Genomic DNA, 72,089 nt, shown 5'->3' with positions numbered 1-72,089 from the left:
TAGAATCAAGATTAGAGACCAGGTCTTCACGGATGTTCAGGAGAGCAGTTTCCGTGCTTCTGGCTATTCTGAAGCCAGTCTGGTGGTCATGGAGACAGCTGACAAATTCAGTGTCACGATTAAGCTGGGAGATGGGCAGCTTTTCCAAGGGTTTGCCCAGGAAAGGAATAATGGAGATCGGGCAATAGTTAGTCAGAGAGGAAGGATCGGCAGAGAGCTTCTTAAGGAGGAGGGTTTGCAAAAGGGAGTAATTGAGGGGCGAGGGGAAGGTTCCAGTGGCAAATGAGTGATTGCAGAAACCGCCAGTGCTGGAGAAAGGGTGTCGATGTGGTCCTTGATGGTTTTGGAATAACAGAGAAGAACCTGTTATGACGAGACTTGCATAGATCAGACTTGCCTAGAAATGTAGTCAGGGGCGAATACAGGAAAGGAAGAGAAGGGAAGAGGAGAGGAGGCCACAAGAAGTCCAGCAGTGGAGGAGGAGGAGGAAGAGGAAGAGAGGGTGGACAGGATGTCCTGAGGTTAAGTGATGAAATGAGAAGCTGAGACTGTGCAGAGGGCCTTGGAGGGAACAGAAGAGGTAGAGACTGCAGCAGGGTTGCCCAGCTTCTTGCATTGAATTGGTTCGAAGCTGAGCTCTGTGTGGTTCAAAGGCAGCATTTGAGTGATGTAGTTCAATGATCCCACCAGGGTCGGTCCAAAGGTTGAGCCAGTTCGATGCAACGGTCACTGCTGGGTCGAGTCAGCAAGTGACACAGTACCTCCAGCAGTTTCAGGTGAGGTTCAGTGTGGTTTGATGCTGTGACCTTGGTGGTTCGATGCACGATGCATTGTTCAAAGAGGGGAGGTTTAAAGTCATCTGCAGTGGTGAGCTGGCGTTTCAGCTGAACAGGTGGCATGTTCTGCTGGTACGATGCAGCATCAAGCCAGTTCAATCATGTTGAACAGCAGTTCGAGGATGTTTGAAGAAGTACCAAAAGCAGCATTGCGAGGCCTGGTTGTTCAAAGGCGTCCAAACGCATTTGATCCGTCTTTTAACTGTTTGATGTTGCAGAATGCAGACATCCAGCTGATCGGCGTCTTCTGATGCTTTGAGTGCCAATCCAAGGGGCTCAGAGGCAAGATTGGACCTTTTCCTCTTCACTCCCACTCGGGGGAGGCTAGCTGGCTCCTGCATGAGTTGTTCACCTCCAGTGGGAAGCTGGTACTGGTGCAGCTGGTAGAGAGTGCAAGTAGTGGTCCAACAGGAAGTCACCTCCAAAGTACCCTTAGGATTATAAAGGGACAGAGCATGCCTATGCCTTGGAACACCTACATACACCTCACAAGTGGAGGACTTTGGAAAGGACTGCTCTCTCAACAGGGTCCAAACAAAGGTTTCTGTTCTTCTCGCAAAGGTCCAGAGGAATCCAGGAAAAAGTGGAACACTCCAAAAGGCCACCAGGGATTGGATGGAAGCAAGCCTCCTTTAAGAGATCCAATGCCTGTCAAGGCAACAAGTGACATTTGCCTTCTTGCATCATACTCAAAATGCTTTGTACTGCAGGAAGTGTATGAGACATGAAGGAAAGAGAGGTCCAGAGAAAACCAAGATGGAGGATCCCTTACATCAGCACTTCAGCTCTGTCTAAACTATCCCAACCCCAACCTCTCACTAAGCCTGCAGCTTTAAAGGCCCTTTGGTATGCAACACCCAGGTGTGAGGCAGGCTACTTTGTTGTGGTGTGCCACTTTGAAGGTTGGTTCTCAGCAGTGCTCGTGCTGAGAGATACCTGGAGAGACAGCCATAATGCTAAGTGAGCAGAGACAGGCAGTCTAGCTAGAATCCACATAACCTGTACATATCCGGCCTAGGTATACAGTGTTAACATTTATGTTCCACAAATCTGAGGTGGCTGCAGTAATTGTGAGAATAATCAGTCGCCATACAAAAACCCAGTTATGGCCAATTATTAGAGATTACCCTGACACCAGACAGATAATTCATTATAATTATTATGGTTCTGGAGCAGATTTAAATTCAGTCTCTATCTGTAGGGTCTTTGCTGTCAAAGCAGCTGTCAAGCAAGGCACCTGTGACTTTGAACCTGCTCAGTGCAATGAAAAGGACCTCCTAAAGCAAGGTATGAGCTCACAAATTGCAAACGAAAAAGGGGATGGCTGAAAGGTTTGGAATTATTCCTAACCTCTGGCAATGCTATGGGCAACCCTCCAGACCATCGTTCTTCAGCCTGCCAAGCCATTAAAGAAGGGGAAATACCTTATGCAAATCAGGCTTGGTCCCACCCAAAAGGCGCAGTCCAGCCCAAACTGCTAGATCACATCCCTTCTGCATGAGATCACAAGCATCCCCAGACATGTTTCGGCCTCATTGGGCATCATCAGTGAGGAGTAGCTTGGGTCTCTAGGCCCAGCAGGCTTGGGACCCAAGTCTGGGCATACCCATCCCACTCAGGTGACTTTTGCAAAACAAACAGGTGATGGTTGGTGCTAGGTAAAGTTTGTATGCAGTACCCTTAGGGTGCAGTACAACAACTCTGACTACAGGTAATAGGAAACCCAACCTTTGGTATATGCTTGTACTTCACAGTTTGGTAGCGTGTTGAGCAGCCAGGCTTATCTCTAAGGAGGCATTGTGCACCCCTGAAGGTTTACCCTTGCATGTGGGATCCCCTTTCACATGGTCAGCTGATCCACAAGCATAACATTTTCAAATGTTTTGATGAATGGGGGCTTCTGCTGACCTCCCTCTGGTTTGGCACCCGAGGTTTCACTAGACTGACCTGGTTTCCCTAATGGCTTACCCTTCTTATGTTTGTGGCCCTCTTTTGGATGGTAGGTTTTAGAATTCTCTTTGTCATCTTTCCTGTGCTGCTTCCCCTCATCCTTTTTGTGAGTGGTCCAGGATCCTTGTGAGTATCCCTGTTGGCAACCCACAAGTTAGCAGCTTTTGCAAGCTTCTTGGGAACACTCTCTTTTGAGACAGCCAAGTGCTGTCTCAGCTCAGGAGAGCTGACATCAAAAATGGATTCCAACAAAAACAGATTTCACATTCCTTCAAAAGAGTTCACTTTGTAACCCTTAGCCCAACTATCTAAGTTTTACAAACATTCACACACCCAGGTAGCCCCCAGGGGGTACCATCAGTCTTTTTGAGGGCCCTAAACCTCTTAAGGTACTGGGAAAGAGTTTTCCCAAATCTAGCTATCAAAGCTAGTTTCACATTTTCATACTCCGATCTTTCAAGTTTGCCCTCCTCCATTACAGCATCAGTTGCGACCTGGGGGTGCCTAGACAAAAGCCAAGGATAGCACCGAACCAATCCAAAATATCAAGTTTCACATCATACATACTCACTACTTCTTTAGGCATGCAAGGTCTCTTTGGACTGGAATACCTAGAAGACTCTGGGATAGAAACATTTTCAAGAGACAATTTCTTCATTTCAAGAGCATTATGCATTTCCATTTCCCTTAGTTTGATGTCCTGATGTTTGGTTTCAGTTTGGATTTGTAATCTTTTGAACTCTAACTCAAGTCTCATTTTCTCAGGAGACACACATTCTGGACTCAGTGATAGACCTTGTGGGGTCCCTGTGGGGACCCTGTGGCTAAAGGTTGAGGCATAAGGGCCTGTTGTAGTAATCTAGCTGGCAGGCTGTGATGTCACTAGGGCTGTGATGTTGGCCTATGTGGAATGTGGCGCGCTGAGTGTTCTAGGAGTGACGGTTGGCAGATCAGAGAGTGAGAGTGGCTGTTTGGGTGTGGGGCAATCCCGGTGTTACTCCTGTGTAACCTGTCTTGTGGACCCTACCGTCCCTGTGTGTACTACGGAAGTTAGCACTGGCTTGGACAATACACCTTATTGAACTTACCTGCTTCTCCTATGACCGACGTTACTTCACCTGTTGAGGTAAAGAGGTGCTCTCTTCCTGAGACTCCTCTGATTCTTCTGACTCTTCAACAATATTAGAGTTAGACTCTGAATTATCATCCTCATCATCATTTTCTTCATTTCCTGGGTTAGTAGGTCTGACAGGCCTACTACCCAGACTTTGATTATTCAACAATCTTGCAATTAGTTCATTTTTATTTCCTTTAACAGGGAGATTCCTGATTTTACACATTTATTTCAGTTGTTCTACTGTTAAAATGATCAGGGCATCCTGCCTGAAGTTATCCATATCTGGCATGTTGCAATTGCTTTTCTAGTGGCGCTTAGCCTTGTAAAGGTTTTGAGTTTAAAAAAAAGCAAAGCAAATACTTAGTGTAACAACTCTACAATATATCCTACTGCTGCCACCAGTGTTAGGCAAAGTTTGTATGCAATACCCTTAGGATGCACTACAACAACTCTGACTACAGGTAACAGGAAACCCAACCTTTGGTATAATATTGTACTACACAGTTTGGTAGTGTGTCGAGCAGCCAGGCTTAGCTCAAGAGGGTCCATTTGAGCTGTAGGGGAGTTACAAAGAGATTCACAGTGACAAGTATTCAAATAAAAACTTGAATAAACAATTATTAATTTATTTATCAGTCAGTTAGAGTAAGCCTTCTTCAGAAGGGAGCAATATACAAGTAACACTCAAATACACTTCAAAACACACACACTCTTAATATTCTAAAATCAGTGAAGACCCTTTTGGAATGGCCCACAGACACAACCTGGGGACATTAATTTCTTACTGTTTGCATTTAGAATTCTGTTAGGAGTTGATAAAAGGAAAAGGTTATTAGAACAAATAAGAGACCACAACTATTCTTAAGCAGGCAAATACATATGTATCCCCACAGCAGAGTCATTTAGTATAACAGGCTAGGCCAAATTCAATGGGCAAAAGTCTTATATAGGATGAAGCACCTCTGGTAGGTAAGTAGAAAAGTATTTGCACAATGTTTTAGAAATCTTTGAAGAAAACAAAAATGAAATTTAGGGCCACAAGCTGATTAGACTAGCAACTCTACAATAAGAGGTAAGTTCTCTCAGACGTTACAGTACCTTTGTATTGAAGAAAAAGTGCAGAAGATGACTTCTGTTCCTGTGCAGCTCTACAGATGTCACTGTCCATGGGCCTCAGTCTTGGGGACAAGAGGGGTACTTCTGGGGACTCCTGCACTGCAATGGAACGGTCACCGCTCTCAACCGGCAATCTTTCCAACAAGTGGCACTTCAGTGTTTCAGCTCCTCGCGACTACCACAAATAGCAACACTGCAGTTCCTGGCTGTCAAGATAGACTTTCCTTGCTTCTGGGATCCAACACTCTGTTGAGGGGGCTCAGGCTCCATCAGTCCTGCTTCCTGGGAGTCTGGAGCATCTTCCTGGAGCTCTTGGCCAACTTAGAAGCAACGCACTGTTAAGCGGCTTCACTTCAACACTACAGCTAAGTCAATGCCTAGTCTGGGATGCTGAGGGAAACCCTTATTGATATATTTTTAGGTCCAGTTCAGTACTCTGGATGACAACCCTTGCATAACACCCCCCTCTTAGAATCCCCCTCACCCCACTGAGCCAAGAAGTAGGTTTGTTTTGCAAATTAAAAGGTTTATTTGAAAATGTAAACAATATACATATATATCACACTTTTATAATAAATTAATATCTGATAGTACACTGAGACATATGATGTGGATCCACAATGGATAATGTTACAGTGGTACACTTGATTACTTAGGCGTAGTATAGAGGATGAGGTAGCTGAAAATGCTTTATGGTTTCAAGGAAATGCAAGGTGGAATAAAATGCAGTACAGCAAATAAACTTGATATGATTTCAACCAACAACAATATAATCACTTTTTCTCTGGCAATTCACCCCCCACCCCTATGCAATGTAAGAAATGGAAGGAGATGGAAAGAAGAGCACACAGTTCTCAGGAATGCAATCAAATACAATGTGAAATTCAGTTCCCCCCAGCAGGCTTAGAAGAAACAGGTAGAAGTTTGAAACACAGGCCCAAAATGCTTTTAAATGTGATGGCAACGGATGGGAAAATGTGCTAACTGATTTTAATTCCCTCTAGAGATTCAGGGTGAGTGAGAGATGCTTGTTGGTATTAGTTCAGGCTCACTTTAGCAATGCTCCATGAGTTATTACCAGGTTGCAAACGGATTTTAACAAAGGAAGGAATGGAGCTGCTATTTTGACAAGTGGAGAAATTGAGCCAAAATCGCGGTAAATTTCACGAGTGCGTAAATCGCGATTGCGGAAAAACTATAGGGAGTAGGAAGTCTAGGTTCGTTGGAAAGCCTGGAATCACAGCTTACGTTCCTAGGACAAACGGTTCCGGAGATACAGACGATTTTGTGAAGGTAGTTTTTTAGAAATGAATCACAGTTTCAGAATGACAGTTGACAGCTTTCAGCTTTAAAATGACAGGTGACAGTTGTGCAGCTTTAGAATGACAGATGACAGCTTTCTAGGAGCTGTTCTAATTAGGTTAAAATAGTTTGGATTAGATTATTTTAACTAAGAGATTGGTTCTGCACAGTTCTGCTAGGTACTCACAATATAAATTTGAAATAGGCCTTGTCACGGATCTGGTCAACACGTCCAGCGGCGGTTCTCTCTGCTTGGTGGGTCAATCAAGCACCGGTTCTGCTCACAGCGATCCGGATCTCTGGTTCTGCTCACCGCGGTCTGGGTCTGGTCTGCGGTTCTGGCAAAAGTTCTTGGCACAGAATTCAAACAGCTCGCCCGGCTGTGGAATAGTTTGCAGATGATTTTAAGGATGCTGAGGCCTGCTGAGAAGAGTTCTAAGTTTGTGGGTTTAGGCCCTTGCTTTAAGTTCTGAAGCAAAGTTATGGTCTTTGGAGATTGATGGATGTGAAGTCTGGAGTCTCCCGGCAGAGCGTCCCGCAGAAAATGGAATTGAATGTCTCTACCTGTCCCAGCAGTCTCTGTTTATGTGTTTTGAAAATGGGTGTGTGCCTGGCATAACTGAGCCTGCCCCTCTCTACTTGTCATCGGCCCAATTCTCCCCTCTCCCATGATTGGGGGAATTGGGTTGTGAGTCAGAGTGATGAGGTCTGTTTATGGGTCAGAGGATCCTCCCCTGGCCAATTTGCCCACAAATCTATATTTGATTCAAATACCTATTTCCCAGATACACAATTTGTTGAAATTACATGTACACATTATATATTCCTTATGGTCCATGCTTGTCCGCCTCTGATCTTCCTGGGGGCTTGCATTCAAAAATGACAACATTTTGCGCTTTTTGACTGGTTTACCAATATCAGACATTTACCAAAAATTACACACATGTGCGCAAGGAGTATGGACATTAATTGATGAAGTGTCAGATTTTTAACATGCAGACATTTGGAGTAAGACCCTATTTTCCGCTAGCAACCCCCCAGAATACACCACAGGGCCCTAACACCTCTTAAAACGTGCACAGAAAAATCACAAGAATAATGATATTACTTATATAATTCTGACAAGTCTGTACTATGAATTATCCATCTTTTTAACTTATGCCCTGGTCAAAAAGGGTTGTGGCTTCCCACATCACATGGTGGAATAACTGGTTTATTCACTTCCCCCAAGCTCAGCTGCTAGCAGAGGCAATTCTCCTCCCACTTCTTCCAAGAGGAAGCTATTTTACGACCCCCCCAATATAACATTTGCCTGAGCCCAGGACAGTGCATTGTTCTGTGTCTCTGCCCTAATCTAATCAGCGAGGAGTCATCTCCTTTTGGTGGGGCAACAGGATGCAGCCAGGCCTGGGAAGAGGGGCTGAGTAGGTTTCTCCTGTCGGGGGTAGTTGTCAGGCAGAATTCAGCTAAATGTCACTTTAGTTCCCAGTTTAAATCAAACTTACAATGTTTACATATACATTAAATAATTACTTCCTTCAAGTCATTTCAGAATATAGTTTTACATTGTATCCACCTCTTAGCAAGTCTTTCCTTGGCCTGGTTTCGGTTAATTTGTTCAGTTTTACACAAAAGTCTGGTGGTTTTAAACCGCCGGCTTTCTGATAGTGGTGAGTATCGGTATTGCATCCATTTTTTGGATCTGTCTTGAATTACTGCATTTCAATAGAGTGGTCTTTTGCTTGATAATATAGGACCCTTGCTTAACATTGTTTTGATGGCATCCTTACAGTAGAGTGGTGATGTGGAACCCCCCACAAGAAGGTTGTATCTTTGGAGTGGTCTTGTGCCAACTGCGCAGTTCTCCTGGATTCTGGCGTGAATGTGGGCGGCGACAGCTCATCCCCACATCCACCCAGTCTATTGATTTAGTTTGTTCTGGGATAGAATAATTGGCGGCGACAGCTCATCCCCACATCTACCCAGTCTAAGGATTCAACATGGGTCAAAACCCTTGACAGCACACAATCTGGTGTTCCTATCCCTGGCTATTCGGTTTCCAGCAGCAACTCTGTGGCAAAGCAACCAGCTCTGAGAAAATCTACAGGTGGCTTACTTTGGAGTTGATTGGTCCCACCAACTCAAGGGGAGAAGTCGTCCTTTCAGGGACTTCTGTGTCAATACGAAGTTTCAGCACAGCAGCAGGGCTTCACCGGGCAAACCAACGGTCCAGGAGTTGCAGCAGGCATCCTCTTCAAGTTCTTCTTCGGTTCCTTCGTCCATTGGTCGACTCTGCCTTCCAAGCCAAAAGCCTCGCCTTTTATTCAGTTCTCTCCCATGCATTCCAGCCTAGCTGTCAGTCACCCAGCATGGTGGCTGTCCTTGCCGGACAGTCAGCCGGCCAATCACAACAGAGTGCATTTGGGTCTCAATGAGACTAAGTACAGGGAGTTTCGGGCACCTCCCTCACTTCCTGCCCTCCCCAGATACCCTGGGGCCAGAGGAGGGCTTCACTCGTGAATCCTGCCAAAGGCAAAGTAAACAATGGGACCAAACTTAGTTTGGTGTGCAGAGTAAATTTCCACAAAGAAATGGCATAAAAAGAAGACCTGGGCATTTTAGCAGCTGCGAACGCAGTCCGCTGTAAATGCACACCACAGCAGTTAAAATGAAACCACTGCCACCAGCCATTCAGTGAGGAAAGGGTATCTTAAAAAAGGTTACATGAGAAACTAGACAAAGGGGTTACTAGGTAACCCCTCCAGCACCCTATTGTAAGATAGTGTGTGCTGGGTCTAGAAAGTTACAAATGTAAGTAAAGTCAATTTCACTTTACTGCTCTGGGAAATTGTAATTTATCCCAGATAGGTATTTAAACATTTGGGTAATCTGAAAGACTTCCCTGTGCCACTGCACTGAAGGTGCTGTGTGACACAATGTAAAAGATGATGCCTATGGAGTTTGTCAGGCTCCATAACCAAAAGAAACCAGAAGTCCAGAAATTGCATTAAAATACATGAGAGAGTGGGAAAAAGGGTCTCACTCTCTCCAGGTTGAAAAAATAAAGTCCTCAAAATCCAACAAAGTTGCTGGGGGTCTCTAAGGTGGAAGCACATTTCTGAGAATTCTCCCTAACAGTTGGAAGGTTTGCACTTAATCCGAACCTGTGGCATTGCCCTGGGCAACCCTCCAGACCATCACTCTTCCGCCTGCAAAACTATTACAGAAGAGGAAAGACCATATGCAAATCAGGCTTGGTCCCAACTCAAGAGAAGCAGTCCAGCCCGAACCGCCTGGTCACATCCCTTCTGCACGAGACCACGAGCATCCCCAGACATGTTTCGTCGTCATTGGGAGTCATCAGTGAGGAGTAGCTTGGGTCTCTAGGCCCAGCAGGCTCGGGATCCACATCTGGGCATACCCGTCCGACTCAGGGTGACTTTTGTAACACAAAAGATGTGGTGGCTGGAAGGTTTGGAATTAATCCTAACCTCTGCCATTGCTCCTAGGTAACTCTCCAGACCATCGTTCTTCAGCCTGACTTATTTTCATATGGCTGGACCCCTTTTGCAATGGCAAAGACAGCCTAAACAACTGTGGTGTGGAAGGTTGCCCAGAGCACCAGTGGTTCAGATTAATTCAAAACCTCCCACCCATCACTTTTTGCTTATAGTTTGTCTCCCTATGTGAGAGAGGGTATGCTCAGACGTGGGTCCCTTGGTTGCTGCACCATAGGGAACCAGGCTGCACCTCACTGATGAGGCCCAACAAGGCTGATGCATGTCTGGGGTTGCTTGTGTTTCCATATATTGGGGACCTGGCATAGCAGTTCGGGCTGGGCTGCTACCATTGGTGGCGGCAGCTGACTGATTTGCATATGGCTGGACCCCTTTGGGAATGGTGCAGACAGTGGTGTGGAAGATTGCCCAGAGCAGTGCCAGTGGTTAATTCAAAACCTTCCACCTGTCACTTTTCTAGGTTATTACTGCACTTAATAAATACCCTTATAATAATAATAATAATCTGGAAATCAGGAGACTGATGCAGCATGGTATAGGTGTATTTTATTTTATTTGAATTTTTGTTTAACTCTGGCCCTAATGAGAGGGTCTCAGCGTGCCTTACATGGTTCAAACTTTGAAAAGGTGGGAGTTGAAAAAAGAAGTTACAAAATGTTTTCCGGAAAGGATAGAAAGATTAGGATAGACTTTAAGACTTTCAGTGATAATGTTGTACATGCTCCTTATGTGTTTCAAAACCAGCTGTCATCCCTTTTAAGTTCTGGCGCATACATTGTGTAATCCCACTAAGACAAATGTATAGGAGTGGGTTTTACCGAGACAGGGGATGGCTTTCAGATGAGGAGTTAGCAAAGGCGTACATTAAATGCACTACTACCGACAGCATACACATGCTATGACAATAGCTATGGTTTGCTATGCCCCTGCACTCACACAAAAAATTGCTATTCTTTGCCATCTTGTTAATCAGCGATACCTTGCACGCAGTGTTGCCAGACTAAACTATTATCCCTAGAAATGGCTGACAAAATATCCTTGCAATTCCTTTCAACCTGTATTTAATTTATGTTTATTGGAAATAGCCTGCAGTTCCTAATCTCTCTTGCTGTGAATGGGACCACCAAATTAAAGGTGGGGTTGTCGCGTCTGGGCCCTGCATCAAAGCAGTGGATGTGGGCAGGGTTGTATGTGGGGAAACAGGTATTTATTTAGTCTCTTTCTGAAAGTGGTGATGGAGGATGCAGTGCTTATGTGCAGAGGTAGGGTGTTCCATGTCCTGCGTGCCGAGTAGGTAAAGGATATTTTTGCCAGCCATTTCTACTGACAATAGTTTAGTCTGGCAACACTGCCTGCAAGGCATTGCTGATTAACAAATTCGCAAAGAATTTCTAGATATCCTTTTTTGGGTGCATGTGAGTTTGCAGAGTGGAATGTATAGGAGGTGTTGGCTGGCTTGTCTGGTGTTTGTGAATGTAATGGGTTTGAGTTTGCCATGAAGGTAAGATGGAGTTGTGAGGTGGATGGCTTTCAATACAATGCAGAGTCCTTTGAAGCAAATTCTCTAGGGTATGGGGAGCCAGTGGAGTTGGAAGGGGGGTGGGCAAAATATGAATGTTTGGGTTTGTGGAGGATGAGTCTGACTGCTGTGCTTTGTATGACTTGCAGGGGGAAGGTTGCTGTTGTGGAGTTCAGTAAGAAGAGCATTTCCATAGTCCAGCTTAGAGAGAGCCAGAGCTTGGACTGTGGTGTGGAAGTTGTCAGGAGGAAGGATATGTGTTATTTTGCAAAGGAGATGTAGTTGTAGATTGCATATTTTGCTGACAGCGGCTATGTGGTGTGTGAAGGAAAGGTGGTGGTCCAATGTGAAAGGATTTGACAAGTGTGGAGTGGGATATGTGTACCTTGTCCATGGTGAGTTCTATCCAGGGTGTGAGGTTGAGTTTGTGCGTTGAGGGACAAATGAGGAGGTATTCTGTTTTGGAAAGATTGAGTTTGAGGAAGTGGGTGGACATCCGGTTCGTGATCGTAGAGAGACACGTTTTAAGGGTATGGAGTTGTGAAGGGGATGAAATGGCAGAGTATATTTGCGTGCCATCTGCATATTGGTGGAAATTAATGTTGTGTTTGCTAGGGGTCTGTCCAAGGGATTCAACATATAGGTTGAAGAGGAGTGGGGATAGGAAGAAACATTGTGGGACCCCATATTTGACAGGGGTTGGGTCTCATCAATAAGGTGGCATGGAGACAAAAGGCCTCATTACGAGGTGGGCGGTAAGGGATACCGGGCACTGGTAAGGAGACCGGTGCCAGTAATCTCTTACCACCCTATTCCAAGGTCCCTTGGCAGGACCGTAAGGAACGTGTGGTCTGACCACACGTCCCTTACCGGTCCCGTTAAGGGACCAGGGCACGAATAACGGGCTTGAAAGTCGCGAGCCCGTAATTAGCGCCCTCCCTATTCCCATTGAGCCCTATGGGGGCTCAAAAGGGAATGGGGAATAGTTGTTCAATGGGGACTTACTGGTCCCGCCAGGGTCGGACTGCACCTGTAAGTCCCCATTCAACAAGACCGGACTCGGTCACGGTATGGGAGGCAGCCATGGTGCTAATAGCACCACGGCTACCGCCCATCTCATAATGAGGCTCAAAGTGTGTCCTGTCAGTGAGGAAGGAAGTGAACTAATCAAATATGGTGCCAGAGAGATTCATTCTTAGGGCTAGGATGTCTAGTGGAATGGTGTGGTTGATAATGTTGAATGCTGCAGAGAGGTTGAGGAGTATGAGTAGTCCTGTGTGTCCTTAGTCTGTGATGCTGTGAAGGTCATCAAGGATGTGAAGAGTAGCCGTCTCAGTGCTGTGTCAAGGTTGAAAGACAGATTGGAAGGGGTTCAATAGGTTGTTTGTGGTGATGTGTTGTTGCAGTTGGTAGTGACAAAGTTTTCCATGATTCTGGGAGGTATGGATATGGAAGCATAGTAATGGAGCAGTAGTTTTTAGGGATTGTGGCATTGAGGGATGTTCTTTTGAGGAGGAGTGAGATTTTTCCAGTTCTGTGTGCAGTGGGGATAGTCACGTGAGTGACAGGAGTCGATGATGTTGAACCCGTGAGGAGCTAGGGTGGTGATGCAATTGGATGCAGCTTGAGGTGGGCATGCATCATCTAGGATGTGTGCAGGTTTGGTTTGTGCAGTGTGGGTGATGGGTGGAAGGTGTCCCATGTGTTGGAATGTTTGGGAGGGTTTGTGTGAGTGGGAGAGATGAGGGGAGGGCTGTCCTAATGTTGTGTATTTTGGAGTTGGAATACTGCAGTGGATGGGGGTGTGAAAGGTGTGGATGGCTATTTAGAGAGGGATTTTACGGTGTTGAATAGTTTCTGGGTTTGGTATGATTGGTGGTGGATTGCCATTCTTGGAGGTAATGTGTTGCTTTTTCATTGAGTATGGCTGTTTTTTGTATTTGTTGCAGCAGTGTCTGGGGGGCCTGTTGAGAACATAGATTATTTTCAAGGCTCTTTCTAGCCATCTGTCTTCCTGCTTGATGGAGAGAATGGAACTGGAGATACATCATACATGGTTGGTGGTGGTTGTAGAGTTTTAGTAATTGGAGTGGTGCAATTTCTGTAATTTGAGGGGTACACGTTTGTTGAGTACCTGTGTGAAGGAGGGATGTGTGTGTATGGGGAGGGGTGGAGTGGCATGAGTATTGCTAAGGCTCTCTGTAATGTGTTTGGTTTGCCTGGCTATGTGGTGAGGCAGATATGTGGCATACCACAATACCCATATTCGATTATCCAAGGAAACATTATTTCTGTTTGCCATGAAAAGGTAAAGAATGTTGCCAGCAATGTTTGTGGGATGGGTGATGAGTTGTGTGAGGTCATGAGGGGTGAGTGGAGAGAGGATAGTCATTACTATGGGATTGGTGTCTGGAAGGAAACTACCAGGGTTGATGTCGCCAAAGTAGATGTTGTTGCAGTGTGGTAAATGAGTTGGAGAAAGGTGGGGTTGTGGGTGGGATTGAAGGGAGCAAGGGAGACAGCCTGCTTCAAATGATGTGTATGGGGAGTGTGTGGGATTACTAAGTGTGAGTGTGTCTTTATATATGATGATAATGCCACTACCTTGTTTGGGTGGGCAGTCTCTTTGGTGGAGGAGACAGTGCGGGGGAAGCATGCCAGGGATGATAGGTGTGTGATGGGGTTTGAGCCATGTTTCTGTAAGGAAGAGTATTCTGGGGGTGTGTGCTAATGAGTTCAGTATTTTCATGTGTGTGAGCAGGTGCAGAGTGGCAATTGAGAAGAATGCAGGTGTGTGCAATTAGTTGTTCTAGTAGAGTGTTGTGTTGGAGTTTTATTTGGATGTTGTTTGTCTGCAAACAGGGGCTAACATCGATCTCATAATGAAATAGAGAAGGATATAGCAGCAACTCTTTTCTCTGCCTTCCCTTTGCTCTGTACGCCCATGCGAATAGACGCCCAAAGGACAGTGCTTATTTACCCAAAGTAACCCGGAAGTAACTTTGTCGGGGGTCATGTGAGCAGTAGCTAGATGGCAGTTTTGGGGTCAACAGTCACATGAGCTATCCCTAGATAGATCCTGAATGCTTCTTTTAGGTCCCCTGACCTCTGGAGGCAACCTCAGGCAGATGGCATGAGTGCCTCTGGTGGGGCTGAGATGAGCTCTGTGGTGCTCTCAGCCCAGATGAATCCCCTTTTGGAGGTGGAAACTGTGCTTTTAGTATAAAGCTTCCTGAAAGGGAGCTCTGTCACCCTTTCAGAGATAGATTATGCACGTAATGTCATTATTTAATAAAAATCAAAAAAGCTAGGGCTTCTACACCCTTGCCAGATGCCATTCCCTCCAGTCAGTCAACCACAGTAAGGAACTAGAAGAACAATAATACCCAGACAGTAGATCCCACAGAAGTGTTGAGTATTTTATTGATCAAATTATGAATTCTGCCAAAGATGTATCGCCTGATCGAACACCCCCTAATGCAACTATCACAAAACCAGACCACGTGGACAGGAAACAGGCTGTATTTGAGCTTAATATTATTATTATTTAAAAAAAAATAGTAAATCAAAGCTAAAAGTGGTCCCATCACATTATGTTTGGGAAGTCACAATCTTATAAATTCACTGGCAGCTTATCTTCAGAAAAGTATTAACCTGCTTGTAAATATCACCCCATTTACAAAAAACAAACAATCATTTGTATAAAACAAATCTATATATAAAATATATTCAGTGAAGAAACTTTAGACGAAGCAATGTTAAGGTGAAAACAATCTCATGCAACAAAACCCTTGAAATTCTGTGGAAGAACTTTAGTTGTAGTGATGTTAAGGTGCCAATTTAATGCTACGCAATCTTCACGATGAGGCCTCCATTGCACAGCCTGTAAGCACCCTAATGACATCACAAATGACATCACTGATGATATAACATATGACATCACTTACGGCATCATGAGTGACAGCCCTAGTTCATCAGATTACGTGTACAAAAAGAGAGATTGACATTTAAAATGTGTGTTTCTGCATGCAAGGTTGTATTCAGCTAGGTTGGAGTTTGCATTTAGAAAAACTGCCCACACATTTACATTTCCTAGTACTTTGACATTACACTGTGTCTGTCACCATGTGACTTTCACTGACATGCCACATTTAAATGCATGACCTCTACATTTGCAGTCACTGCAAGCAAGCATTGAACGTAGGGTACGACGTCCTTTCATCGCCTGCCTTTTCATCCCCAGACTTTTCAAAGTGCACATTCTATCGAATGTACTCATCCAATTTTTTAGTGTAGGGTGGTAAAGGGCAGATTATGGGTTTGGGCGGGTGGGCAATGACACAAAATAAGTGTGGAAGAGGGGTTTGGGGACGTACCCTCCGCCCCAAAAAAAAAGAAAAAACGATGAGCACATTCGATGGAATGTGCACGTTAAAAAGCCTGGGGATGAAAAGGCAGACCGAACGTAGAACAAGATATATTCATTGATGTTATTGTACACGTGATCTGCGTTACTAGTGAGCTCACTCATTATGCCATACGTGATATCCTATGCGATATCATCATAGATGTCATTTTACATGTCATCAGGGTGCTTACAGGCTGAGCAATGGGGCCTCATAGTTAAGGTGAATTAGCTTGTAGCACCTGTCGAATTTCAGGGGTTTCGCTGCATTAAATCGGTACTTTAACTTCACTACAACCAACATTTTTTCACTGAATTTCAAGGGTTTAGTTGCACTGAACTTATTATTTTTTTTTTTTTTATGTTTTATTGGTTAATCAAAGTTAAACCTTTAACATTCATCCCTAGAAGGGTCTTCGACAGGATTCCCAAGGATAATCCTTCAGACTATACTGTCCTGAATCCCTACTGTGTCACTTTCGTCCTGATCCAGCTTTAGGGATTCGACAAACTTTAGAGCATCAAGTGTCTGCCCAACTCTTTCAACTGTTAGTAGACGCTCCCAGTATTCCTCTTCAGTTTCCATGGAGATATTACTTGTATAACTTCCCATATCTGAGTGGCGTTTCGATGCCAAGGCTGGACATGTTAGCATCACATGCTTGACAGATTCGATTTGGTCCTTATTTCTACAGAACCTGCAGAACGCTGATGATTTTTCAATAAGTTTTCTTCTTAGTTTTACCTCACGGGAGCACCATATATTGAGTCTACAGCGCAACAGCAAGTCTCTGTAGTGTTTAGATGGAAATTACTGTAGGTATGGTGGGAGGATGTTAAGTGCTTTGCGTTCCCAAATGATGTTAGGACACCAAGATCGTAACAGTTTATTCTCCTGAGTTTCCTCCCAATCTTTTTCCCGAACAATTCGTTTAGCCTTGACCGGGTTACACTTCAGGATATCATCCTGGATGCCCAACTGTACCAGGGTTTCCTCGCATCTCCTTTTCCACTCCTGCAGGATTATATCTTCGTTCGGTAGACCAGGTCTTGCTAGGATTCTATAAGGCTGCGCCGGTTTGTCCAGGATGCATTTCCGGTATAGGGATAGGGATCTCCATATCGTGATTGAGACCATGGATTGAAGTCTTAATTCTGATCTTATGAGTACTAAGGGTATCAAGTTAGGTAGATGTAGAATCCTGCGCCAAAAGTAGGACTCACATAAGTTCCAAGTATCCCATCTTAATGCTAGAAGTGACTCTGCTCCGTACGTTAGAACTTATTTACCTTAACTGTCCTTTAACTAACAGTTTTTCACTGAATGTCAAGGGTTTTCTTATGCAATAACTTCCATGTTCTTGTAATTCTACAACAGGGATACATGAAAATTATTGTCTTCTGGAGTCAACTAATCACCTTTCTGAACAACTGTGATAACGTCTGATATTGAAGTATCTTTTCATTGTAAAATCAATAAATAAGAAAACAGTGCATCAATAATTAAACAAAACATACAACCGACACAAATATGCAAGTACATTTCCTTTGTGCCCATCGTTTCAGTACAGAAACAAAGAAATGTATGTTTCATGTACCCAGCCATCTAAGATTGTGAAAAATAATCATTTGGACAGCAGAGTAACGGTCAACTCACTAGATAGTAAATAAACTTCTGCATAAAAATATATCTTTTGCATTTTATTGTATCATACTACAAAGAATTGAAAATTAACTCTAAATTAATTACAAAAATGTGTGAATATTTAATGCAAATGTGTTAGTACACTGCAACTTTGAAAACAGGAAAAAGTAATAAATGAAATGGATGGCACACAACATAGTATAAAATGTAAACATTTACATAAACATCTATTTCAAAATTAAAATACATCCCAAATATTTCTATTTTTCCATTCGTATTTGTAATACTAATGTAATCAGTGTTGATCAAACTGTTGATACTTTTATTATCAATAAGAACAATATAAGAACAATACAACATAAGAAGATGTAGGATATTTTAATTGGGTGACATCTAATTCAGGGGAACTTTCCACCCACCCCAAACCAGACACGCACAACTTTAATTTATTCAATAAAGTAATTTTTATGAATCTGGGATGCCCAATTTAATAATATTGTTTGCGTACAGCTTCCCAGCCCCACCCTCCCTTTCGGACAAGTAACACACAGGGTTGCACAGAAGGTATATTTATTAACCAAAATAGAAATAATTGAATACATTTAAAGATAAATAAGTTATACATCCATGAAGTTCTTATGATGAAAAGTAATCAACATACTAGTCATCTCAGTTTTCAAAGCTACAATTATAGAAATCAAGACTTTTGTAACACACACATCACCAAAGCTGTCAATACATTTAATTCACCCTGCGTGTACAAACACCATAGATTGAATGCTTGCGAGTCCAGGAGGAATCTTTAATTTGTGAAAAACAACACATTGGTTTAAAGTATCCTTGCTTGTCCACTTCTCTCTACTTCCCCTTTATTGAAAGGAAAATGTAGGTTCAACATGTATGCAGGGTCGTTTCTCTTCCGTGATATTTCTATTTAATTACCATCTATATGAGTACCTTTTTCACTTCCAATGGGCAACTTAAGAACATGAGAATGAGTAGTGATGAATAATCCTTTCCTTTTTGTCTGTAACAACCTAGCATTAACAACAATAGTCTGCTTGATGATATAACCAGGAGGTGGTTTCACTTACTTTATTTGTCTAGGTATGCACACAGTTAGATGTTCATTTAACTCCCCAAGAATTCTTCCGCGCTAGATGTCCTTGCACAGATAAAGAGTCTGGGGATCTCACTGTAGACACACAATGGGACTGAGTCCATAAAATATATATTTTCCCAGAAGCACATACACTTCTGAAATGTTCCCTAACTTCTCGGGATACACAATTAAATCATATATTCCAACCTCTTAGTACTGATAAATAACTGATAAAAATTACCTTTTTAGTTTAGTATTGCTCCCCTGAGGATTTTTTCCCCTTTATGTTATATTCACATATGAATTTCTGATAGCTGTTTCATAAACAGTTGGCCACCCTCTTATCAGCTGGATCAATTCCCCCCCTCCAGGAACAGGTGGACATCAGTCAGCAAGATGTGGTACATTTTCCTCCACAGCCTGTCTGCTGTCTATCCCTCTGCAGAAGGCATGGGATTTTACCTCCTACTAGGCCTCACTTACAGGCCTTTGACAATAATCCAAAATAGGTCCAAAAGGAGAACAATCTATTCATTCTCCTTCATATTTTCAATTCTTATTTCTCTCCCCTTCAGTCAGTGAGTGAGCATGTCTGTCAATGTCCCCCTTTGAGTGTGTGTTTGACCTTTTATAGAACAGTAACCCCAATTCTTTTGAGGGGTGTGTAATTTCTTCAATCTAATTGGTCAATGTATGAGATTTGACACTTTTCCAAAAGCGACATCACAGTAGACATACCCCTCCATGGTCATTGGGCATACTACTGAAGGGAGCAGTCTGATAGGAGTAACTTCTAAACCCAGTTTCCCTCCCATTTGATGTGATGTAATTTCAGAGATTTCTTGCATTAACATTGCAACATTCTGATACAGTAAATTCCTCACATATAACTACTTTACTAATGAGCCCACCAGATTATTCTCTCTGGCATGAATCAAGTGACACCATTGTTATCATATAATAAGACAAATGGTTCATGACTCAGACTTTGGTTTATAACCTACCTTTATATTTATAAACACAATGGGCCTCATTCCGAGTATGGCGGTAAATAACACTAATTACCGCCATGGCGTAAATACCATGTACGATGTGGTTGGAAGGCGCTATTTCCACCATATTCTGACTTCGCGTGCACGAGTATTCCGCCATGGCGGTAAACTCCCTTGCGGCATAGCGCAAAAGGTCCCGTCAAACCCCTTACCGCCATAAACCTAGATGTATTTAACACCATCGCCTTCGCTGGAATCCATAATTAGCGGAGACCGTAATTTACGCTAACCGTAAATTACGGCCACCGTTAAATACCGGAAACGGAAATAACGTCATCGCACAGGAACGGGAAGCATCACGGCGGCCATATTTAAAATCACAATCCATTGCAATCCTCTCCATACAGGACATACAGGACTCCATACAGGACTCAGATCGACCAAATATACTACAGAGAACAGCATCATGCCTAAAATTCTGAAAAAGGGCGCTGCGCGCATCCGAAAAGAAAAATTCACCCAGGATGAGTTACAGGTCCTGGTCGACACTCTGCATGAACATGCAGATATCGTATTCTGCAGCGACATGCGTAGGCCCACCATCCTCAGAAAGAAGGAGATATGGGAGTTGGTCGCACAGAGGGTGAGCGCCGTTGGGGACATCCCCCGCAGCACAACGCATTGCCGCAAACGCTGGGATGACCTCCGTCTCAGGGTGTGGGCCATCCTGTCAGCAAACCGTCAGCAGGCCCTGGAGACAGGAGGAGGCCCAGGCTCACCCATTAAAATGATGCCCTGGGAGGAAACATGTGCGGAGATGATGGGCACAGAAGCCATCGAAGGTGTTGGCGAAATGGATTGCGGTGATCCCTCATCCGCTGATGCAGGTGAGTGTCATGAGTCCAAACAGTACATGCATCCCTAATGTAATTCACCGCAAAGGGCCGGCCAAAGAGTCACATCATGTTTGCTTCGTAGACCCCCCCCTGCAACCATGTCGTAACAAGTGGGACCCAGGATGATGTCAGGTGCAAGGCTGACACCCATATAGGCCATGCCACACAGAAAGCTGGTCAATGTCACTCACCACAGTACTCCGCCAAAATGATTGACCCCGCCAACAGTATGCTTTTACCATCCAAGCCAAGTTCACTCACCGACCAAAAGATCACCAAGACGCTGCTCTCCCAATGTGTTACCATAGGCTTGAAGTCATGATGACCCCCAGATCATTGCTCATGCTGTCTCTCTCTTGCCCCCCACAGGTAGCGGTCATGAAAGTGAGGAGCAGGAAGGCTCCCGGCCAAGTACCTCCCGGGACAGGGGCAGGGTACAGCGCATTCCTGCTGGCAGACATAAGGCCCATACTACACCACCTGCTCCAGCAACCCCCATGGAGGGTACACAACCCCCACCCGCGCACCTGGACATGCCTGCAGTTCCGCCAGAAACATGCCCCACGCTGCACCCTGAGGAATCCAGCATGTCAGGGGAGAATGCTGCCATGTGTCTCCTTAGTGTGCCAGACAGCCCCACATCCTATTCCGTGGTCAACGTGGAGGAGACCAATGACTACAGCCCTGAGTCACCATCATACAGCCTGGTTGCACACAGCGACTCCGGGTCGAGTGATGGCCCAGGTCTCACAGGCGAAGGGGTAACACCTGTCTCACATCAGCCCACTTCCCCTGCCGAAACACCTGAGAGGCCTGCAGGCCCAATACCAAGCCTGCCAACCACATCCCCCACATCGGCCGCAGAAGCTGTGCACTCCCAGAACCTCACGGCCATGATAGAGGAGTTTCTCCGGGACAACAGGGAATCAGGGTTGGTGCATCACAATGACCTGCAGGCTCTGGGCGAGGTCATCACTACATGCACAAACCGGCTCTGTGAGGTGCTCGGCAGGATTGCTGATGCCCTGGAGGCAGCAACCCCCAGACCTCATCCCCAGCAGGAGGAACCACCCTCCCAGTGCTCCTCCACGCAGACCAGCCCGGTCCGCAGGTCACAACGCACAATGCGAAAATGATACCCCAGGCTCGGGGAGTGCCCATTGACTATGAAGCCACACACATGTGGCCTATGTAGTATTCATGGGACCATTGTGGGGCTGTTGTGGAGGGAGGGTGAGGGGGGTGAGGGTGTGCGTGGGAGTTGGGGGGGAGGGGGGTGAGGGTGTGCGTGGGAGTTGGGGGGGAGGGGGGTGAGGGTGGAGGATTATTTGTACACGTTTTCACATGATTATACAATACACAGTTTGGTCTATCCTGGAAAACAGAGTGGACATTGATCATTGTGCATGTGTCTTTTAATGTCTCACAGTGCATGTAGTACATGTATCCCCACACCCAGTGCCCAATGTCCTGTCATCCTCACCCCCTCAGCTGACTTGTGACTCAGAAATATTGGTCAAACAATGCTTGTAGCACGTGACGTCCCTCCTGTGCATCGGCCCCGTGATGCTGTCCTGCCATTCCTTCCTCCTCCTCCTCCTCCTCATCTGGTGGTAGCAGACCCACGTCAGGGGGCAGTGGCACGTTCCGATGGATGCACATGTTGTGCAGCATTGCACATGCCATGGTGATCTTGGCCACCTTCTCGTGGCTGTAGATGAGGGCCCCACCTGACCGGCTGAGGCAACGGAATCGTGCCTTCAAAAGGCCGAAGGTCTGCTCTATCACCACCCGTGTACGGGTATGAGATCTATTGTAGTCCTCCTCGTGCCTGTTTTGTGGGTTGCGGTCCGGGGTCATGAGCCACGGCTTCAATGGGTAGCCAGCATCACCTGCATGAGAGTGGAATGAAGGTAAGTGTTCGTGCAATCATGGTGGAGAACTGTGCTAATCTGACATTGCAGCAGGTGTTCACTGGCCATGCACACATGTCCCAGGATACAGTCACCCCATTACATCGTACAATGGCGTTGACTGTCCCACCTGTATGCATCTCTCTACCCCCCCTTTACCACCCGGGTGGAGTATGCTGACAGCCTACTCACAGCCCCAATGGACTGCCATGGCCCATTCCGGTTACTCACCAAGCAGCCAGGTACGTCGTTCAGCATGTCGCTCCATGTAGCGTAGTAGTGTAGAGTTCCGCAGGACCAAGGAGTCATGAGTTGATCCGGGGTATCGGGCATTGCATTGTGTGATGGCTTTACTGGCATTACACACCATCTGGACGTTGATGGAGTGATATTGCTTGCGGTTGCGATACGGCACCTCCATGGCATGGGGAACCACCAATTCTACGTGGGTGCAGTCGATGGCACCTATGCAATTTGGCATGCCTGCAAGTGCATGGAAGGCAGCTTTGGTATCATATGTCTCCTGGGGAGTCCGGGGGAGGCATATGTAGTCCCTTCTGTGTTTGAGGAGGGCATTGAGCACTTGGTTGAGTATCCGGGAAAATATGGGCTGTGAAATGCCATGCATGTGCCCCACTGTATGCTGGTAGGTCCCTGTGGCAAGGAAGTGGAGCACAGACACTACCTTTAGTAGAGGGGGGATGGCAGTGCTGATTTCTATTAGGCTCACTATGTCGTTATGTATCAGGGCCACTATGGTGGTTATGGTGTCCCGGTCAAGCCGGTACAGGGTGTGTATCTGCTCTGGTGTGAGGTTGAAGGGGGTGGGTCTGATGCGTGGAATTGGGGGCTGACGGCGTGGTAATGGTGGCTGCACCGGTAGGGCATGCTGGGCCTGTCTCTGCCTCCTTCTCCTCCTGTGTATCCTCTGTGGTGGGGGCTGTGGTTGCTGTGGTTGCTGTTGTTGATGTTGTCGTAGTTGCTGCCTTGCAAGCAGGGCCTCCAGCTCCATGAATGCTGCGAGAATTGGTATCATCTTGGTGTGGGAGGGGGTGTGGTGTGTGGGTGTGCTCCTTTTGTGCTGTGCCTGACTCTATGGACTCCACCTGTGCTGATTGGGTGCACCTGTTCCTCTTTCTGGCACTGTTCAGGGTTGTTAACACCTTGTCTGCGATGCCGGTAATTACGCCATGGCGTTAAGGTACTTTCCGCCCTTGTGGTGCCCGTTTTTACCGTGTCCGCTTTACTTGGGATCAGCACTGGTTAACGCCTTAGCGTTATTTCCGACGTGGTGTCTCGGGCGCGCGACACTGGTCCGCTATTTACGCCGTCGTACTTTACGGTGGCGGTAATTACGGTGTGATGGGTCGGAATAGTCCACGGCGGAAAAGGATGGCGGTATTACTTTACCACCATCGTTTTTCCATTACCGCCGGACTCGGAATGAGGCCCAATATGTTTCTATTTCAAAGCAACAGGCTCAGTAATGCAAACACTAGGACATATGGCTCACTAGTGTGCACTATTTCTGTGTGACAAAATGCAAATGTGCCTAATTTGAATAATTCTAAATCACATTAGAAAAATCATTGTTGGTACATCTTTAAAGTTTTTCTGACATTCCCTGTAAGAATTATGAGTGAAATAGTACATTCTTTTTTATTTTTATTAAATGTTTTTTTTGGTTTCATGCTAACATCAAAGCAAAAGAAACGTTTAACAGTATCATCCATATCCCTTTAAAACATTACCATTTCATATAAAAACCAAACAGGTGAAGAAAAACATATCCTCCCAACAACATCATAATTTCAAAGATTCAATCACAATGTTCACAATTTTCCCTCTTTGATTTAGAATCTATCAGGAAAACCTAAAAGAAATGAAAACCCAGAGCAGATATCTATGTATGACAGTCAGCATCATCACATTTCATCATTTCCACTGACAGTAGAAATAATTCTAAAGGAGAGGGATAAACAATACCAAAAAAATCTGATCTATTGGTAACTATCCTCAAACCAGGATACCCTTTCCCCCAGGTTAGTTGATACAAAACACAAATCCAAACAACCTATATGTATACCAGTACTCCATGTTGGAACCCCAGGGTGAATGCCCTCCATTTGTCCATTGAACAACCATAATTCCTGCAAACTTTCTTTATGTGCCCAAAACTCCCTCTAACTTATTCATCATTAGTCGAAGCCCCACTTTGGATAGAAGTCAGAAATTTAAATCCCCACAGATTATTATTTCTGGGTTTACCCATTCCGATAGAGCCTTGCCCACCCAGGCCACAATGCAGTCAACAAATTCACCTGGCTGCAATTTACTGACCCCCCCGATACACATTTATCAAGAGGATATTAGATTTCGCCTTTGCATGTTTCCTACTCATACACAAAATGTGTACATATGGTTTGGGGGATATATGGTTGAGTATAACAAATCCTCTATCCACTTTGATCAATGTTTGGAGGCCAGAGAAAGAATGACCCATAGTACCTTTTGAGGCAGGGTTAAAAAAAACATTTATCGTCACATGCAGGCTTTGCTCAGAGCCAGGTTTCCTGGTGGCAGAGCACATCATAAACACCTAGCCTTTGGACTTCTTCCATGAACATGATATTAAACCCCTTATAGTTCCATATCCTACGCTTAAACAACATTCAGTATGGCTCCTATCAGTTTATTTTGAAGTTGGCTGTGCAAGCCCTCCAGCTAGCCAACTCCCATCAGATGGATCAGCCTGAGTCTCATGTGGGCAGTCTTGAATAATCTTATCAGAGTTTTTCAGCCCTCCATTCATAATTGTAAACTTTCCCAAGGGCTTCCTTTCGTTCTGTTTACAACCGCTTACCAGTCCTGAAAAGACTTCCCCTTTTTGATCTCCCATGATCTTACTCGGGGGCTTAAGGGCTGATTCAATAGGGCTTTTTACAGTCTGAATATCCTCCTCATTATAATTGCTGAGATCATACCAAACGGAAGCAATTTTTGCCTATGCTCCATGAGGGCATCCTTAATTAAATAGGATTCTAAATGTAGTATTACTTGGTCACCTCGGTCCTCTGATACGAACACTACCACTTTGATATGATTTGTAGATGTATATCTCAAACCAGGAATGCACTGAAGAAGCTTCATAACATTCCCTCTGTTGAGAAGGAAGGGTTGATAGTCTGGTAGAATTCTTTCTCCGAGGACTTTGTGCGCCCAATCATTTCTGAGATGGTGATTTACAGGGCGTTCATGGTCTAGCTCCCTGTCTATGTGATCATTACTTCCAGTAATCTTTGGACCTTTTTCAAGAGCCTGAGAGTGTGCAGTAACTTGCCATCCTGTAAAATGTATTGCTGCTTTCTTAGTATCAGAACGTTGAGAAGGCGGCTCAGATGTAGGCTTCAAGAGTAACCCCCGCCAGGCCCTGACTTCAGGGGGGCGGCCATACTTTTAGCCTCCAAAGTTTGAAAGGTACACTTCAGCTGTTGCTGCAAAGATCTTCTCTGCGGTAGCAATTGAGACTCTCTTAGAGGCCAGTTTCCATGTTAACATAGTTTCTTTCCTCTCAATTTCCCTCCAGTCTGCTTTGCTCAAGTTGTTCCATCTCTCATGCTCCTCATTGTACATGATTTCTATTAAATCAATTAGAGAGACACTGGGCTGAGGCGAGATTTCTCCTGACTTCGAGAGTAAACTATGGTCTGGTCTGCTTTGCTCATTTGCCTCTGTAAGGTCCATTCTTTAGGTAGCACCAGTTCAATATGTGATCTTTTGGTTGATTGAGACAGAGACTTCTGAGGCAGAAATTCAATGTTACGTAAAGACGCTCTTGAGCTAATCATTTTCCAGTTTGGGGTCTGTTTCAGATTCTTTATTTTTTTCTTCGTCCAGGTCCCACACCTTCCAGGCCAATGGACATAAATATGTAAAAAGAATGTGTCTTATTCACACTTGAGTTCACCCTTTTAGTTACATCCCCCCCTGTATGTAACTCTTCCAGAGATTTGGTTGAGGCTATCACATCCTCAACCCATGGCTTACACACGGAGTAACGATTTACCTCTGGCAGGGGTCGCTGAGTAGATTTCCAATGCGCCCTCATCCCGTTTCCATCTTCAATTTTGGCCTCCATTAATGATGATTTGTCAGCAGTCTCTCTTCTTGCTAAATCACAAAGTCTCATCTGCCATTGGTTAGATGTTTCAGCCTCACTATCAAGTCTCTTTTACACCATTTTTGAAAAGACCTCTAAACGTATCAGATTTTTCTGCAAGGTATCCATTATACTCACTTGCGCCTGAATACTATTATTTATAGATTCATAGAGCTTGGAAAAGGGTGCCAGGGACACTGACAGAGTAGCCATTAGGAGGTTTTGAATAGAGGCAAGGTCTTCCTTGAAGGTTAGGCTTCCATGATGAGTTGCCCTTTCATCTATACTGTAGTTATTTACCATACTTGAGTCAGTAGATGAGGAGCAATGCCTTATAGCCAGGGATTCTAGACTAAAGTCCTCCCCGTGGAGGAGGGAGTCCACCGCTCCTCTGGCAGGCATCATTAAGGATTCTATAGATTTGCTCCCTGGGGGAGACATTGAACCCATAGATTTCCCCACTATTATAATGTGGCTTCCAGTCCCATGTTGTTGAGCATTGTATGGGATTGATGTGCAATGCTGCTGATGTCTGGAATGCTGGGATGCCATCAGCTGTTGTCATGGTAAGCTCCTTCAGCTTGTGCCTGATGTATTTGTTTATGATGCACTTGTTGATTTTCCTTTAGGATTCTATTTGTGTCAGTTGTTGTTACCTGCCTTAGGTGGTGCTGCATTGACATAGCTGGGGGTCTTTATGTTTACTTATTATCTCAATAAAGCATTTAAGATTTTCTACTGAGTGGATCCATACGATTTAACATTGGCAATGAGGATACTTTGAAGTGGACCCCCAGCAAAGTAAGAGAAGCCAAGAAAGAAGGGCTGAGGGAGAAACTAGCCGTTGGCACCTCAAGCAGCCTAGGTGCTGTTCCGCCCACCGGCATTGCAGCGACCAGCAAGGTTGCAGAGCAGCTTCAGTGGGAGAAACCAGTCGGCAGCCCCTCCTACCCCCCAGACAGCCAAGGTGCCGCTCCACTCGTCGTCGTAGCAGCGCCCAGCAGTTTGAACTATGGGGGAAGTGAACGTTCACTCTCATGGCTAACAGCCGCACAGCCGCTCCGCCCATCAGCGTTGCAGCAGCCAACGAAAGGAAAGGATGCGTGATAGGATGGTGCATATTATAGCGATTTAGCTGATAAAGGTACCATTGCAGCAAGCACCGACCTGAAATAAAATTGCACTTGCCACACGCGTCTCCTCTGGTGTCCTCCCCATTTTGTTCGTCTCTCATCTGTCTTCACCCTCTGAAACGCATTCTCAACCCCTCACCTGCTTCTGGAAACACTCCTCTACACAGCGTCCCTCTCCTCACTCACACAAAGTGTCTGACCATATAATACGGTATAGACGCGCAGTAAGAAAAGAGGGACCGCATTACACTAATTACACTACATAGGAGCGTAAGATGGTTTGAGCTATGGCCATGAGCAGGGAATCCAGAGATGCAGGATGTACGTTAGTATAAAATAGGAGTGAAGAGAAGAGTGAAGAAGGAAGAAAGGAGATTGGATAGAAGGAGAGGGGAGGAAGAAGTGGAGACAAGAAGAAAAGAGATTGAACAGAAGGAGAGGGGGGAAGAAGACAAAGAAGAGCAGGAGTGAGCAGAGGCACAGAAAAGTGAGTGAAGTGCAGTTGAGCAGAGAAGAGAAGCAGACAAGAAGAGTGGGTGAAGTGCAGTGGAGCACAGAAGAGAAAAAGCAAAGCTCAAGTAAGGAATTCAATAAGGAATTCAATCAGAAGCAGAGCTCAGCAAGGTTGCAGAGGAAGCGAGGATTGAATAAACTGTAAGTGTTTTGTACCGCGAAGCCACAACTGGTAGTAGGAACGACAGGTGAACCCATCTTGCTGACTCTTCAACATGGCTATGGCAAATGTGAGCAGACCGCCAATGTTCATAGCTGTCCCAGGCCTGTTAAAAATCAAGTGGGTACAGTGGAAAAAGGGATGTTTACATTATCTGAAAGCAGAAGGTGGAAAGTAATTTTCCAATGACAGGAAACTTCCCCTTTTAATGCATCATTTAGGATACGAAGGTCAAATAATTTTTGAAACGCTACCAGTGATTCCTAGTGAAGGAGAAGGAGATGCTATGAATGAACTAGAAAGTGCTTTCGCCAAGCTGGATGCCCACTTCAATCCCAAAACATGCACCATCCTAGAATGTTATAATTTTCGAATGAGAGTTCAAGAACCGGGAGAATCTGTAGAAGAGCATGTAAGTGCCCTTCGCCATTTGGCATCATCTTGCAAATTTCAATGGTCCTATGATGAACACTTGAGAGGTCAATTTATGACGCACTGCAACTCAGACCAAAGAGAAGAGCTGTGGCTTAAGGTTGAGCCAAGCTTAGACGAAGTATTGAACATAGCACGGAGAGTAGAACATTCTTTAGCACGTATAGCAAAACTTTCTAGGAAAGAGTCTAACAATCCAAAGTCAGAAGTTCTAAGTGTGACTGAATCCAAGAACAGAAGAAAAGGGAAGGAGAAGGAGAAGCAAATGCCCCATGGCAACATTGATGCAAAAGTGAGTCCACAAAAGAGTGAAAAGGGTGGTAGAGAGGAACGCTTGTGCTACTGGTGCGCGAGCAGCAGTCACTTTGCTGCATCATTCACATCTCCAGGGAGGAGGACGACGTGCTCAAAATACAAGAGAAAAAGACACTTTGCCAACTGTTGAAAGGTTTTATACGTTAATGAGGAAGAAGCAAGGAAGTCATCAGATGAAGAAGTAGACTATCCAGTAGAGAATATCACTGTTAATGCGATAAATGTAGTGTGTGGAAATGACAAACTGGAATGTGAACACCCTTATGCCAATGTGAAAATAAATGGAAAGGAAGTGAGGATGGCTGACTCTGGATCAAAGATTACTTTGATGTCCAGGGAAGTGTCTGAGAGGGATATGAGAGGTGATATCAGCAGGTTGTTGAAGCCTGACATCAGGCCCGGGGGTTACAATCAGGATGTTATTGATTTGCTAGGGTACGTGATAGGGGAGTTTGAGTTGAAGGCCCGCAGGTGTGAGGGTAAGGTTTATGTAACTAAGAAGGGCCTCACATTATTGGGCTGGAGGGAGCAAAAGAATCTGAAGATCAGGTTGGATCCCAATGAGGAAGAACAAGTAATGCAGATTGTAAGCACTGTTGTGAGTAGACATCCCGTGGTGTTTAGAAAGGGAGTTTGAAAGATTAAGGGTCTCCAACACCAAGTCATAGTGAGAAAAGGGAGTGTTCCTGTTGCGGCCAAATTGAGGCCAGCAGCCCTGGTGGTGAGGGAAGGTGTCAAGAGGGAACTAGACCAATTGTTGGAATATGGAACTATTGAAAGAGCGGGTGGAGTAGATTGGTCTTCTCCCCTTGTTGTGGTAAAAAAAGCTTGGGTGAGCTACGTTTATGTGTTGATCTACGCCAACTCAATAAGTGCGTGTTGGTGGACCGCCATCCACTCCCCAACATGGGGGAAATTCTAGCAAGAGTAGGCCGTGAGAGGGTATTTTCCAAACTAAATATGGCATCAGCATACCACCAAGTGGAATTAGAAGAGAAATCTTGCAAGCTGACAGCGTTCATTACACATGAAGGAGTGCTTCAATTCAGGCGCATGTCGTTTGGACTTGTGTCAGCGTCAGTGGCATTCCAAAAAGTTATGGATAGATTAGTAGGTGGAATGAGCGGGATATTTTGTTTCCAGAATGATGTGCTGGTATGTGGGAGGACAGAAGAGGAGCACGATGAGAGGCTAGAAAGAGTATATTGTATTTTTTAGAGTGGCATTGTGTTAAGAGAGGAGAATTGCGAGTTTGGTGTCACCAAGGGTGAATACTGAGGGCACGAAATATCCGCAATGGTGTAAGTCCAAAAGGGAGCTTAGTAAATGCCATAAAGGAGATCAAGTCCCGGATGATAAACTACAATTGAGGTAATTTCTCGGAATGACTGAATTTTATCAGAAATGTGTATGTAATTATGCAAATAAAATCGTGGAATTGAGGAAATTATTGAGGAAAGGGTGTGAGTTTTTGTAGTCAGCTAAATGTGAAGAAGAGTTTAGAAATCCGAAGAATGAGATAGATCGTGCCCAACCTCTTGGGCATTTTGATACAAGACGGCAGAGTAAGATCACTGTTGATGCTTCAGAAAGGGGTCTTGGTGCTGTCCTGTCCCAGGTGGATGACGGAGGTATAGAGAGGATTATTGCTCACGCATCTCGGGGATTGAGGGTTACCGAGACACGCTATTCAGTTTTGGAGAAGGAGGTCCTAGGATGTTATTGGGCAATGGAAAAGTTTAGAAATTTTGTGTAGGGCACCAATTTTATCTTGTGTACTGATCACAAACCCTTGAAGGAAATATTGGAAAATAGGGGATTAAACAAGGTGTCGAGGAGGGTAGCTGGATGGATTATATGAATGCAGTGTCATAGTTTTGTGGTTGAGCTTATTCCTGGTAAGGAAAAATATTAGCTGATAGTTTATCCAGATTGAGGGTGAGCAGTAACACAGATTATGAAGGTGCAGAAATGGAAATGGTGTTTGTGAATACGGATGGGATTGTGACTAAAGAGGAGTGGTTGGAAAGGCTGTTAAGGATTCCATTCTTGAGTTGTTTAAACCGTATGTGGAACCAGTGTGTCGCCGAGAAGAACTGATGTTAGTCAGGAGGTCAAACAATTTTGGGAAGTGAGGAATGAGCTAAGTGTTGTGGACAGCATTACGTTCAGGTTGGAGCGTGTTGTTGTGCCAAAAGGGATATGGAATAGAGTCATAGGGCCTCATTACGAATTTGCCTCCAAAACTGTGTCCGGGTCTGGGTTCCCTGAATAGGGAAATACCGGGCCATTCCGAGTATGGAGGGCCCAGTATTTCTTCCTTCAGGGAACCCGGCCCTGTCCTTCCCCATTCCCATTCGAGCCCCTATAGGGCTCAATGGGAATGGGGAGGGAGCTAACAACAGGCCCATTCCTAATGGGCCCGTTGTTATCTCCCTGGTCCCCTCACGGGACCCGCTATGGACTTCTGGTAAAATAAGTAAAACCAAACGTCCAGAGCGGGTCCCGCGAGGGAATCTCGTAATATTGCAGAATGGGTTTAACAGCGCCGGCACCATTAGCGGCGCCGTTAAACCCATTCCGCAATAGTTATAATTAGGCCCATAGACTTATCCCATGGAGGGCACTTGGGAATTACCAAAACCAAGGGCATTTTGTGAAAAGACTACTGGTGGCCTGGCTTTGACAAGGATGTTGAAAGGAGATTATTAGAGTGTCAAGGGTGCTGAAAAATTGGAAAGGGTGAAGAAGCAAGAAAACAACCCTTGGTGGAGGTTGGAGTGCCGACAGGGGTATGGAGTTAGCTATGGACATCCTTGGTCCAGTCGATTTGGGGTATGGAAGAGGAAAATATGTGGTCATTGACTTGTTTTCTCGCTGGTGTGAATTCAGTATTGTGAGGGAGATTACAGGTGAAGTTATGGGGAGGGAGATTCAGGAGCTGTTTGCTAAGGAAGGTATTCCTGAAAGCATGTTAACGGACAATGGGCCCCAATTTATAGGTGGATGTTTTGAGAGGTATTTAAAGGAATGTGGTGTGAAGCATAAGAAAACATCTCTTTATCACCCTCAGTCGAATGGGTTTGTTGAAAGAGTAAATAGATGTATCATGGAAAGCATACGTTTGGCTGTGGAGACAGAGTGTGACAAGAAAGTGGCAATACAGGAAAGCATGTTTGCGTTACGAATGTCTCCTCATGGTACTATGGGTATAAGCCCATTTGAGTTGATGAGAGGTTGTAAACCTAATGCTGTGGTAGTAAGTCCACCATGGTTGGGCAGGAGCAGGGAAAGTGACCATGTGGTAGATGGAGTAAGAAGAGTGACGAAGAAGAAGAAGGGAGAGTGGGTGGCCCGTGAGAATGTCAAGAAGGAGTTGAGGGTTGAGTTTGGGGACATGGTGAGCATTAATAAAGAAGTCATAAAACAAAGGGGGAGTCTTTATATTCTGACCCCATGAGAGTGGTGGCGGTGCTGCGAGGAGCTGTTCGTGTGGTAGGAGGCTAGGTGTGGAGTAAGGATTGCTGTGTCTTGTTTGGAGTCTTGATGCTTTGTATAAATTAACAGCGGGAGATGTGTTATAATGTGGCTTCCAGACCCATGTTGTTGTGCATTGTATAGGATTGATGTGCAATGCTGCTGATGTCTGGAATGCTGGCATATCATCAGCTGTTGTCATGGTAAGCTCCTTCAGCTTGTGCCTTCTGCTTATGATGTATTTGTTTATGATGCACGTGTTGATTTTCCTTTAGGATTCTATTTGTGTCCGTTTTTGTTACCTGACCTAGGTGGTGCTGCTTTGGCATTGCTGGGGGTCTTTATGTTTAATTATTATCTCAATAAAGCATTTAAGCTTTTCTACTAGTGGATCCATATGATTTAGCGCCCACCATATTATACTCTGGTGTAGGGGTGTTATACTTAAGCCCAACTGAGGATACAGATTGTTCCAATACCTGGGCACTCCGAGTATCGCAGGCAACCATGGTGGGGCTTTGAACGTCTTGTGTGGCGTCAAGCCTGTCTTTAATCACTGACATCACTGACATGCTTAGGCGCCTTTGGGTATTGGTTTTTCTTCAAAGAGCGACAAAACCGCCACCAGCTGCTCCGCCAAGTCTGAGTTATTAACCTGAATTTTGTCTCCTTTGATGGCCCGTTTTGGGCGATCTTCGCTGTAGGCAGTTTGATTAGGCACGCCATCATTTTCAGGGACCGTAGTGTTATTCAGAGTGAGGGCCACTTCATGCAAAATCTGGGATTACCTTATTTTTATCTGAAGCAGCTCTCATGAAATCTCACTAGGATCCACCCTTTCCTCCCGCTCCATAGTTGACAACTGCTCAATCTGCCCCAAAGAGGCAGCATCCCGGATCTCCTTTATATCACATTCTTCCACAGCAAACACAACCTCAATTGCTTCATTGTCCTCAATATAAGTATCTACACCTGGAATCCCTTTCAAAAAGGTCTCTGTTCGCGCTGTCATCCCTTGCTCCGTATATTTCCCATGTTGCATAGGGGTTCGAGCCTCCATTCCTGTGGCTGTGTTGAAAGGATCATTACCCACAGATGTAGAAGAAGTGGGAGCGGTCACACATCGAGAGATTTGTTTAAAAGCAGATAGCCCAAGACTCATATTAGCATTTACGCTATCAGGGTGGAGACATCAATAATACGGGTATGGGACTACCATTTCTGACAGGGGCTGCATGCAGTCTCACCTGAAGGCGAGTCCGGGCACCTGCTTGGATACTGGCATCCAATGACATTGTCTGTCTGGAGTGCAGATTTCCCAAAAATTCCAAAGAACACCCTCTTAGCACCTCTTTGCAACGGCTTACCTCTGCAAGCTCCCAAGTCCGGTCACGAGTAATTCCAAACTCCAGGTGATGGAACAGCTTTATACCAGTCCTTGGCTCCACAGCAGAGTCTATATTCAATGTCCAAGGCAGCAGCATGGGAGGCACTCTATCATACCTTCAGCCCAGAAACACGTAAACACACTGTAGCTCACTGCTGCACGTCTGCTTTCCTCAGAACCTTGTATTATTACACACTTGTCTTCTCCACGAGGCACAGCACGTGCGTGCGCTAGCTCCTGGAATGCGGGAGACGCGTACAGCGTGAAAAGAACACGAACATTGTTTCAAGTAACAACTGACTTTGGAGATGCCAGTTGGTGCTCCGCTCATCGCCTGTTTCCAGCCCCTACTCTGAGGGAATTGACTTCACTGGAGCGTTGCAGCAGCTCTCATTGCTGCTCTGCTCGTCGCAAGCTTCCAGTTCCTCCTCCGGGGACAGAAAATCACCTTTGCCTGCTTTTGCCGCTCCATTCGGATGAACGTTGCAGCGGCCGACAAAAATACAAGTAAGTCAAGTGAAGCTCCCTGGTGTGCACCGCGCCTGTGAATATTTCCTTTCTATGTACTTTTTCCGGTCACCGCTCCCATTTTGCTATCCTTCACAATTCAGTATATAACAGTATATAAGCGCCTCAATATTTACATACCACATGTACTGGAGGAAAGTAATGGAATAGACTTTGGGCTGGAGGAAGACCTTCAAGTTGTGTTGCATGTTGAATGGCCAAGCAAGTACAATCTGTGCACCTGGAACCATATGTGCAATACAGTGTCAACAAACCATAACTGTTTCACTGCAACACGGCAAAGGAGTGCAGGCAGCACAGTGATTTGGATACCACTATACCACACAATACTGTAGTGCAACTCTGCAAAGTATTTCAAATTTTACATAAAGCAAATGCTATTTTTCTCGCACACAGAGGAATAACCCAAAATTCAATTTTGAATATTTCTGGTGTCAATTAGAGATCCACACAATACCAACCATGTCTTTCAATAGTGTGCCTCCACCCATGTTCTTCCTGCCAGAAGATGGAGAACCAGCCACACCGTGGAAAAGGTGGAGCAAATCCTTTGAACATTATGCAGGTGTTGTATGTGGTCAGAATTGCAGTGCAGAGAAAAGGAAGTCATTATTGTTGCACTGCCTTGGCCCGGCTTGACAGGAAAAGTTTGAAGACTTACCTGATTTGCCCCCGGATGAAGATATTGACTTGAATGAATATGAACCCCCTGTAAAGAAAATGAGCAAACACTATGAAAAGAAGATAAGCATGATTCTAGAGCGTTATAAGTTTGGCAAGAGGGTACAGGAAGAAGGGGAAAGTGTTGAGCAATACATAACTGAACTTAGGAAATTAGCCAAGACATGCAATTTTAATGCACAATAAGACGAGAGACTGAGAGATCAGTTCATGTTGGAGTGCAGAAGCAGTAAAGTAAGAGAAAGGTTATGGGCTGAAGACGATCCACCCTTGGACGCTGTCTTACGTGTAGCCAAAGAAGTCAAACACACAGAGAAATGTGTTAAAGAATTAGAAAACAGAATATAGACTGTTGAAAGCAAACACGAAACTCTGAAATGTAATATCACGATGACCAGTACAAACAAGAATAATGAATCAATAGCCCAAGTGCAAGAAATGACAAGTGGAATAAGCAATCGGGAGAGGACTCGCAGGCCACCGTGGACTGAAGAAAGAAGAAATAGAGGTCCTCCTAGAGTACAAAATGTAAATACACAAAATAAAAGCCCACGCATTCAAAGAAACAGCCCAAGGAGGAGGAATACTGGCAGATGTTTCAGATGTGATGCCACAACTCATTGGGCAGACAACCCAGAGTGTCCTGTCTTGAAAATTATTGTTGGAAATACAAAGGCAAGGGACATTATGCCAGATGTTGCAGAGTACAAAATACCTCAACGAATTGGATAGGTGATGGTAATTGTAGTGATGAAAATGGAGAGGAATGTGTATTTGTTTTAACGGATGAGCAGAATGAAGAAGAAATGGAAAGCCCCAAGGCCACAGTATGCGTAGATGGAGTCAACATGCACATTATGATTGACTCTGGTGCCAAATACACTCTTGTGCCACAGAAATTATGGGACAGGAGCAAACATGAATATTTACATGAACCAGACATACTACCCAGAGCCTATGGAGGAGTTAAAATAGATATCATCGGGTGGTTCTGGGGCACATTAAGATTCAAAGATAGAAAAGCTAATGGAAAGATATATATCATGAAAGCAGGAAGAACACCTTTATTGAGTTGGACCCATCAAAGCAAACTCAAGGTGAAGTTAGATGCCGGTGCCAGTGAATCGGTCGGTACTGTATATTGAAAATAACATAATCAAACCGGAGAAGAACATGAAGTCTAAAGAAATTGGAGAAATTGTAAAAGGTGTTTTCAGGAATGAAATTGGATGCCTTTGGGGGTTTGTGCATGAGATCAGGATGGAATTGGGACACACTCCTGTAGCACAAAATTTCGCAACATTACATTATCTATGAGGGAAGAAGTAAAAAAGGAAATCAAAAGTTTGGAATATCAAAGTATAATAGAAAGTATTGACGCCAGTGAGTGGGTTTCACCATTAGTAGTCCTCAGAAAGAAATCTGGGAAATTGAGAATATGTGTAGACAAAAAGGAACTTAACAAGTGTGTAGTTCCTGACAGGCACCCACTTCCCAATATTCAAGAAATTGTGTCCACTATAGGTCCTTCAAGATACTTCTCCACTCGTGATCTCACTTCTGCTTACCACCAGGTAAAATTGCACAAGGACTCTAAAAGGTTGACAGCGTTTATTACACCAGATGGTTTGTACCAATATAAGAGACTACCTTTCGGATTGATATCTGCTGCTTCAGTCTTTAAAAGAATTATGCACAGACTTTAGGAAGGCGATCAAGGATTCATCTGATTTCAAGATGACACGTTGGTACATGCCACTGATCAAAAATTGCATGATGAAAGATCACAATATGTGCACAGGAAACTGTATGAGGCAGGCATGACTCTGCGTAGAGAAAAATGCAACATCAACCGATGTGAAATTGATATTTGGATCATACTATCTCAGCCGGAGGCATACGGCCAAAGAAACAACTAGCTGATGCTATAATGAATATGCCATGGCCAAAATCGAAAGAGAAGGTGCGTACCTTCATTGGAATGTCAGAATACTACTCGTAATTTATAAGGAATTTTGCCATCCACACTATCCCACTTCATGAACTCTTAAAAAAGAAAGTATTTGAATGGCATGTTGAGTGTGAAGAAGAATTCGAATTGATCAAGTTGGAATTAAGCTGAGCACCATCATTAAGGAACTTCAGAGGTGGTCGGAGAACAATTATTACTACCGATGCCAGTAACCTAGGTCTTGGAGCGGTTGTCACCCAAGAAATTGATGGGAAGGAATTTTTGATTGCATTTGCGTCCATACTTTTGAAGGGTGCAGAAAAATCCTACGCTGCTATAGAGAAAGGGACATTAGCCATCAAGTGGGGGGCAGAAAAGTTCAGGAATTTCATCTGGGGTGCAGATGTGGAATTACGCACAGATCACAAGCCGTTGGTCCATGTCATCATGAACAAGGGTTTGGACAATGTATCCAATCGCATAAAAAGATGGGTTATACTCCTACAAGAGTATAATTGCATTGTGCGATATATACCAGGTGTAAGGAATCGCGCTGCTGACAGTCTATCATGTCTTACCAACAACTCAGAGATGGATGATGGCAATGAAACAAATTCAGGAGTTGTCCTAAGTGCAGAATCTTTATATCCAAGGAAGAATGGGAAGATACAGAGAAACAAGATAGTTTAATGATGCGACTAAAGCAGATTATTCAGAGTGGAGACTCCTGAAAGAAAACAAGATTTGAAGAATTTGATCTGATGGATTATTGGAGAGTTGCAAATGAACTGAGTATAGAGAATGACAGAATTATGAGGGGTGATACACTCATTCCACCTACAAGTTTATGTCAAAGGATCATCGATTTGGGTCAGGAGGGTCATCAAGGAATAGTGAAGACTAAACAAAGAATCTGTGATGATTTCTGGTGGCCAGGATGTAACCTACATATTGAGAGAGTCATCCGCAACTCACCTTCGAATGGGGCGGTAAATCCGCCATCCACCATGGTGTAAACATAGTTTACACCATGGTGGTAAGGGTACGACCCAGGCGGTAACTTACCGCCTGGGTCGTAATGAGGTCCACGGAGAGGAAGGATCATTCGCAGACCTGACCATATGAAGGATTTTGTACAGGAGTGCGAGATATGTTAAGGAACCTCAATGTAAACTTCCAGCGTTCAGTGGAAGGCTAGGGAAGGGAGATGTGTAGTATTACACATTTGTCTTCTCCACAAGGCTCAGCACGTGTGTGCGCTAGCTCCTGGAATGCGGGAGACGCGTACAGTGTGAAAAGAACATGAACATTGTTTCAAGTAACAACTGACTTTGGAGCTGCCAGTTGGTGGGGCTCTTCGCACTATCTAGCTTTCTAATATCTTATGGCATTTGTAATAAAATAAACATAATATATATGAGCCAATATTCGATCGCCTTAATTCCTTACCCCATACCACTACAAGCCTTTGAAGGCTAGTGGACGCTGTAGAAAGATTTGTGTACCGTGGACCAGCCTTTAAAATGTGTCTGCAGTACACAGCTGTGCGTCTGCTTTCCTCAGAGCCTTTGAAGGTTAGTAGACACTGTAGAAAGACTTGCGTAATGTGGATCAGCTGTGAAAATGTCTCTCCAGCACACTGCACATTCTAATATACCATTTAAAAGACACATTTATTTCTCACTTTAAACTTATTAAATGCAGTCATTCATGTTTCTGCCCACTACAGAACATCTGGTATTTTTGCTGTTGATCCAGAGCTGAAAGTATAGAATTTATGACCCAGTGCCTGGTAGTGAAAGATTTTTTGAAGTTTGAGGGTTTTATGACTCCCAATCTTGCCCCTCTTGACAAGTTCCCGGGTTGCAGATTCTAGATAAACACTTTGTTTTTCCAGGTATATTTTACTTCCTCTTGGCTTCATTTGAATTTTTGAATGTATCCTCATTCACAATTGCCACTTTTAAATGTACATGTTACTGTGCACTTAATTGTCCCTTTTCACCCCACATGGCAGTTTACCCATTGTATTGGCTTTTCACACTCATATAAAAGGGCCACATTTTCAGCATCTATAGGCTTCATAACCTGGCCCTTGATTTCTGTAAGGGAAAACACAAACACCAGCAGAACATACAATCCCAAATCCACTGTAGTTGTCACTTTAAGTTGCTATGATTTTTTTTTCTAGGATTGAATGATTCTCCCTTTTCACCAAGGTTGCAGTATATTTTCTTGTACTTGAAAAGTTTATCTACGGACTTGTAACTATATTCTGATGTGAAGGGACTTGAAAATATTGCACCTGTGTTTTTCAAATGCTGCGTGCAGGTCACAACTTACATGCTTGTTTTGAAAATAGCACGTTGATCTGTATCTTTGGTTTGAATTATATTTCCCTTCAAAGAACATACAAGCTAGAGTAGTACTGAGCACAGAACATGTACTGAAAATGTTTTTGACATTTCAAAAAATGGGTTATAATTATTTTCCATTTAAAGGGAAACTTTGACTTGTACATTAAATTGTGTCGTACATTCGATGGAACAATGTGAAGCCACCAGGGCAGGCAACATTAATTTCTGCAATTGTTTACACAACGCAATCACATGCCACTATAATGCTTCAGTAGAATGCGAAAGCATAACGTATGTATTATATGCTAAGATAAAATAGTACTGCTATTGATAATGCAGACATCTCATGAATTCCTATAATAAGCTAGTATCATCTTTGAAAAGAAACAATTTGCACAGTCAATATACTGTTTTCTCAAAGACGGCCTAACTTACTAATTAAGCTTTGGAAACACTGGACCATCTACACAAAACTGTAATAAAGAATTCTTATAAAAACACTAATCTGAAATTGTGTGCGTCCACAGTTGGGCCACGTTCGCACATGAAAACTATTCTTTCCTTTTGAATATTTCTTTGAAAAGAACTTAACCTAACATAACTGTCTTCCATACCTTATTTAAGTGTCTCATAAAAACATTACACGATGCATCTTTTCTTATTACTTTAACTTACTATTTTGCTATCCCTAAACACATTGACCTAAGTATTAAACTATCTCCAGGAATAATGTAGCTGGTACAACAGCACACAGCCTAAATATCCATAGGAAGCATAAGTACAAATATCTATTTGTACACCACCTTTTATGAGAAAAAGTGAGACAAAAGATTGCAGAATGCTAGGAGTATTTGTACTAATCAAAGTTACTAATATAGTGAAACAATTATTAAAACTAAAACGACACTGCAAATTTTAGTTTACAAATATTAAGAAAGCATTCGTAAGATATCTAGGCAATCTAGGCTTGAAAGAAACAGAAAAATATTTGCTAACAAGCCAGTTTGTTTTTCGTTGCAGTCAACAAGCATAATGTCCACTGTGAATGCTTAATCCATTGTGGCATATCATTCCAACAGTTTCAAATGTTTTTTTGCGGTATTGAAACCTGACAGTGTTAAAACTTCAAAATGTTGGTATTAATGTTTGTCCCAACAAGTACCACATTGACCACAGACCATGTGCTGGTAAGCGTTGGTACCAGGTCACAGAATAAAACACTATCTCAGTCTGGTACTGAAAGGTACACAAACTGCTCAATGGGTTCACAGTCCACAATTTGATCATGACAACCAGAAGATATGTGTAACCACTCAAAAGGGTCAACAAGAACATGTTCATTTTGCAGAACCTCAAAGATTAACATGAGAAATGCATGTGCATCTTGTGGAGAGGTTTCGGAAGAATATGAACAAAGGCACATCTGATTGTTTATTTTCCAGCGTATTTGGAGGGATTTTTTCTTCTTACTAAATCACTCATTTTTTCTGCAGATTCGTACCCAGGAAGGGTGCTCAGTCAATCAGGTGGCTGGAACAGTGAGTGAGAATACACATTCTCCGCCCACTGCTTCCAACCACCCGAGGCCCTTCACCGGGCAGCAGCATATTGTTTTTGGTTTTCATGTGGGGAGGCAACAAGGAGCTGCTCCATGTTGCCTCCACAGCCCCCTGCAAGGGGGAAAAACATTTGCACCCCGGATAAACCCTGCAATGCGAATTGCTTTCACCACCGCTGTGGGAGGCGGACATTGCCTTTAACGGCCCATAGCCCTTGCCGAGGCCCTCATGACCTAGGCTCAGGCAGGCCGTTAAAGGCCATGTCTGAACCCCACAGGGGTGTTGAAAGCCACATTCATAATCAGACTGTTATCAGTGGCATATTTCTCTATGGCAATCAATGCTCTTTGCAAGCCAATAGGTGTGATCCATGGGCATTATGGCATCCACATAGGGCATCATTTGCATGTGTGTATACCCCCGTTTGGGAGGAAAGGGGCATGGCCTCTCTAGTGCTCTAGGCATATCAGCCGAGTAAAGGTTGTAGAGTAAGGATGCCAGCAGACAGCCTTATTTTAATACAGTATTTGTGCTGATTGTATTGGGAAAGTCACCGATGCCATTCACCCTTACCCTAACCTCTGTATCAGTGTGCAATTAGTGGATCATGTTAAGCAGTCCGTGGGTAGCCCCCAAAGTTGCAAGTTCATCCACAATTTCTCTGTAGCAATAGTAGTGAATGCCCTGCCAAAATCTATGATTGCTACAGAGGGGTGTCGCAGTTTTTAACCTAGTCAGTGAGGGCTCTTAAGATAAGTATATTCTCTATGGTGCTACATCCTTTTCTGAGGCCTGTTTGAAGAGGGTTAAGGGACAGTTTTGTATTCGTCCAGTTAGTAAGTTCTTTCCAAAGAACTGTAGAAAATGTTTACTGGAAGTATCCAGCAAAGCTATCAGCCTATAATTTTCTGTTTTTTTTCCTATTGCCTGCTTTAAACACCTGAACGAGTAATGTTCTTATTTTTCCAAATTACCCTTAAATGCCTCATTCGGGCCCAGAAAGGCAGATCATCTTTCATTATTTTATTTGTGATCCCGTCTGGCCCAGGAGCCCCATTGTTTTTTATTTTCCTAATAATTATTTCAAGATCAATTTCTTCAATGTCATTCATCTCATATGTGGTAGTGGCACTATCGATTCAGATTTCATCTGTTTATAAAACCTTTCCTGAATAATGTCTTCCCATGAATTCTCACTTATTACTTGTATAAAAGAAGTGACAGAACCAGAGGTTTTACTATTATTAAGTGACCAGATTTTTTGGGAATCGCTAGTCACTAAAGTTGTAATCATGGCTTGCAAATTCCTAGTTCTATTAGTGTTTTTGTACATGGTAAACCGGTTTTTGTATCGATTTTGGAGCCTTTTCAATGGGCTCCAGTGGATTCTTTCTCACGGAAATCAAGAGAGTATAATCTTCTTATGCCGCGCCTCAAATCGTGTTTCCGCAGTTCTACTGGTATATTGTAGTTTAGGTCCATAGGTCTACTAATCCTCTGAGTCCTTCCAAGGTTTATAAAGATGTATCTTGATATGCCAATTGCAATTTTAAATTCAGATTATGAATATTATTTGACATCTATTCTATTCTATCACATTGTGCATTAGTCTCAATAGCCCCTTCAAAGGATCTCTTTTCATTTTTTCTATTAAACATTAAGGATCAAGTCAACTAACGCATGAACACTAAAAGCATTTTTACTTATAGCCAGCTCTTCCACAATGGTGAATTTACTGTAGTCAAAAGAATTGTCTAAATCTGCTGTTTTATTTGCCATTTCCCATGCTAAAGAGAGCTTTGCAGCTGGGATACAGCCAGCACACAGTCCTTGAAGAATGTATTGTCGTAAGACATCCCACAATGTGCTTTAAAATCTGCCAAATAGAGTTATCATGTTACCTCTAGAGGCACGCTCTGAATTCAGTGTCTCCTCAATATTTTCCACAATCTGCTGTGTATAGTGCTCGCCCGTCGGACTGACTTTGCAGACTACACATTGATGACTAAGAGAGAAATGTTGCCATTCATTTTGATTTTTTCCACCAATATATAAGGGGATGCATTGCTCAAAAAGTATCTAATCATGTTTGATCGCATTTTTTGGCACCCAGTATCAGTCCTCCAATGGGACGTCCAACAACTCCTCTCTTAGCAGGATTTATAATCAAGTTGTAGTCATCCAGGTGAAAAGCCTCCACTAACCAGCACTCTTGTATTAGGAAGATATCTGCAATCTGCAACATTTCAATATAATCCTTACCTCCCATTAAGTGTTTATTGCCTCTGGTATTCCAGGTAACAATGTGTATTTTATTCACATTTTCCTTAGGGACACTGCACATGTGTAAATGCAGCACCTCAGGTAATCAAGCCCATTTTACATTTTTGAGCTCTATTTCCTTCATAAATATAGAATCACTAGTTTCTGCCCTCCTGAGTGCAGGTAATTTGAATTGTAGGGATCATTTATGAGGTCTGAGGGACTTTTGTTACACAATTGTAACATCATAACCCATGCACAAAAATATGAAGGAAGCATTTTATGGGGATTACAATGAATAAGTGATTTTTTTGGTAGAGACTTTTTCCATAGGTTCTACGCACTCAATGTACTTTGATGAAAGTACACCTAATTCAGGTATGTGTGACATCCATGCCGGGATTTTTGATCAATTTAATGGCATTTTATTTTCAGGGATAAATAATTCCTGAATCATAACGCCTATATCATTAGAATTCTCACGTCCATTCATTTCCTGTTTGCCAGGATTCTTCAACAAATTGCTAGTAGGCCCAGTGTCAAGTGCAAACAAGGAACTGTCTTCTATATGCCTCGGCGGTTGCTGTTTTGGCAGTGGAGAACCAATTTTTCAAAATATTATTCTTAGGCTTCTCCATTTTCCCCCTTTTTCTGTATTTGTTTTTCCTTTTCTTGGTTTTATGGGGGATGTTAACCTAAAGTACGTCCTCCTTCATATTATTAACATCCCCAGACACTGCAATCACAAAAACCTCATTTTTGTTTGAACATTTTATCACCATTGTTTGCCAAATGCTCTGTAAGTCATTCAAAGTTTTTCTTTTCTGTCTTTTTCCCTTTTTAGCCTTAGCTATATTACACTTTCCCTTCCTCCTTTTTTTCTGAGTCATTCTCAGGTTTCGAAATGTGCGAGTCATTCGCAACGCAATGTCAGTCATGACAGGATCCTATATCAATGTCGGACCGGCACCTTGAGTTCCATCTCCTCCCAACACCTTTTCCATAGTGGAAGAGCTGTAGCCTTCTACTCCCTCTGAAGATATTTCCACCAGGTTTTCTTCCCCAAAAGGGTCCCTGATTGTTCTGTAGATTGATTTGCAGTTTTAGTATTGTGGTACACCTCGCTAGGGGCCAATGTACTGCATAGTTTGTGCAAAAATCCTTAGATACAGCCAAGTACGTTAACCTGATCTTTTTGGATTTCGAGCATTAAGAGACATATCTTGTTAAATTCTAGATCATTCACCATTAGAGGCTGTGTCTTATTGTGTACAGAAAAGCTTCTTGATGGTGTTGACGCAATGAAACTGGATGAAATACATTCTTTGATTTCCGACCCATTTAGGTGTGATGCTCAGCCTAGGGCCAGATGGAGCTGCCACAGATAGATTAATTTCCATACAATTTGTATTGGGCCGGTCCGTACCTGTTCCTGCATTAAGCCTCTCTTTTGAGTCACATCCCTGTGAAAACTGTAGCAAAGAACTAAGAGAGAGTTATCGTCAATTATGGGAGATGGGGAAGAAGAGGATGTCTGCGTTTCTCCAGGACACTGGCCAGTTGTACCTTGGCACTATCTGCTAATTCTCTAACTGTTTTTCCAAATTCATGCAAAGGAGAAGCAGTGGGTAGAATTTGATGGTTCATTAACAACAACCAAAGTGGGTTCCCTCTGGGTGTGTTTTGACAGGAAAGGCAGTGATTTTCATCTTCTTGGCAGTCTTTCTTGCCCTGTTTGTTTCTCAGATTATAGGGAGGCAGGTTGGAGAGCTAGTTAGAGAGATATCTCTTAGTCCACAGTAGCCAAAAGCATTGATATGCCAGGGAACTGCACTAGGGCTAATCACAATTGTCGCCCACTAAATGGACTGCCACTTCAAGTCTCCACCTCCCAGCTCCTCACCCGTGGATAATGTACAAAACAACTTCTAAAGGCATGGAACAGAGGTTCTATACTAAAGTTAGGATTTACCTAACCCGGATGGATACAACATCAACAAATGGGGGCACATAAGAGTCAGTTAGTAACGACCAATGCAAAGGCCCTCATCGCCTGTCCAGTTATTTCCCAGCTGCCAAACTGCTCATCTGCATTTAGAGGGCGGCACTTTCAAAACAGGCATGCGGCATGCATGGGATTCAGTATATATGCCAATAATGACCAGCAACAGGTGAGGATAGTATAGTGTTCCATGGCTCTGTAACACCGTCAGAGAGCTGCTGCTTAGCTGCACTTGCACGTGCATGTCCAACGAATGTGCGTTCCATGGATGGGAGTCAGTTGTAAGGTGGAGAAGTAAGGCTCGGACACAAAGGTGGTGTAATATTGGATAAAGACTTCTATTCAAAATAAGAGGGTTAGAAAAATGCCTTTCAATCCTTAAAGCTAAGAGGGATTTCCCTACTTCAAAGGTAACTAGTGAACGTTGTTAGGAAGTCAGAAACTAAAACGTTTGTCATTATCATGTCCAAAAGCCTACTACTGTCCCTAACACTAACAATCTAACATAACTGTGCACGCATGGTGGGGGGCGTGGCTTGGACAGCCATGTAAAGGGAAGTGCTCTCGTGGAGCTCCTCTGATCCTACAATGATCCTGGAGGAGAAGTGCGTGCACGGGAACTGGCCGGCACTGGAAAATAATGCCCATGCGTGTGAAGATGATGGCTTCACTGGCTGAAACTTTGATGCGAGTGGAGGGTGAGGACACTGAGTTATACTCGTCTGCGTGCCGCGGGCCCCGGATCGGCGAGTGGAACAAGATGGCGGCAGAGACAAAGAGGACAACAGGGGTCACGAGATGTAGGTCCTGTAAAGCCCCTGCATCGAACTCCAAGACCAGCGATTAGAAGCAGACCGTGGCACTGGACCGGAAAGCGCTGGTGCTTCACTGAGGCGGCGCACATCTGTGGGCACACGTACCCGGAGCTGGTACAACCTATGGACTGTACATTGCCGAGACTCATCGAGCACATTGGTAACCAATGCTGGGCCCGCGGCGTAATCGGATCGAACGCCGGCGGAACCCAGGAGGATTCATTGTGGCAGCGCACCAATTGGGTGGCCGCGGATCCTGGGGCCGATGCGAACGATCGGGCGGTGGTGGCTGCAGTTTTCCACAGCGAAACATCGGAGCAGGCCAGGTGGTTGAGGCCGACGCCAGACAATTGCTGATCCCCTGCACTTAAAGCGGCCCCTCTGCATTGTGGGCCGGATGGCCTTGGGATCGCGGAAGAGGGGGAACAAAGGGAGTGCGGCGAATAGGTGAGCGCACTCGAGCACTGGCCACGGAAGGAACACGACAGAGACCGGGCCACGACATCAAGAGGGTACAAGCACATGGGAGGAGACGGCCCACTCTGGGCGCGAGAGAAGAGACAAGTACATACAAGTACATGCTTGGCCTGCTGAGAGTGGTCCGTGACCACGCGAACCTTTGTGCGGAGGGAGGCACGGCAGGCCTTCGCCCAGTTAACGTAGCAGGATGTCCTCTAAAGTGGTTAGACCCAGGATCCGACAGTCCACAATGGAGACATACGCCATGTCGCCCCCAGAAGCGGAGGGGGGCAAGAGCAAGGAGACCCCCACAACAACGGTGGAAACACCGGGCACGATCCAGGTGGTGCTGGCAGCGATCGCAGACTTAAAGGTGGCCTGGGAGACTAAGTTGGGCCAGGCAATGAAAGAGCTGCAGGAGGGCCTGGACCTCAAGATCGGAGCGGTCCAGGAGGAGGTGAACCTGCTGGGGCAGGACGTGCGAACGATTGCGGAGCGCACTGGGGCCTTGGAGAAGGAGATAGCCCCGAACACGGAGGTGTGCGCCGCACATGGAAAGGAGCTCCATGCCCTCGTGCAACGGGTGGGCAATCTGGAGGACAGAGCTGAGCAAGCAGAAGGGCGCGCCAGACGTAATAACATCCGTATAGTGGGTCTGCCGGAAGGTATGGAAGGGTCAAACCCCACAGAATACGTGGAATCCATGCTTTTACAGGAGATAACAGGCGGGGTGCTGACCCAGGGGTTCGCGGTTGAAAGGGCGCACAGGGCCTTGACAAGGAGACCACCCCCTGTGGCCCCCCCGCGGCTGCTGATCGCAAAGATCCTGAACTATCGGGATCGGGAGAAGATCCTCGAATTTTTCCAGAGGGGAGGAACGATCAAAAAGGGTTCCGCAAAAATCACGGCCTACCCGGACTATACGCTGCTTGTACAGCGTAGTAGGATGAACTTTGGATGGGTGAAAAGGAGGCTGAAGGAAGCAGGCCATCGCTACATGTTGCTCTACCCAGCCAAGTTGAAAGTGTTGTATAAGAACAGATCCCTTTTTTTCGAGAAGCCGACCGAGGCAATGGACTGGCTGGACATGCAGGGCCGACCTCAGGAATCGGATGTCCAGATGGGGGCTGCAGGAGATAAGTAGCAGACGGCTGTGGCACCTAGGGTGACATTGGGACTTGATTATAGAGTTGTATTAAGCTTGTGGGGAGTGTGTTGTAGTATCAACTGACTGGACCCGCTGGACGCACCAATCCTAAAATAGACGACTGGGAGCTCCTGGGAGGCATCCCTTGTACCCAATAGTAATATACTTAGTTAGGTCACTGTTAGATCGGTGACGCCCCGCGGGGTCCTAGTCCTCGGCGACAGGACGAGACGCGGTTGGACCTGAGATCCAGGGATGGAGCTGGGCATTTGTTGGGGTAGGGCAGGGTGGGGGTAGGGTCTGGGTTGTGTGCAGTGGATGGGAGTTGGGGAACAGGGAGGGGGGAAACTGTTGAGGGGGGGAAGGGGGAGAGCCGGAAAACAAACCATCAAGGGAAGCATTGAAGGGAGAGGTGGGTTGGGAACAAACCGAGTAGATGGCATCGGGTAACCTCAGAATTGTGACCTGGAATGTACGGGGCCTTAACTGCTATCTGAAACGTAACAAAGTGATGCTGTATCTAAAAAGGATGCATATTGATGTGGCCCTGTTGCAGGAGACTCATCTCACAAGGGAGAAGTTGGAGGTTGTCAGGCGAAAATGGAGGGGACATGTTGTGGGGGCTACGTATTCTGCGTACGCTAGAGGGGTTATCACTTGGGTGGCACCGCACGTGCCGCTCCAGGTGCTTAGCTCAACGGTAGACCCAGAGGGCAGAATGGTGATGGTGACAGGACTCCTGGAGAACAGGGAAGTACATATCATAAATCTGTACGCCCCCAATCATGATACAGCGGCTTATTTTAGGTCCCTTTACAGCAGAATTAGCCCTCTGGTTGGGGGTGCGGTGGTGTGGGGAGGGGACTTTAATTGCACCCTCGAACCCAAAATGGATAGGTCAGTCGACAAAGCGGGGAAGCCGGCGGCCAAAGAACTGGGGACATTGTTAAAAGATCTAGGCCTAGAAGACGTGTGGAGAAGGTTGCATCCAATGGATAGGCAATACTCGCAATATGCAGCACCACATGACCTGCACACGAGGCTAGATTATGTGTTCGTAACGGCTGAGATAGCGGGAGAAATGGTGGGAGCGGAATACAAGGCCCGGGTACTATCTGACCGACACCAACCCCCCAGAGCGCGGATCCCGACATGGAGACTTAGGACTGAGGCATTACAAGATGAGGGGTTCCGGGAGGACTTGAGGGAGGCCATCGAGGAATATTTTGATATAAACATGGGCAGTGTGCGCTCGGTTGGAACAGTATGGGAGGCGTTCAGGGTGGTGGTGCGTGGAGTAGCTATTTCGAAATCTAAGGGGTTCCAGGGGGGCATTGATAGGGAACTTCAGGAAACAGAAAGGGAGTTGGAGGGCCTCACGCGACATGAGGATACCGCCCGGAAGAATAGCGATAAGATAAAAGACCTACAGTTAACCTGCAGTGGACTCTGGGATAGGCTATGTAGACTAAATTACAAGAAATATATGGCGAGGCTACACGCAGGGGGCGATAAGCCGGGCAGATTGCTGGCCTGGCTGCATAAGAGTGAGACCCCCCGCACAGTGATCAGTGAGATAAGGGATGAGGAAGGTCGCATCTGTAATACCCAAAAGGGGGTGAACGAGGAGTTCCTCAAGTTTTACAGACACTTATATGAGGATGCAGGGGAGGATAGGAGCCAAGACATATTGGACACGTTAGAGGACATAGAGCTGCCCACCCTGGACGACCTAGAACGTGCGTAACTGGACACCCCTATCACCTCGGAAGAGCTGGAGGTGGTGATCCAACATTTGCCCACGTGCAAGGCACCCGGGACGGACGGGTTGCCGAGCGAGTTTTACAAGACATACCAACAGGAGCTGCTTCAGCCACTGCTTGCTATGTTCAACGAGGCCTATGAGCAAGGGGAACTGCCATTGTCCCTTCGCGAGGCGATGATCATCCCACTCCTGAAACCAGGCAAGCCGGCCGCAGAGTGTGGGTCTTACAGACCCTTGTCCATGCTGAATCAGGACAGCAAAATACTTACGGCAGTGCTGGCCAATAGGCTGAAGAGGGTGATCGGTAAACTGATACACCCAGACCAGACGCAATATGTCCCCGGCAGGAACATCACAGATAACCATAGGAGGCTACACCACATCATTGACCACACTGAGGAAGATACGGGTGAGCTGGCCATCGTGTCGCTAGACGCGGTCAAAGCCTTTGACTCGGTGTGATGGCCTTGGTTGAAAGCAGCCCTGAGGGGATACGGAATGGGACCCGGGTATATCAGGTGGGTCCAGTTGTTATGCAGCACCCCGCTGGCGAGAGTTAAAACAGGATCCATAATCTCAGATATCTGGCAACTCAGCAGGGGTACCAGACAGGGATGCCCCTGGTCGCCCATGCTATACATTCTGGCATTAGAGCCGCTGGCAATATGTCTGAGGCAACAATACGGGGAGGTGGGGATTAGTACAGTAAGTGGTAGACACCTGGTATCGCTGTACGCAGATGACATGCTCCTTTATCTGCGCTATCCGGAGGAGAACTTGCAGTATGTGCTAGAGGTCATGGACCGATATGCCACCCTCTCGGGCATATCAGTGAACCCTGGGAAGTCTAGTCTGTTCCCCTTGGGTAGATACAAGAATGTCCAGTTACAGAGGCTGCCTAGCCTGCCGATACCATGGCAGACTGAGACATTTAGGTATTTGGGAGTAAATATTTACCACAGGATCGAGGCAGAGCACCAACATAATACAGAGAAAGCAATAGAGCGGGTCAAGAACAGCATGGTGTTTTGGTCCAGATTGCCCCTGACCATGATGGGGAGAGTGGCCTTGCTTAACATGGTGGTCCTGCCCAGACTCCTGCACTTCTTTGTGAATGTCCCGTTTTTGATTCCCAGGAGCCTATTTGTGAGACTTCATAGCGTGTGCAGGAGCTTCATATGGGGTAACTCCAGGAACAGAGTGGCCCTGTGGAAACTCCAGAACCCATGTGACAAGGGGGGCATAGGCCTGCCAAATTTGGAGCTTTATTATCTGGCGGGGCAGCTGCTGTATGTGGCCAGGTGGCTGTCGATTGAAGACTCGGCGGAAGCCAGGCTTCTGCGGGAAGACTCGGCCCCATACTTTTTGAACAAAGTGGTGTGGTTACAAAAGAACAAACTGGTGGGAAGAGGGCGGCTGTTGAGGTTGGGCTGGGAGGTTTGGCGCAGAATGTGGAGAATGATGGGTGACATAGAGCCGTTCTCTCAGCAGGCCCCGCTGGTGGCACTATGCGGGAACGACTCACAACTGTTCGAAGCGGTCCGTAGATATTGGGAACCGGTGGGCCTGGCCACCCTTGGGGACATATGGCATGAAGGGGAGGCATTGGAATTTCAGAGGTTGCAAGAAGAGACAGGGGTGCATAGAGGCCAGTATATAACCTACGCTAGGCTCATGAAACGGGTAAGGGAGAGATGGCCGAAGACAGTGCTAGCGGATGAGCCTGATGCCTCCCTGGAAACGATGTATGATGTTTCGGAGGGCAGGCACGAGATATCTAGAATATACGAGCTTCTAAGAGCAAAGGTAGGAAAGGAGCTGCTTCAATTGAGGCAGGACTGGGAGGAGGAAGTAGGAGGACCCATGACAGATGGGCAATGGGAGAGAGCCCAAAGGTACCATAAAAAGGTATCCCGGAATGCGAGACTCCAACAACTCCAATTGTATGTCACTCACAGGGCTTACTTGACTCCCGGGAAAATTGCAAGGTTTGGAGGCTCGGCTACGCAGAAATGTCCCAGGTGTGGGGAGGTGGAAGCGGGGCTGCTACACATGTTCTGGATTTGCCCGGAGGTGCATAGATTTTGGGATGAAATTAAAACTAAATTGGCTGGTGGGGGAGTGGAGCTGAACGTGGGATCAGCTTGGCCATGCATGCTCAGGATTTTTCCCAGGCCACGGGATTTAAAGCACATAAGCAAAATGAAGGAATTAGCCTACATCCTGGCCAAGCGCAGGATCGCAATGGGTTGGAAGGCAGCCCTCAGACCTAAGGTTGAGCTATGGTGGACGGACCTCCTTAGATGGGCGGAGGCGGAATCCGTAGTTTGGTTTGAAGCGGTTACTAGGGGGGGAGAGGAGGAAGTAGGGCCCTTGTTGGCCTGGCGGCAATTGGTGACCTCTATGGCAAACCCTCACCAAGACAATAACGAATCAGAGGACTCTGATGAGTGCACAAGCACTGCGATACCTGATAATGCTCCCATAGATGACGTGAGTGTGCCGCCTCTTGTTGGTGGGGTGGGAGGGGGGAGGACGGAGAATTATACTGTATAATGTGATGGTTTGATGCTGATTATGTACGTCCTAAACAGTTGTAATGTGTGTTATTTTGTTTGGTTTTATTGAAAATAAAAATAAATTTAAAAAAAAAAACTGCACGACTGGTCTTTTCTTAAAGTAAAAAGTGGTCTTTGTGCTCCCAAACAGAAAAGTTCCCAGTCTCGCTGGTAATAAGTGATGCCAAATAATGTTCCAAAATACATGATACCAAAGGCTAGGTTTGCGTTCCTTTCCCCTAGACTTATTCTTCTATTAAGTCTCTGGATAATTCACGAGGAACTGTTGCTTGGTCTTCACAGTTCCTGTAATCCTACTGACTTGATATGGTTCACTGTCAAGCATAGAGTTACAATACTAGGGTGCTGTTCCTTTGCCCCAGACTTCTCCTTATTTTAAGTCACTATATAAGTCAAGAGGAAATGTTTCTTCACTTCACAGTTCTGATATCCTATCAGCTTGGCACGCTACTCCACCAAGTTTAGGATTCCTTTTCCTTATCAGTTCTGGGGGTCTTGATCCTCTTATCCTTGATCTTTCCCATGGGTGCGCGTCTCAGTTCCCGTGAAGCGGGAACCAAGCTGTGTAAGGACACAGCTTTGTTTGTTTCCCTGCCAAGCAAGTGTTTTCCCTTGTAATCTAACTTTTCTCGTTTCTGGGTCCCAGAGCCACTTTGCTTCAATCTACTTGGTTCGCTCTCCTGCCGAGTGTACAACTCTCTATCAGTTGTTTCAGAGTCCCTGGCCCTCTCTTTCATCAGGGACCCAGACCCTCTTGCTTTTGGGTGCAGGTCCCAAACTAGCACAGGTGCGTTGTATCCCTTTGGTTAACTCTTCTGCCAAATATACAACTGTCTCTTATTTTCTTCCCGGTCCCAGACCTTCTCTTTCTCTTGGGTCCCAGCTTCTCTTTCTTTTGGGTGTGGATCCCGCATTCACACCTTTTCGTTGTATATACTTAGTTCACTCTCCTGCCACATATACAACTGTCTCTCCTTCTTTGAAGGGTCCCATATCCTTTCTCTCCAGTTCCTAAGCTCACCCAATGCTTCCCCAGACCTCTCACAGGTCTCGGGCAACCTGTGTACCTGTTTGCGTCCTTCTTTACAATACTGATGGCTCCTGGGTACTCTTCCTGGAGGCTCTGGTAGAATTTAGGCATCCAGCGACGTCTGCAGTGTCCCTGATGACTGCGACTTGCCTCTGGTTGTGTGTTCTGTCTTCCTCGCGTGTGCCTTTCATCCTGGTAAGTCTCTTGCTATTCCTTTTTGGGGAACGGTTTCCCTTGGCTCACATCTCAGCGGCCTGTTTGTTCCAGCTTGAGCTGTGTGTCCCTTTGGAACTCACGCGTTGTGCTGATGTATTTGTTTAAGCCAATCACTGGGCTCAGAAAACTAGACTGCTCGCTTGGTATCACAGGAGTAATCATTGTACTCATAGCCCTCTTCTTCGTCACAGTATCTCCTTTAAAGCTGCATGCATAGTACTTTGGATTGTCTGATCTTTCAATGTTCTCATGCACGCTAGTTTGGCTGCATGCATAATGATTGGTATTATTTTGTCTGTCAGTGTTGTCAAGTAAGTTAGTTTGGCTAACTTGACAGCAATACATATTACCCCTATACAGGGAGGCGGTAGGAGGATTTGGAAATGGATTTGGATAGGGTGAAGCAGGAAGATAGTGTGTTCTCTGGTGATGATCGTCCCCAATTCCATGGGGGATTAACTCCCTATGTGATCTTCCCTCGGGGGAATATTGCACTGTGGACGCACCGCCCTGGCCCCAAGGTAAAGGTCTCCCCATAGGGACTGAATGGACGACAACCTCAGATTTGTCACACAGTAGATATGCAAATCCTGGCCAGCAATAGTTGAGGATAATAAAGTGCTCCATGGACCTTTAACACTGTCAGAGAGCTTCTGCTCAACTGCACTTACATGTGCACTTCCAGCATGGATCGAAACACTTTTGTGAATCTTTACTATGCAGGATCTTAAAAACAGGTTGACCTTTAACAGGAGTTAACTGCAGGAGATCACCAAAAACAATCACATCTTGCCCACCAAAGAGTTGTTGGTAGTCTGTCTTCAGAACCTGCTGCATTCTCAAATGTATGAAAGCAAGCATGAGAATGAACATCATGCTAACTCATCGAGAATGAGAACTTTCATTTTATGTTTATGGAGAATCCTGCTAACTTTATGAGTAGCTTCTCCAGAGAGTTTACAGAATTCCAGCTTGTTGTCGTGTTCAACAGGTAACATCAAAAAGCGGTGCAGAGTATCACCTCTTAATTGAAATGCTGCTAAACCAGTGGGAGCAGTGACAATACAAGACCGAGAACAGATGGTATTTTCCTGCACAGAGCTTTTCAGGGCTAGAATTAAGAAGGTTTTTCCATTTCCAGCTTGTCCACTTACGTACAGCAACAAAGGATGAAAATCTGAGCATGACCATTCCTTCCTTTAATGGTCAAGGCCATGAGAAATGCATTCATTAACTTCTTTGAACACTGCTTTGTGATCATTGTTTAGTTTTGCTTCTTAACCAGGAAGTTGAAGCTCAGAACCCTTAGATTGTTGCATGACATTACCACTGCTTCCATAGCAATTTCAGCCTCATTCCATGAAAATGAATTTCCATGAGAATTTTGATAGTTATCAACAGACTCTTGATTTCCCCCAGGAGTTGCCTGTGCAATTTCAGCTATCACCTTTTCCTCCAAGCAAATTTCCTTCTTTAGCATCTGTAAGTAACTGACAAATATGGGGTAAAAGATATATCGTTTTTCTCAAATGCTGCTTGATATGACTCAAAAGTACCAAGGAACTCTTTCTTATTATCATTTTTTTTTCTGCAGTTTCATACGAAATCTTCATGTGGTTGATGGGAGGTGCTTTCTCATGTCTCACTAGGCCCCTGGAAAATCACGTAACTTGAAATATCCCTTTTTCCGTGCACTAGCCACATTGTGATAGGAGTAGTGTTCAGCCGCCTCATACAAGCACAGATCAACCATATCGGAGCACCAGGAGACCACTACAATGGTGATAGTGTGCGGTACAAATATCCTTTAACATTAACATTAACATAGCACTGGGACACTTTGGATAATACATGTCAAGCAAATTGTTTTTCAGTATATCTTTGCTGAACGGTTCTTATTTGGCCATATCTTCAATTTCAGAAAGTAATTTAGCACACGTTTCCAAGAAACGATTGGTCCAAGGCTCAACCACAACATATTAAGACTTTGTCCATAAAGAGGAGTGCTATTAAGTATGTCAGAAGCTTCATACTCATGGTGAGAGAGCATTATGATGCCAAAACTAAACAACTTCGGATTTAAGCTCTTATTAGCTATCAAATCAGCCCAAACCTTTTTTGCCTCGCTCCTTTCAGCTTTGAACACATAAGCATTAACATACCGTGCAACAGCAGTACTGTTATCTTCAAACTGAACATCAGTGTTTGCACTTCAAAGCAGAGGTATGACAGGCCCGTAGTCATTGATGAACTGGGACTGTTCATTGTGTTTGAGGTTGTACATGTTTTTGGGAGGTTTTCCAGTTGCATGGTGTCAAACCAAAGACATAACACTGTTCAACTGACCAGCTGAATAAATAGGTCTTGGGAATCCAAATCTACCACTTGTGCAATATTTCCTTTTGCACGTGTATCTTCTGTTGCAATATTTACTGCACTTGTGCATTTTCAGCCTCTGTTGGAAGTTCACATGTCACATATTTCAAAATGAACTCTAATACAGTGTTGTCCTGATCTTCACTAAGGTGTGGGGCATCTCTCACCCATAAAAGCATATGAATGTGAGGTGATCGACAAGCCTGATACTCCTTCCTCCCAAACAATTGTACACTTGTCCAAGAGAAGCATTTTCTTTGCTGCATTTGAAATGCAAAATAGCTAGAAAATGATGGTGGAAAAAGCGAGTGACAAGAACAGGATCCATGACACATAGGTGCCATGTGCTCTACTCCACTTTTAGAGTGGTGGATTTCAGAAAGCTTTCACAAATAAAGTCATCCCATACATACTCTGCATAGCTCAGGGGAACAAACCAACTGGGTGGACCTACATTTCGCAGCATGCACCCGACTTCTGAATGACATCTGTACAAGTACTCTTTAGTTCCATGGATGTTAGCAAGAAAGTGTGTTATCTTGCTTTCTAAAACCTCATCCTTATCTTTCACCTTCTGCACCATTTCACTTGCAGTAACATTTGGAAAACGTGTACAAGTGCTCCTTGGACCTTTTTCAAATTGACACTCTTCTGCCAGATTTTCTGATCTTTTGATGCTACATAATTCACTAATAACAACAAGTAATCCTCATTCGGCTGCCTGACGCCCACATTCTGAACATTGTATTTGAAATCTAGTGGAAAATACACAGACCACCTTATCTTTCAATCGTTGAAAGAGTGTCATTGAAGGAAGCTTTAAAGACTTTGTCTCCAAGTAGACTATAACCAAACTGTTTGTAATGTAATCACGTCTTACATATTCAGGTTCTGCAGAGCTGTGGGAATAGCACAAACTTGCATTTTTTTTAAAACACTCCTTGAGGGTATTGCGCATTTGTTGATACTACTGAAGCAATAATTACACAAGATCTGACAGTCAGTACCATCAAATAGGCCTTCCTGAAACAAATGTATAAAAAGAGTGCTTCCACTCATCATCTCTGTCAGGATGTACATTCCTAAAACAAATCAGAGTCCTAAAGTAACAAAGTAACGGCACTCCTGTCCCCTGCACACCTTAATTGCTGATATATAGTTAGTCAAAGGTTAGTCTTGTTCATATCATGTAATCTCAATTAGTTGAAAATTATATAATCAATACAGATTTCACATATATATTAAAATGTATTTTAATTTCACATAATCCATAAAAATAATTAATCAATTAATCAACAAAAAGTGCTCAATGCATTTCGGGATATCCCTTCATCAGGGGCATAATTCACTTTTACACATTATACTCTTCTGTGCTTCAATCATCTTGGAAATAATGTAAAAAAATAATAACTATCAATATTTGTTAAGGAATCATATTTCTATACCACAATATCATTAATCCTCAATGGGTGAATGTTCCCATATACCTGGCTGACTCTTGGTATATATAAATTTGTCAGATGATCAGCCTCAATGTTTTAAGTGGCTCTCCCATATCAGCATTCATCTCAATGTGTATGGTTATAAAGTCAGATATGACCTTACTAAGAAATCAAAGTACTAAATCTCTATATTCTGTGCAGTATAGCCTAGTTCTTACCTCACTTGAGATAGAAATGTAGATCCTGAAGAAATCTTAAACATTCTACAGTTGATGTTCTTAGATCAGCAATCAAAATAAATATCAAGCCTCAGCCATCTATAAAAATATATTTTAAAAAATGTATATCTAGAAATCTATAGCTTACAGGGTTGACTGGATTTATAACCTCATCCAGTATCAAATATGACAGTATCTAAATATAATGTTGGTTCACGCACCCTTACTCAATTAGGTGGCAAGATGTTCAGATGTAGATATTACATTTTTGTTCAATAGGCAAATTCCTATAATGCATATGCTGTCAAGTAAATAAACAGTATTGTTAAAATATCTCCATCTAATGGTACTTGTAAATTGAATTTAAGTTTATAAAAATTAAGCAATAGGGTAATAAATGCCCTCACCTATAGCCCAATGTATCTTACCTCTAAGATTAGAAATACATTCCTGTGGCTGTTTGCGGTAAAAACCTTGCGATCACGGTCAAAATGGCTGCTTTATGTTTATCACATTGGTGTGATGGCATTGCGTCAAGACGCAATAACGTCATAGCATGCTCGGTCAAAACATTAGTTTACATGGGTGTCGCTGATGTTTGTAATCAAGTAAATAAAGATATTAAAGTCTACATAGACTTCTGTAATTATCCAAATGTGTATTTATAGAAACTCCAGTGTGGTAAAAAGGTTATGTTCAGTTAGTTGTTGTCAAGCTTGACAAACCTCACATGATTGAGGTTTGTATATAACTCTATTTCCAGGTTGAATAATATATTATGAGATAGGCAGACAGGTAACAAAGAGTGCAGAGGTCCCGTTTTATACAATCTAGTTTGTTTAGGGTGTCAGATGATTCTGTCATTGTACATGTCAGGATGGGTCCACAAGGCCCATCTTTTACAATCTGGTTTATTTATATCATTCATAATTCTGTCATTATGCATGTCTTTATCTACATTAATGCATGTATTCACATTCATTACAGTTTTGTTCTTGTGCCTATCAAAAATAATTTAAAGTGTCCAAATTAGTCAATGCATTATATGACACCAGTTTTACCTTGTGCAAAAAAGGCATTACATCTTGTCAATCTCTATTAGTAGTACAATTAGGTATTATTAGGACTTCACTGTGGCCACGATTCTCCATGATAGGTTTACATTCATTGTGGGAGGCAAGGGTACAAATCAAAATTCACAAAGTACATGGTGATCATCTACATTTGGAGTGACATCCCACAGGCAAGTCCAGCGTATAACATAGAAGAATGACAATTATATCGTTTTCCTTCTCATGGTTCTACTATGCTAACAAACACACCCAAGTCTTACCTGGATGAAAGCTTTTATATCAGCGTGGATCTGGGCAGTAAAACTTCCCACTAATATGTGCCTGAGTTTTAGATTGTCCTATATGCCCCGCGGTAATATGGGTACGACCTTTCAGTGATTCTTGGGGATTACCTATTGCGTTTTTACTAAACCTTCCATAGAGGTTTCTCTTCTATAAAGCAATCATTGCTGTAAGAAGGAAAACGGACTCCCTTACTCTAGGCCTTGTTCTTCCGGAATTGTTTGCATAAAAGATTCAGCTAGAGCTGGATCATTTCGCTGGACGAAGGCTAGATCAGGATAGATGGTGGGTTCTTCTCCCTTCCCTTCTTCGATGTTAAGAAATTTATCAGCTCCCCCAAAGCCTAAGTTATCTCTCTCTGTTTTATCTGGCTCAATTTCTTTAGACTGATGAAATAGAGCCCTTTTCCAAAATTCCCAGGGCAATTTGATCTCCCTAAAGTACCTCAAAAGGGATTTCGCCATGATTTTGTAAGAGAACCTTCACATCTTCCCGAAAGTCGGGATCCACAACACCTGCTAAGACATCCATCCCAAACTTCCACAGTAGGCCCAATTTTGGGGCCAATCAAATATAGCACCCCGGATGGGTTATAAAAACCAAGTCTGTATGAATCATTCCTCTTTTGCCATGGGGGATATTAGCTTCCCTACTGATACAGATATCAAACCCTATTGATTCCCTGGTGGCAATGGAAGGTTTAGAGGCTCCCTGACTACACTTTTGAAATTGTAGAGTTCCCCAACTAGTTTCACATCCCACCCTAACACCATATGTAAGGAACTCATGGTGGCAACAGTAAAGACAGATACAAGTGATCACAGTTCAAGGATGTTCATTAAACTGAGTATGCATGGTGGAAAAATGCCTAATCTAAACCCAAAGCTAAGATGGGAGCAAGCTACGACCATCAAATGAAAAATAAGGAAGCCCTTATGTTGTCTTGTCACATAAAAGGACCTATACTAAACAAAACTATTGCTAGTCATTACAACTAAATACAAAAGAGTGTAGGATAGGATTCACAAGGAAAGAAAGAGGTATTTACAAATGATAAATCACATTTTGAGCATTGGACAAGGTGGGACTCCTGAGCACAGAACACTCTCGAGCTTTCACAGCACGAGACGACAAGTCCATTCTCAGCTATCAGGACCTTCGATGGTCAGGTCTCTTTTCTCTTAAAAGTCTCTTTCCTTCGAGGACCTGATGTCTTCAAAAATAACAAATCAAAGTTCCTTTTTTTAAATGGACATTGGGTGATGATTGTTCACCCCTGGATCCTCCTCTTATGGGCTCAGACCCCTCTCGAACATCAGCCTCCCTCCATCGGGTTCACTATGGCTTTCCTTGCTTTCACAAGTCTTAATATCTTTTTTAACAGTTTACTGTGGACATCCCACTGTCAGGTTCACCTTTGTCAACACACTGTTCATCAGGACTATAGGCTTTGCCCCTTTCCATCGGCATCCCTCCGTTGGGTTCACTCTTGCCAACTTTATTAATCACTCAATTTCTTCTACTTTCTTACGAGTCGGGATTCACTTCCCTTAGCTTTTCAACTTCTGCTGGTCAAAGACTTTTGACTGTACAGGGGATTTTACTAGACCCCTGTATGACCACTTTGACCCCTTTCTCGCCCTGTTCTCAAGGCCTTCTGTTAACAGTAGTTTCAACAATAGGGTAATCACCCAGAGTTTCTCAAGTGAGCACCCACGTGGTGCCGCACGCCTCTGCGGTGGGTTTCTTCCTCTCGTATTAACAGTTCTTTGTACTTTTCTTCAATTAGCCGGTTTGCTACTTTTGTTCAAAACAGTTCGGTACCTTATCGGCTCTCCCTTTGACTCACCGGCTGTGATGTACCGCTTGGCTTTTCTTGTCTCTGGAGTCAAGGCCGGTAACACAGTGGCCAGCATGTGTCCCTGGCTTGGTTATCAGCGGAGGAGGGTCCTGTGTACAGTTGACATCTGCTGAAACACATGCTGGCTACTGTTCGCGGTCTTACAAATCCTTCCACAGAGGCTTTGCAGGCTTGGGTCAGAAAGGGCAAGGTTGCATGTCTCTTTGTTACCCTTTTGGTTCTCGGTGCCTTTCTCCTCTTCTTGAACTGCCGTACTTGGGTAGCTGACTCATTGTGCGGTCTGCCTTGCTCGTACTATGCTCTCGTACTCCACCTTTTATCCCTGTGGAGAAGGGAAAGGGTTGTCAGGTGTGTGTGATTTTGGTCAAATGCCTGACTTTGCCTGACCCTTGTATTGGGACATGTCAGGTAAACAGCTCTGGTGTTAGTCCGTTGTCTTTCATCATGTGCTTAAGTGTTCATGTGAAGAAAGGGGGTTCAGTGTTTTGGAATATCCTATGTGGTAGCATGGGAAAAAGGTGTTGGAGCAATTGTGATACCATGTCTCACCCGTCAGTGTCCCACTTCCACTCCCTGAGGACCCCCCCATCCAGGTGATCCACGCTCACTGGTCCATCCCCAGGATCTGGATCCAATAGCGATGGTCCTGCCCTGGCCACGTGGAGGACAGGTCCCCGGGAACTAGTAGGGAGACACTTTCAGGTTTCTCACAGTATAGATTCAAGAACCACAAATCTAACTGTATGCCTCATTTCACCAAAATATTTCGCTACTGGTGATTATTTGACTTGTGTTCATTCATTCTTTCTTTGGATGGAAACTAGCATAGTGTAATATGTTATTCACATCTCTTGGTTTGCGATAGAAGGTGGTCATCAATTTGTTGCTGTTTATTGTCACCTTTACATACCGGAAGTGGATGTATGGATCACCCACTTCTACAGCAAACTTAATACGGGGTGACAAGAGTTCAAATGTGTGAAAGAATCTGTCCAATTCCTGTCTTGTGCCTTTCCAAATACAGATAATGTAATTGATAAATATTCTCCATATTACAAGAATATGGGACCATTCTGCTTTTTTCAATATATATTTAGTCTCAAAGGCATACATAAAGAGGTCTGCATAGACTAGGGCCATGGCAGACCCCATCGATGTCTCTGATGTTTGCAAATAATTATTCTTTCCAAATCGGAAGTCATTATTATAAAGGATTATCTTGGTGAACTCTAGTATTAGAATTTAGTCTGCCCGGAAGTACTCTTCCTGAAGGAAGACCCATTGAAGTGCTTCTAATCCTTCACTGTGGGGTATTGAAGTATAGAGACTATGGAAGTCTAATGTGAACAAGATGTAATCAGGTTGTAGGTCTTGATGCCTTCTGTAGCTTTTAAGAAGTTTGTAGTGTCTCTGAGAAAAGTCCAAGTTTTTTGCACAACTGGTTGTAAATGCTTATCAAGACATTTAGCTATTGCATCAAAAATGCTCACAGTCACTGCAACAATGGGACGTAATGGTATTTTTTGTATGTTTTCATGAATTTTTGGTAGGCCATAATAGACCAGCATGATTGGGAATGCATTTTGGGAGACATTCTTTTTGTTTTGTCAGTAAATCATTCCTCATTAAATGCTTTTTATAATGTTTTCTCAATGATCAGTCTAATCTCATCAGTAGGGTCTCGGTCAAGAAACATATACAAGGTAGCGTTTCATAGTAATTCTAAACAGCTGTTGGTGTAAAATTCACTGGCCGTAATGACTATAGCACCATCTGCCGGTTTGATAGTTATCGACGGATCTTCTACCAATCGTTGAAGGAGTTTCATTGATGTTTTCTCAAGTTGTGTTATTTTAAGTTGCAAAATTTGACCAATTTAAAGTCTTTAATCATCTTAGTTTCAAATAAATCAAGAAGTGCAGATTTCTATATTGACGGCTTAAAGGTGCTCTTTGATTTGATTTCCAAATAATTGAACGTGGTGGATCTTTCCGGAATGGGTGGTTGTAGGTAAAAAAATAACTTCAGTCTAATCTTTCTGGTCAATTTAGCCAAAATCACTTGTTCTTCAAATAAAGAGGAGTTATTAGCTGGCACAAATGAGAGACCTAAAGTCAATAAAATAATCTGTTGGTTGGAAAATTATTTATTTGAGATTTTAATCACTAACTCAGGTTTTTTTTCTGATTTGTCTTTAATCCATCTCATGAAGTTCTCGATACAAAGTGCCAAAATCTCACGTTTGCTCAAGACGAATTGGAAGCTTCTACAACTTGGCACACAATTAGCCAGACCTTTTCCAAAACCACCCATGGTAGCCTACACAAGAGGAAGACATTTCACAGACAACTCTAATAAAAGTATGGTTCAAAGTGTTAAGGATTTTAAAGAGGCGTCACATTCCAGACTAGGACTCTTGCTACTGGCCAGGGACACAGTACACAATAAAAAGCCTATATGTTTATTTCACTCAGATTCCATTTTATTTTTTTTAGAAGGCAGACAATTCGTCTCACACCCCCCTTAACATACACCCTGTGTTACAATGGACCAAGAACCAGTCCAGTGTGTAATAATGAAATATTTATTTATTGTTCATTTTGGAAAAAATCAAACACATTTAATATAGGGCAGCAATCACCAGTGTGGTAATAATTACACAATAAAATGATAGGATACACTTAGTTTAACCTTCTACCATAAGATACACAATGTAAAATTGAAAGAAAGCAAGATTACTTTTAGGTAGTGCTTTTAAATGGCACCACAGTTAAGCATTCCCCTTTAACCAAGTTTTGTGTGGGTGGAGAGAAGTAGCAAGGAGTCAGGTATACTAGGCAATAATTCGCATGAAAATCCGACCTGCCACCCGAAAATGGGAGGCCAAAATCGGATTAAGCTCACTTGAAAAATGAACAAAATGAATGGTGATTTTACATGTGCGGTTGAATGAATAAGGCAGGAATGTGTGTGGCTGTACTAACGAGGCAAGAAAACTCGTAAGCTACAAGGCAATTTAATAAACAATGGGTTTACAGTTTGAGAAAATCGACTATGGAAGGAAACAGTGCAGCAAAAATAACACGTGGCAAAATTGCAATTTGTATCACGTCTTGGCTAAGAAGGGCCCTAAGGGGAGATCTTATGGTGGTTTGCTCACGGGGGCTAGTAATAGGCTGAGTTCACAGGAAGTCTGGCATAATACTGATGGTGTTTATACACTTGGAGTGGAGATATGCATTGGTGGAGGTAGCAATAAGATTGTTATGTTGATCATCAATGTATATCTGCCACCGAGTTTAAAAAGTACTGAGATCTTCTTAAAACATCTGGAAGAAATGTTGGCATCCCACCTTAATAAATATGGGGAAGATAGTGTGGTATTGCTATGTGGAAATTTAAATGCGCTCTGCAGTGATCACCAGGAAAGTCCCAGGTATGCTAATGTAAGAGGTGGGAGTGTGATGCATCAGGGGGTTGGAAATTCTAGAGGGCAACGTTTGGTGAATTACTTTAAACATTGGGATATGCATATGCTAAATGGACGAACTGATGGGGACACTCTGGGCCAATATACATGGGAATGTCCCGGTGCTTAAGCCACGCTGGAGTACATATTCAGAAATAATGCTAGTCTAATGTCTACTAGGGAACCTAGAGTTACTGATGTTGGTTATAGTGATCATAGGACTTTGAGGTTGCTGTTAGGTCTGTCTGATCCTCATAAAATATAGGACGTCCAGTTGGGGGGCCCTGGTGTTACCGCAACTCAGTCGGGTAACCTAATAAAATGGACTAGTAGGAGTCTGGTTAAGATTGGTAAAGAGGTTGATAATTTGGGTTGAGATCAATCACTTTTGTACTCTTAGCGGTGATGAACAGGAAATATGGTTGAAGATATTAGCCACCAAAACTGGTAGATGTCCCGTTAAAATTGTGACGCATTGGGCCTCATTACGACCCTGGCGGTAAGTAACGTACATTACCGCTATGGCGTAATTAACGTTTCCGTGCTGAATCGAAGCCGTAAAATGCGGCACATTACGACCCATCGGGCACCAGCATTGCGCCATGGCGGTAATGTAAACAGCGCCATGGCGTAAATGCCCCCAAAACGGCACCTACCGGCATCGCATGCCACGTAAGCTGCACTACCGCCATCCCGGCCAACGATCTTAGCACTGACCGTAATTAGCAGTCACCGTAATTAGCAGTGACCGCCAGTAAGCAGAACCGGAAGTACCGTCATCGCGGCGGAACGGGAAAGAGCACGGCGGCCATCTTTAAAAACACAATCCATTGCAATCCTCCACTACCACTGCACATCTGACCCCGAGACCTTGCAGAAAGCTACAGCCACATCCACGCAACCCCACAATGCCAAAAGTTGTCAAGAAAGCCTGCGATCGGCAGCGGCAGGACCGCTTCAGTAGGGAGGAACTAACAATGTTGTCTGAAACGCTACAGGAAAAGGCGGAAATCGTCTTCTCCGCAGAAATGACAAGACCAGCCATAGCCCGCAAAAAGGCCATATGGGAACTCGTAGCACAACGGGCCAGCTCTGTAGGAACCACTGCACGCACCTCAAAACAGTGCCGCAAAAGGTAGGATGACCTCCGGCTCCGAGTAAGGAGCATACTGTCGGCCAACCGCAACATGGCCATGGCAACTGGCGGAGGAGCAGACTCCCCAATTAAGATGCAGCCATGGGAGGAGATATGTGCCTCGACGATTGCCATGGAGAGCATCGAGGGGGTCGGTGGAATGGAGAGAGGAGCCCCGACATCAGGAGACACAGGTAAGTGCCTCTAATTTAGCCATGCGAAACCCCCTGAATTCCACTTACATGTGCATCACAATGTTGCCCTATAGGGTTAACGCAACACATCAGCAGAAGACCTACACCCTGCACACATGCAGCATGCACACTCCACAGCAGGCACCCACATTCCTGCATGTTCCACCCACCCAAAAGGGAGACAACCTGTATGTCACAGCCTACAAAGTGCACCATCTATCCATCAAATTCATGGCAGTCATCACAATGCCTGCTCAATGTCCGCTGACCCATCACTAACACTTTCCCTCCTCTGCTCCACCACAGGCTCCCAATCGGACACCGGCAGGGACGAGAGTGGCACCACACCTGCCAAGAAGGCCAGGCCAGAGGCAAGAGCCCACCAACCCTCCACCTCTGCTGGACCCAAAGACCAACCACAGCAGCCAAAATTGTCTGTCGCAAAACAGCCCAGGGCAGCAATGATCCCCGAGGCAAGCAGCATGGCACCACCCACAGGAGACACACAACAACTGCTGCCCACTGAGGGGAATGTGTCTGCGGGGAGTAGTACAATTGGGGAGACTGCTGCCATCGCAGCCTGCTCTGACAGCGATGTGGGGAATGAGGAGGATGACACAGAAGGTCCCCCCACTGCCCAACTTCATTCCCCCCACCTGTCCCTAAGTAGCCCGCACGGAGACGGCACACAGGGGCTATCCCCTGAAGAGTCATGGCCAGCCACTCCCAGCCCAGTGGGAGGGAGTAGCCCAATTACCCTGGCAATTGCAACATCAAATGCCCCAGATTTCCAACAGTCGCTGGACCAAATAATTACGAGGCAACAACAACTGTCCTCACTACTCACGCAGCATGTGGCTGATTGTGGCGGTGCCAGTGAACACATGGAAAGATGGCTGAGACTGTCAAGGCAGCCATCCAATCCGCAAGCAAAGTTATATGTGCGGAACTAGCCGCGGTGCGGAATGTGCTCGGTGAGCTTGTACAGACAATAAGGGACACGCAGCATACAGAGCAGCCCAGTACCTCCTCCGCTGCAAGTTCTGCCGCAACCAGCCCGTCCGCAGGTCAGCCAGGAACCTGCGGAATACAGGCAGGGGGGCCCCAGGGGCCGGGAGAGGGGGCTGCAAATAGTGGCCGCCCAGTGGACAAATGGAACATTACTCATTTCATCACGGGCACCATCACACCTTTGCAGGGAGTTCAGGGGGGAGGGGGGAGGAGGCATTGGGTGTGTTGGGGAGTTCAGGGGGGAGGGAGGAGGGGGGATTGGGTGTGTTGGGGAGTTCAGGGGGGAGGTGGGAGGGGGGATTGGGTGTGTTGGGGAGTTCAGGGGGGAGGGGAGAGGGGATGGGATTGGGTGTGCCAAACCTATTCACATTCATAATACACTTTTTTCTTTTGCACAAATCAAATGTGTGGACATTGCTCATTTTGTATGTGTGCTTTATTGGTGTACAGTCCACAGTGTGCATGTCCCAGACACACACAGTGCCCCAAGTGCCATCTCCATGTTACACACACCAGCCGTGTGTGCTAGAAGCATTAGTCAATGATATTTTGACGCATTTCACGCCCCTCCTGTGCATCGCGGCCTCCATGAGGTGCTGCCCCATCCACACCCTCCTCATCCTCATCGTCAGGTGGTTGCATTTCAGCGTCAGGGGGCAGGGCCACATTGCGTCTGACGCACATATTGTGTAGCATGACACATGCCATGACGATCTTTGCCACCTTCTCATGGCGGTACAGGAGTGCCCCACCAGACCTGCTGAGGCAGCGAAACCGTGCCTTCAATAGGCCAAATGCCTGCTCAATCACCACACGGGTACGTGTATGTGCACGGTTGTAGTCCTCCTCGTGCTGGTTCTGTGGGTTCCGGACTGGTGTAAGGAGCCACCTCTTCAGGGGATAGCCTGCATCACCTATATGTGGGCGAGAATGTATGTGTCAGTCATGACGTCTATTTCAGAACATAACGTGCCACCATGGCTTGCATCCAACTGTTACTTCGGACCTCTTGTAAATGCACTAATTGATTCACACTATGCGACCAGTATATGCTCATGGCTCTTATGGAATGTTGTGCATGCCATCAACCAATGTGTGCAGGGGGGTCAAGTGCGTTGTGAGTGCCCATCCACTGTGTTCATTCATGCCGTTTGTTTTGGTGGCCTGGCACGTGTCCTGTGATGTCAACGCTCACATCATTGCAACATTGCTGTCAGACTCATCATGACCCCAGTGAGCAAGGCTGATGTTGATAGGGACATTTTGTGGGCCTTGCAGTCTGTGTGATGGTGTGTTGATGTTTCTGTCCGTCATGTGCCTCATTTGTGCGCAGTTATGGGGGACAGGCCTTTCAGTGGATGGTGTCTGGTGACGTGCATGTAGGTGCATTTCGTTGAGGTCAATGTGGTGTGAATTGGAACAATGCACTTGCAGATGGTTGTGTCATGGTTGGGGCACACCTTCATTCACGTGGTGGGGCAGCATAAATCGGCCATTAGGTTTAGTGGTGTCAGCTGAAGTTAGTGCTGCTTTAGGGTATGATCTGGCTCCGTTGTCTCTACTACTCACAGCCAGGTGGAGTATGCATCATCCCCCCCCACTTTCAGCCAGGTGGAGTATGCATCATTCCCCCCCCCTGGAATATGCATTGGTACGTCGTTCACCTACCCACTTCACTTTTCCATGGTCATGACTCACCGAGTAGCCAGGATCTTGGCCCTGCATGACGCTCCATGTAGCGTGGTATTGTGGAGTTCCGAAGGACCATTGAATCATGGGTTGCTCCGGGGAATCGGGCACAGCAATGTGTGATGATCCTGTTGGAGTCACAGACCATTTGCACGTTGATTGAGTGAAATAGTTTATGGTTGCGGTACCTCCATGGCATGTGGCACCACCAATTCTACATGGGTGCAGTCGATGGCACCAATGCAACCAGGTATGCCGGCTAGTGCATGGAAACCCACCTTGGTGTTTGCAATTTCCTGGGCAGACCGTGGTAATGAGATGTAGTCGTCTGTGTGCTTGAGGAGGGCATCAAGCACTTGGATCAGTGTACGTGAGAATAATGGTTGTGAAATGCCATGCAAGTGTCCCACTGTGTACTGGTAGGTGCTTGTGGCCAGGAAGTGGAGTACAGACACTACCTTAAGTAGGGGTGGGATGGCGGTTGGTGTTTCTATCATGCTGACGATGTCGTTGTGTATCATGTCTACGATGGCGGTGATGGTGTCCCGGTCCAAACGGTACAGGGTGTGGATCTGCTCAGCGGTGAGGTTGAATGGACTGGCTCTGATGCGTGGGATTGTGGGCTGCCTGCGTGGTGCCACTGGCTGTGCTGGTGGGGCTTGCTGGCCCTGCCTTGCCCTCCTTCTCCTCCTGTCTATCCTCTGTGCAGCCTGTTGTTGCTGTTTTTGTTGTTGTTGTAGTTGAAGTTGTAGCACTTGCATTGCTATCAGGTCCTCCAGCCACAACATTGCTAGTGTTATTGGAATCATTGTGGAGTGTGACTGGGTGTGGGAAGGGGTTGGGTGTGCTCTTTTTGTACTTCCTGAGTCTGTATTGCCTCCACCTGTGCTGATTCTGTGCACCTGTGGCAGCTGGATTCACTGCACAAGGCCCTTTACGGTTGGTTCGCGATGGCGTAATTAGCACCATGGCGGTAAGGTACTTAACGGGCTGGGTGATGGCGTTAGGTGCATGTCTGCTTGGGTCGTCATTCGCGTAGCTTTGCGCCATGCCGGTATTTACGGCGTGGCGGGTCGCGTGCGCGCTTCCTTGGTGCAGTTAACGGCAGCGTTAACTACAATGCCGCTAATGGCATCGTAGTTAACGGTCACGGGTCATGATCGGACCTTGCGGAAAACGATGCTGGTAATCATTTACCGCCATCGTTTTTCGATTACCGCCAGGGTCGTAATGAGGCCCATAGAGTAAAGACAAATACTAATAATAGATATGATCAGGCGGTACAGGATGCAAAGCGTACAATGCGAAAAGAAATGTGTAGAGTACGTGCTAGATTTGCAACTAAGGAATGTAATATGATTAAGATAAAGCAAATTAAGAATAACTATAGAGGTTGGTGCAAACGTTGGAAAACATCAATAAATAATACACATTGGCAGGACATGATAAGTATCCAGAGTAAGGGGAATACTAAGGAAATATGGGCACACCTTGGTAAATTAAAGAAAGTGGACAAGGTGATGACTCTTAATCCTATACAGGAACAAGAATGGATTGAATATATAAAAAAGGATATTGGAATTGTAGAAAGGTGTCAGACCCCTGGGTTTTTGAGGCAGGGCTGGCATTTGGATATCCGAGAAGATTGTATAGAGAAGAAAATATAGAAGTTAAATAACTCTAGGGCTCCAGGTCCAAATAGACTTGCTAAAGCAGTCCTAAAACTGAATCCCTCTAAAAGGGCATTTTTACTGAAAGCCCTCTTTGATAGTGTATGTGTAACCCAGAAGATACCTAGCTCATGGCAGAAGGCTATTTTGGTGCCTGTTTATAAAAAAGGGGAACGTGGACACCCCGCTAATTATCGGCTACCATCCCTTTTGGACACCTCTGGAAAGATATTTGCTTCCTTTGATTTGGATTCACTCCAGCAGTGGGTAGACGAAGCTCATATTTTGAGCTTTGCCCGGACCGGATTTCAGTCAGGGTGTAGTACTATCCAAAACATAAGTGTTATGGATAGGCTATTCAGGGAGGCCACTTCCAAGGGGTGGTCCGCCCTGTATACCATTTTCGTAGATTTCAGGGCGGCCTTCGATGGGGTGTGCCGAGCAAAACTATGGGCCAAAATGGAGATTTGGGGATGCCCTAGGTGGTTGTTAAATGTTATAAAAGGGCTGCATAGTAATACTTCTATACAGGTTAGGTTAGACGATGAGGGAGGCCTGACATCATCAGTACACACCATGGTAGGAGTAAAACAGGGATGCACATTATCCCCCTTATTGTATTGTACATATGCTGCAGACATAACCAAGATATTTCATCAGACAGTTGGATGCTGCCCCAATTTGGGGGGACATGTAATCCTGTGCATGTTGTATGCAGATGATTTGGTGCTTTTTAACTATACCTATAGTGGAGTGAAAGCCATGTTTGAAAAACTGGTCGAGTGTACTAAGATTAATGACCTGGTTATAAACATGGAAAAAACGAAGGTTCTGATTGTTGGGCCAAAAATAATAAAATGCCCTCAGTTGACAAATAGCTTGGGCACATTGGAAAGAGTGGTTAAGTATACCTATCTGGGTATGGAAATGAGTGCATCAAGAAGTTATAGTTATATTAGGGAATACAAAATTGTTAAAGCCAAACGTCTAACAAATTTGGTATGTCGGTTTGCTCTACAAACAGCAGGCTATTCATTGGAGGAAATATTAAAAATATATACTCAATGTTTCTGTATGATGGTTCTACATGGGCTCGATCCATTGCCCATGGAAGATTTGAGGTGGCTGGATCGTATCGAAGGATACTTCTGGAAAAAGGTATTAGTCTTACCTAGATCTTCCTCAGTTCAATGCATTAGGCTTGAGTTGGGTTTAACATCTCTTAAAAGTATGGCCTTATTAAGGCAGGGGATATTGTACCTGAAAATTAACCCTAAACCTAAATGTGAAATATTGTCTTTAATGGCTATTAGTGGAGTTATTGCATTAAAGGGTAAAGATAAAGATTACATTGGAGCTAGGGTAAGATGCTTTGAAATGGTAACTTGGACTCCGGAATTCAGTCGTCTTACCAATTTCATTGTATTAAAGAGGACCTATACAAATAGATTGCGTCAGTGGGACTGGACAGAGAATTATACATATCTTAATAGTTTGAAGTCTTATGTCGGGTTGGAAATGGTTACTCATACTTACTTGAGGGCACAGACATACATTATTCGATGCCCTAGCCCGGTACTTAGACAATTTCTATTGAAGCTCAGAATAAACCAACTGCCGATACTATGTAATAATGGGGCTAGATATGCTATTCCAAGCCAGTTAAGGCTTTGCCGGGCATGCAAAAGTAAGTGCCAATTAGAGACTGCCAAACATTTGTTTACTGAGTATATTAGGATGGAATTTCTTATTAGAACAATGTTAGGCCCTTTTGTGTACTGTGAGGAAAATATACAAACAGATTCCTTTTGGGCATATTGTATTAATACTGGTAAGCAAAATGTACATCTTGCCCTGTTTAGAGTGTGGTGTTCGATTAAACTGATTCTTGTCAATGTTAATGTTAATGTTAATGTTAAAGGTCATTTGTACCGTGCACTATCACCACCGGAGTGGTCCCCTGGCGCTCTGGCGGCTCTGAAAGAGGGAGGGAGGGTAGGTTAGTGGGTGAAGGCTGGAAAAGTGCTAGATTGCAGTGATGTGCTGTTGGCAGCCTCAGCCCGGTGGTTCCGTCGGCTGGGCCTGGGGTGTAGGCGGCCGGTAGTCGTCGTGTGCTGATGTGTGAGTCTATGTGTGTTTTTGTTTTGTTGTTGCAGTGTAGTGAAGTTCGTGCGGTTTGCTGCGCTAGAGGTTTGTGGTTGTGTTTGGTTTGGAGTTTGAGAGGTGTATGCAGAGAAGGAAATTGTTAGTGGTATTGGTTAGTTTGTATCTCTATCCTGGACTGAACCGGTTGGGCTCGTGTAATCTTCCACGACGGGATGCTTGTACACCCTGAGCCTCAGGAGGTACGTGCCTGTTTTTTTCTTCGAGGCCGTTTGAGGATTTAGCTGTCCCCTCCGCCCGCTCCCTTAATAACCTTGCATGCTCCTCA

This window comes from Ambystoma mexicanum, chromosome 6p, assembly GCF_040938575.1.
Source record: "Ambystoma mexicanum isolate Mex_15411 chromosome 6p, UKY_AmexF1_1, whole genome shotgun sequence".
In the NCBI taxonomy this organism is placed as follows: Eukaryota; Metazoa; Chordata; class Amphibia; order Caudata; family Ambystomatidae; genus Ambystoma; species Ambystoma mexicanum.
This window is presented reverse-complemented; position numbering follows the sequence as displayed.